The sequence below is a fragment of the Eretmochelys imbricata genome, chromosome 13, assembly GCF_965152235.1.
Source record: "Eretmochelys imbricata isolate rEreImb1 chromosome 13, rEreImb1.hap1, whole genome shotgun sequence".
Classification (NCBI taxonomy): Eukaryota; Metazoa; Chordata; order Testudines; family Cheloniidae; genus Eretmochelys; species Eretmochelys imbricata.
The window spans coordinates 35,567,371-35,639,459 of record NC_135584.1 but is presented as its reverse complement, the minus strand read 5'-3'; the positions used below and the strand labels follow the sequence as shown (position 1 = coordinate 35,639,459).

General features: G+C 43.7%; 2 protein-coding genes and 2 pseudogenes across 2 annotated transcripts; all 4 read left to right on the top strand.

The window, feature by feature from the left end:
• The first annotated feature begins 28,207 nt into the window (after positions 1-28,207).
• Positions 28,208-28,994, top strand: LOC144273186 (olfactory receptor 6F1-like; annotated as a pseudogene).
• A 5,340-nt stretch (positions 28,995-34,334) lies between these two features.
• Positions 34,335-41,379, top strand: LOC144273185 (olfactory receptor 6F1-like; annotated as a pseudogene).
• A 36-nt stretch (positions 41,380-41,415) lies between these two features.
• On the top strand, positions 41,416-42,246 carry LOC144273184 (olfactory receptor 6F1-like). Its single transcript, XM_077831722.1, has one exon. The coding sequence runs from the start codon at positions 41,416-41,418 to the stop codon at positions 42,244-42,246; it is 831 nt and encodes a 276-aa protein (XP_077687848.1).
• A 21,514-nt stretch (positions 42,247-63,760) lies between these two features.
• On the top strand, positions 63,761-64,756 carry LOC144273635 (olfactory receptor 10A2-like). The gene has a single exon (XM_077832313.1). It carries the CDS (start codon positions 63,761-63,763, stop codon positions 64,754-64,756), a length of 996 nt encoding a protein of 331 aa, XP_077688439.1.
• Positions 64,757-72,089: the final 7,333 nt, after the last annotated feature.

The following is a 72,089-nucleotide window of genomic DNA, read 5'->3' as shown; positions in this document are numbered from 1 at the left end:
TTCAATTCTTCTTAGGCTTGGCCGGTTATTACAGGCAATTTGTACCGCAATACAGCCAAATCGCCACCCCACTGACAGACCTAACCAAAAAGAAACAGCCAAATGCCGTTCAGTGGACCGAAAAGTGTCAGAAGGCCTTTAACAAACTTAAAGCGACACTCATGTCTGACCCTGTACTAAGGGCCCCAGACTTTGACAAACCATTCCTAGTAACCACAGATGCGTCCGAGCATGGTGTGGGAGGAGTTTTAATGCAGAAAGGACCTGATCAAGAATTCCACCCTGTAGTGTTTCTCAGCAAAAAACTGTCTGAGAGGGAAAGCAACTGGTCAGTCAGTGAAAAAGAATGTTACGTCATTGTCTACGCCCTGGAAAAGCTATGCCCATATGTTTGGGGACGGCGTTTCCACCTGCAAACCGACCATGCTGCGCTACAGTGGCTTCATACCACCATGGGAAATAAAAAAAACTTCTTCGGTGGAGTTTAGCTCTCCAAGATTTTGATTTCGACATCCAACACATCTCAGGAGCTTCTAACAAAGTGGCTGATGCACTCTCCCGTGAAAGTTTCCCAGAATCAACTGGTTAAAATCGTCCTTGAGATGTGGAAAATATTGTTAGTCTTTTTGTACTTGGTAGTATATTTAGAGGTGCATGTGTCTTATTAACTCTGTTTTTCCTAGAGCTCCAGGAAGAAATCCCAGCCAGCGTTTCACCCTAGCTGAGATTTGGGGGGGTGTGTCATAAATATAAAGGGAAGGGTAAACACCTTTAAAATCCCTCCTGGCCAGAGGAAAAATCCTCTCACCTGTAAAGGGTTAAGAAGCTAAAGGTAACCTCGCTGGCACCTGACCAAAATGACCAATGAGGAGACAAGATACTTGCAAAAGCTGGGAGGAGGGAGAGAAACGAAGGGTCTGTATCTGTCTGTTTGCTGCTTTTGCCGGAGACAGAACAGGAATGGAGTCTTAGAATTTTTAGTAAGTAATCTAGCTAGGTATGTGTTAGATTATGATTTCTTTAAATGGCTGAGAAAAGAACTGTGCTGAATAGAATGACTATTCCTGTCTGTGTGTCTTTTTTGTAACTTAAGGTTTTGCCTAGAGGGATTCTCTACGTTCTGAATCTAATTACCCTGTAAGGTATCTACCATCCTGATTTTACAGAGGTGATTCCTTTACTTCTATTAAAAGTCTTCTTGTAAGAAAACTGAATGCTTTTTCATTGTTCTAAGATCCAAGGGTTTGGGTCTGTGGTCACCTATGCAAATTGGTGAGGATTTTTACCAAACTTTCCTCAGAAAGTGGGGTGCAAGGGTTGGGAGGATTTTGGGGGGAACGACATGTCCAAACTACATTTCCCAGTAAACCCAGTTAAAGTTTGGTGGTGGCAGTGGAAATTCCAAGGGCAAAGGGTAAAATTAATTTGTACCTTGGGGAAGTTTTAACCTAAGCTGGTAAAAGTAAGCTTAGGAGGTTTTCATGCAGGTCCCTACATCTGTACCCTAGAGTTCAGAGTGCGGAAGGAACCTTGACATCTTACTTCTCCGTTAGTCCTGTGAAGTCAGTAGGATAGATGTTAAACTGATGTCAATCTGCTTCATTCCCTCAAAGCCAACAGGCCAGATTGCCAACTTGTGTAAATCTACACAACACCTTCAAAATCAATGGAGCAACCCACCAAAGCTTGATCGAGGGACATGATCGTTCCCCTCTATTCGACATTGGTGAGTACCGTGTCCAGTTTTCTGCCCCACACTACAAGAAGGATGTGGAAAAACTGGAAAGAGTCCAGCGAAGGGCAACAAAAATGATTAGGGGACTGGAACACATGACTTATGAGGAGAGGCTGAGGGAACTGGGATTGTTTAGTCTACTGAAGAGAAGAATGAGGGGGGATTTGATAGCTGCTTTCAACTACCTGAAAGGGGGTTTCAAAGAGGATGGATCTAGACTGTTCTCAGTGGTAGCAGATGACAGGACAAGGAGTAATGGTCTCAAGTTGCAGTGGGGGAGGTTTAAGTTGGATATTAGGAAAAACTCTTTCACTAGGAGGGTGGTGAAACACTGGAATGCGTTACCTAGGGAGGTGGTGGAATCTCCTTCCTTAGATATTTTTAAGGTCGGGCTTGACAAAGCCCTGACTGGGATGATTTAGTTGGGGATTGGCCCTGCTTTGAGCAGGGGGTTGGACTAGATGACCTCCTGAGGTCCCTTCCAACCCTGATATTCTATGATTCTATGAAAGCTCCACTGATTTGGCTCTGTTGCATAACAGTTAAGGATTCAATGGAGCTACACCGGTGTTACTGTATGCAAAGCCTGAAGTGCAGCTGTTGAGATGTTCATGAGAGCCAAATTTGGTTTACAGAATAATCCTATGTAGGAAAGAAAACCCATACTGAGTTTCAGATCAGAGTTTTTTCAGGGGTGGCGGTGACAAAGGAGAAAATCTTTTAACTTGTATCAACGCCATTACATCCAAGCACTTAAGGACATGCTTGACTCAGTGTATAAGTCATCTCCTGGACTTCCATGGACCACTACGTGCTTAGAGCAAAGCAGATAAATTCTTACATTGGGCCATAAATGTCATCCATAGTTATAGTGTTATCATACTTATGGAAACCCATTGTATCTGTAGTCAGTTGTTGGCTGCATGTGCTGCACCATACAGCAGACTTTGATCGAACTGCCCAAAAGAACGCAGACTCGGTTCCATAGGGAAGCACTCAGCCAGGTTTATTGTCAAGGAAGCAAGGTAATAGCACCTGGCAGATGCTGCGGGGATACTAAGACATGTATGACTGTTACAGTGGACTCAGCTCAGTGAATGGCAGGACTTTCCTTTCCCCCCTCAGCTGGACAGAGACATACCTTCTGTGACCCTCCTTTTATACACTGATAGTATTGCCCCTCTGAGGTAGGTAGTTAACCACCCTTTGCCTTTAACATGTTCGTTCAATCAAAACTTCTCTTTCCATCATGCTGTCATCTTGACCATATCTTTAGGAGGGGTCAGTGTGTCCCTGTTTTCTTTGGGGAGTGTGCGTATACCATCGTTGATATCAGGGTGTTCTGGTACCAACCTTCTGCAATGTGTTTGTGTGAGTGTCCTGTGCTTAGCACTTCTTGGGAATGTGTGTGTTTTTGCAATACCAGCCCTGTTCTTGCTAGGTTCTATGAACTTGCAAGCAGGCATGTTTTATATCAGGGCCTGACTTCTCCTCACAGCCTCACTTTTGCTAATTTTGCTTTATATCATCAGGGCCTGACTGCTACGTTAGTTCAGGCCTCAGGCCTTGTACCAGGCTTCTTATAATAGGCCTCATGTTTCTCCTAAGCAAAATGGATCTTTAGTAAAAAAAATGACAGGCTTTCTTTACTATTTTCTTTGAAACCTAAGACTCCCGACTGTCCCCTGGATCATACTGTCTGTTTGACTTATTGATGTCACAGCTGATCACTCTTAAAAGGTCATCGCTAATGAGGGCTACAATAAATTGGTGTACCATTCAGAATCATTTTGAATTAGTACAGAAATTTTTTCTTTATCCCTACTTTACAAAGAGTCCATGCTTGGCTCACACATTGCTGTCAATCATGGTCACAGGTTGTAATTATGCTTCTAATAATAGATTCATAGATAGATTAATAGATTTGAAGGCCAGAAGAAATCATGTGATCATGTAGTCTGACCTCCTGTATAGCATTGGTCAGATAACTTCCCCTAAATTTGCAGCACAGCGCTTTCAGAAAAAAATATAAAATCTCAAGTTAAAAATAGTCCATATGGAGAATCCCCCACAACCCTTGGCAAGTAGCTGGGAGCAGCTTACATGCCAGAGGTTGTGCGTGAACAGCCCAGGAGTGGGGGTTCTCACAGCAGAGCTGGGTAAAGCTGGCTCCCAGAGTCAAGGTGACCTAGCAGATCACCAGTCTAGATAACACCAGAGGGGAACATCACAATGAGACACACTTTGTCTAATATTTTCTTTCAAACCCAAGTCCTCTGGATCATACTGGCTGTTTGGTTTATTGATTGGACTAGCAGATGTCACAGTTGATCAATGGGATCAGGTAGGATATCATCTGATCCAGGGGAATTGTCAGTGTTGTGTGTTTGGGGCAAGACAGCCAGGACAGAGCAGGTTGTAACTCATTATTGTCATGCACTGGTGGAGCGGGGAAGTATTTGGGGTCAGGAATAGTAAGGGTATTGTGGGTCAGGACTGAGGTACATCAGCAGACCTGTGAAGGGAGCCAGGGCTGGAATAGCAGGGGGCTGCAGGTTGGGATTGAGGGTCACTGGCATAGCTGTGAGAGGAACAGGGCTGGGACACCAGAGGCCGTGGATCTGGATTGCAGTGCATCTGCAGAACTGTGTATGTGAATGTCCAGAGGTGAAATAACAGGTGGCTGCAGGTTAGAATTAACAGGCATTGGCAGAGGTGAGGGTTGGGGGGAGCCCAGGGCTGGGGTAGCAGCGGGGTCTGTGTTTTGGCATTGAGGTTATCAGCAGAACTGTGTGAATGAGAGAGTGAGCAAGCCTAGAAATGGAACAGCAGGGGGCTGCAGGTTAGGACTTGGGGTCATTGGCAGAACTGTGGGGAGGGGGGAGCCCAGGACTGAGATAGAAGGGGACTGCAACTCAGGATTGAGGGGCACTGGCAGAGCTCTGTGTGTGTGTGTGTGTGTGCGTGCGCTCACACGTGTGTGTGATGGAGCAGGAATTTTTCATATTTTGGATTAATATTGTGTTGCCTCAGTTTCCCGTATGTGGTGCATAGTTAACTAGGTGGTGGGAAATGGTTGTTTACACTTTGCAGAGACACAGGTGTGTGGCCTGGGCCCCTATGCCCATGGAGAAGTCAATGGCCAGTCCAATTGCCCGAACATTTGGCACCTAGCAACAAGTGACATAGATGTCCCACCCTCCTTAGGAGGCCAGGCGGGTGTAATCAGTGGAGAACAAAGAATTGAGGAGGAGCCGGGGGGAGGGAGGTGTTGTTAACTGTGGGCTGATGGAGACATGGAGATGCTTCTGGACTAAGACTAAAGGAGGGCGAGAGGGGTCTGGGCTCTGGGGCTGACCATCTTTTTGTACTCCATATTAAGTAAGAACTTTCTACGCTGTGTTCCAGACATTTTACACGGCTGTCTGAGAGTCACTGCAGACTAAGGGAGGTGAGGGTTCATGGCTCCCTTTGGGTGTGCAAGTCTCCCTTAGGTGTCCAACTCAGGTGGACTCACTGCAGGGAGCTCACAGCGTGACGTAGGGGTGCTGAATGCTCTGAGATTCAGTCCCAGGGGATGCTGAAGTCAAGTGGCTTATCCTAGTGAGCATGTGACCCTAAGGGGGCTGACACACTGAAGAAATCCTCCCACAAATTGTTACATAGCTGTTCACGACAGACATGCCATTTCTCATGAATTTACTGTTGCTAGACACGATTTCTAAGTCAAATTAAGCCTCACTCAGGATCTCATGGTAGAACTCTCAAATCTCAGGATTTTTTTCCTGCGGGTGTGATTTGCATGAAGTTTCTCATTTTGCCCAAGTACAGCAGCCCCACCGGAGAAAGCTCCATCTCCTCCCTCCAGTACAGTGCCCGGAACCAGTCCAGCAGCTTGGTGAACAGTGCCAGCATCCTGCCCGCTGCTGCCATTCAGCTTGCTCTGGGTGGGTCCACGCCGCCTCCCCCGGCCCAGCCCAGAGAGGAGACTCCGGGCCCCGCCGCCACCACCACTGTTCCCTGCTGACCAGGAGGCTCCACTGAGCCTAGTTGGCCAGTCTGTCCTCCAGCTTCCTCCATGGGCAAGGCCTGCTTCTGACCACATCTCAGACTGGGCCTTGGCCTTCCCACCCCAAGGCCTAACCCCCCGTACCCCCCATCCAGACTGGGACTGCCTTCTACACCCCCGTCTGTGGGGCCTAACACCCCCCACCCTGGGTCTGCACTCGGCCCCCCCACATCCCAGGCCTGCCCCCTTCACCCCCTCTGTGGGGCAAAACCCCCACAACCCAAGGCCTGGCCTGACCCCTGCACCCTCAAACCAGGGCCTTGCCCCCCCCACCTTGCCTCCAGGGCCAGGACTACCCCTCCACACACACACACTCAGGGGCCTAACCTCACCCCTCCAACTCAGACTGGGTTTGCCCCCCGCCACCTCAGGGTCTTCCCCTCTTCCTCCCCCCCCCCCCCCCCCTTTTCAGGTAACCAAGGTTTGCTTGCACAAGATATCACTATATCACCTTCAATTAAGATGTCCAGTGACCTCCAGCATTTGGGCTCTGACTAATTAGAATGTAGCATCATTGTTAATTGAGAATCTGTCACCATCACCTTAAACTGAGCAGCACCTTAAACTGAGCAACATGGTGCTAACAGGGAGGAGTTTTTAAAAGTCTGCTATAAAGTGTTTTCAGGTGCAGCAATAGAGTTTTTGTAAAGAGCTCTGACCTGTCAAAAATTAAATAGGCCTCTAATGAGGTTTGTAAGCGGTCACTATATCTATACTGATCTATGTTTGAAAAAATAGCAACTCTTGATTTGTATACCAAATCTCTTGATTTTTAAGTTTTTCTCTTGATTTATGAAACAGTGGGGTTGACAACACTGTCAAGAGCACCAGACCCGTGTGTTTGTGACTGGGTGTGAATCCAGAGATGGAGCAGCATTGTGGGTAGGGGTCTGTGGATAAGACACTGAGGACACTGGCAGAACCGGGGATCAAGGGCAGGACAGCAAAGCTTGTCACAATCCACATATGTTGGCTGATCTCTGTCACTGAGGCCTAGAATCCTGGAATTGCCTTTCACTCACTGCACCTGGGCCCTGCTGCCTCTGCTAACCCAGTGGGAATCTCCCATTTGTTTCTCAGTTTCCTTGCAATCCACACATCCCATTACATCCCCTCACTAGATGGGACTCTGGTGGAATGTATGAAAGAAGGGATCACCTTTCACAGGAATTGGCATAACTGGCTTGACCCCTTTCACTTTACACATCAGGGGGCTACTTGACTTAGGAACGAACCCTCCCCTTCCTTTGTCTAACATTAATCGATGCTTCTGACTTTCCTTGCTAATCAGCCCTGATGGGACTGCTGCCGGGACCTGCATTTCCCAACAATGTTTCCATTCTAATGGCCCTCGATGGGACCCATTAAAACGAAAAGTAACTTTGTTTCTTCCACTGGCTCTTAGTTCCTTGAGAGGTTCTTTAAATCTCCAGGCAGTGCTCAGGTCTCAGCTGGGTTTAACATTCCTCAGAGTGCTGGTTAAGACATGTGAAATTATAACAACCTGCGTGTCCTCCTATAAATCCCTATAGAGCCACAGGTGCTGCATGGCTAATTGGAGAGTTTTCTTTTTAGTAACGCTGTTGCTAGCGGGGATGATTTTAATGAGCATGCAATGAAGCAGGGTGTTTTAACTGATTATTACTTTTATCTTAGGCAAGAGTCAATGAAATTAACATGTTTCAAATGAAATTGATCAGGGTTCCTTCACACTGGGGATCTGTCACAGCAAATCTGTGGTCAGACCTATAGAAAGAGCAGCAGCCTGAAGGTCAAGCACTTTACAGTCTGTGAACAAACTGTTCATTGCCTCTTCTCTGATCAGCCACCAGAGACTGAGATAGCTCTTGTCTATCCCTTTGTCGCTGCTGGCCTTAGCAGAGTGTTACAGCAAGCCGCTTGTCAGCGCCAATTCCCACCTGCTTTGCCTGTGAAATTAGTTGCACTCAGAGTTAGAAGGAATATCCTTTAATTACCAAAAATCATGATGTATTTTTAAAGCTATTTTAGTGCTCATGATTGTGAAATACACCCACTTAGGAGCCCCTGGCCACTGAAGTCCACTTTCCACAGAAATGGGCCCCTTAGTAATAGATAGATAGTAAGGGAGGGGCGGGCAAATGTAAACACCATTAGGCAGGTGGACAGAAAGCTGATTAGACAGATGAACAGATGACATGGCAGATTGACAGAAGTGTAGATGGGCAATTGGAAATACAGATGGCTGGGTCAATGAGATGGATAAAAGGAAGAAAATGGAGAGACATCTCGATGGGCAGAGAGGGCAGGGTAGACAATTAGGTGGATGGACAGATGGCTATACAAATGGCCAATTAGATAATGGCCAGATGGACCATTAGGGGATGGATAGTTAGATAGATGATTAGATAGAGCAGTTGGAATACAAATTAGGATACACACACACCACTGTTCAGTGAGACAATATGCTTCAAACCTGACCGAAGGAAGTGATTTATCTAGGTCAGAACTCAGAAGTTGGTACCTACACTGTGACTGTCTTCCCTTTACCTGTCTTTCGAGCCTGCCAGTTAAGAGGCCAATTGGCATCCTACCCAATGCTGTGATTTTCATATGGCTACAGATCCACTTATAACTAATGACTGCCCCAGCCTGTGAAATTCACCTCTGGATCTGAGTCTCACAAAGATAATTGAGGGTGTTCAGATCTGAGGTTTCTGTCTCAGTCTAAGCAGCTCAGTTCAGGCCCATTGCTGCTATGAATTAGATTGGTGGCACCAAGAGAGGCCAGGACAGAGCTTTAAGATGAGACACAATATCCAGTTGCTGTCAGTGATGCACATGCTCCCACTGATCTATCAGGCAGTGGTACATTTAGCATCAGCCAGCTGCAGCGACTGCACTGGGGAGCACAGTTCTGCCTGGACATCAGTGGTACGGGGAGAAATCACACACCACAGACACACATGTGAAGGGACACACATCTAGATCCACACCCAGAGATGAACTCACACACAAACTCAGACGTGAATACACACCCATATTAAGGTGTAAGCACACATACAAAACTACTCTAACACAAACTAAATAAATCCATCACTTCCAGGTATGTCACCTTATGTCACCCGTCCTTTCACTCAGACACGTGCACTCAGTCATTTTCCCAACCATACAGTCAGGTTCATTCTTGTAGCTGTCCTTATTATTTCATTCTCCATTCAAATTAATGTGCAGAACCAAAGTGGTAGTCATATCAATGAAATTGCTCCTGATTCAGGCCTTATCAAACCACTACCTCCAGCAGAGGATCTGGGCCAGCACGCTAGCTAATTCCATGCCATTTAAATATGCACAAGCCAATGGAGCTCTGTTAGTTTAGTTCCAGTGAGGGCATGGCCCTGCGAGCCATACATCTGTGTGGCTGCCCTGAACTCAGTGGACACCTGGAATTAAAGGAATGGCGGTAAGTCAATGACTGTAATTATCATTCCTTTCCTTGCAGCAATGCGGTTTTCTGCAAGTCACTCCAGCTTTGATCCCCAGATTTATTGTGCAGTAGCATGCAAAAGTTGCCAGAGCAACAGTGTGCTGGGCATTATATGTACAATCAGTGAAGGGGAGCCCACCTGACACAAGAATTGACAGGCTGTAAAACAGGGGTCTCAAAATCCTGGCCCATGGATTATCTGTGGCCTGAGAACCTCCCCACTTTGGCCTGTGGAGGAGAGACACAGGCAGACATGCTGCCAGCAATGTCTGCTGCAGGCGCCGCCCCCAGCTCTCATTGGCTGGGGGAGAGGGACAGAGATAGCATCACTAGTCGCTGGGCAGAGTCAGCCATGGAGGCAGCATCATTTTTACCCCCACAATGAATATAAATAAGTCAAAATACCAAACACAACTATCTGACACACACCTTGCTGCAGTGCTGAAGGTTTCAACTGCTCAGTCACTGAGGCCAAACATCAACAAACTGACAGAACAGAAGCATTGCCACATGTCTGGCAAACTCTAAGAACTCTTTGGCAGGCGAAGAATTGTATAACGTTGTATGATAGTTTTATTATTTCTAAGAAATTTGAAATAAAAAATACAATATAAACATTTTCTTTTCTGAACACCATCTTCAGTGACATTACTGGCCCACTGGGAGGATTTGAAGACTGGCCCTGAGGAAAATTGAGTTTGAGACCCCTGCTGTAAAACCTCCATTTGTCTTGGTGGGTTTATTATTAATATTACAACAGCACCACCTAGTGGCTACAGTGTGCAAGGCAGGCACACTTGTCCTGAAGGGTGTATTTAGGTGAACAAGATCAACAGACTTTCCCACTGTCACACAACAGTTCAGCATGGGACTAAAGCCCAGGTTACCTCACCAGCATCCCTAGGCCCTCTGCACTGGGCCACACTCTCCCTCTTCATAATGCTGGAGCATGTCTGTAGCAGTTTGCAGACTCACTGGTGCAGCACCTCCTGCTGGTTGCCTTGGGAATTAGCTCAATTCCAGCTCTCAGAGCAACCTCTGCTGGCCAGTGTCTCATCTACCTCAGTCCCCCATGTCCCTCCCAGACCCCGGTGCCCTTTATTTCAAGTGTTCTGCCCCAGCAGTACCCCCACTCTCTGGGTCTTCCCTCCCAGGGGAACCCCCAACCCTATATACCCAGTGGCTACTGCCAATCATCATCTAGCCCCCATTCTCTGGGGCAGACTGCAATCTGTAATGTCTGCCCATCACTGGCAAGGGGGTAGGACCAGCTGCCTCTGCCTATCCCCAGGCTGCACCTCTGCAGCCCTAGTACCTGCTTAGGCCTTTACTAAGGCCTCAGCCTCAGGTGTTGCCAGGCTGGAGATCCCCCACTCCTTTTGCCCTTCCCCAGCACTGCCCAGCTTCAGATACCCTTGTTCCTCCAGGCAGCAAGGTCTATCTCTCTCCAAAGCTAAAGAGAAACTGTAACCTAGCTCCTCCCCGAGCCCTTATAACAGGGCCAGGTGTGGCCTGATTGGGTGCAGCCACAGCTGTGGCTGCCTCCCCAATCAGCCTTTAACCTTTTTTTCCAGGAGTGGGGTAACTGCCCCACTACAATGTCCCTTTACAGAACAGCAGCACACATGATACAAGCATCACTGGTCACACAGCTGTCAGAGCGTTCAGGGCTAGGAGGCCTATTAGTCATATGTTGTCTTGGCAAAATCAGGGCCACTTGCATTCCTCCCATATTGCAGAATGTGCTGTCATTTCCTGGGCAAAGCTTTGGGGTGGGTTCTATTCTATGCAATATCAACTGGTTTATAAAAAAACAACAACAATGCTGTGGCTTCCAGAACTTGCTGCATCTCCTGGAACATCTAATAGTGTGATACCGGGGTCAGATACCTGTAGGTTTATCTCTTTGACTAGGCCCAAACTAGTGGTATTGGAGTCTCTGTATTTCCTGTGTACACTATGTAGCTAGCATTTATAATGAAGATCAGAGAATGGAGAAGACATCCAGGTTAAGATTTTCAAAGGGGCCTGTCAGGGTTCCCTCCCCACTCTGAACTCTAGGATACAGATGTGGGGACCAACATGAAAGAACCCCTAAGCTTATTTCTACCAGCTTAGGGTAAAAACTTCCTCAATGCACAAATCTCTATTTGTCCTTGGACTGAGGTATGCTGCCACCACCAAGTGTTTTAGACAAAGAATCAGAGAAAGGACCACTTGGAGTTCCTATTCCCACAAAATATTCCCCCAAGCCTACACCCCCTTTCCTGGGGAGGCTTGAAAAATAAACAAGGTGAGCACAAACCAGACCCTTGGGTTTGTAGGACCTAAAAACCCAACTGGATTCTTAAAAAACAGAACTTTATTATAAAGAAAAAAAAGTAAAAGAAGCACCTCTGTAAAATCAGGATGGAAGGTAATTTTACAGGATAATCAGATTCAAAAACACAGAGGATTTCCCTTTCAGCAAAACTTAAAAGTTACAAAAACTAGGGATAAACCTCCCTCTAGCACAGGGAAAATTCACAAGCTAAATCAAAAGATAAACTAACGCATTTCCTTGCTTGACTTACAATTTTTGTAATCTAGATGCTTAGTTCAAGTAGGGCTTTGGGAGATGTATTTTCCCTGTCCTGATTCCTCACTGACCCGAAGAGAACCAACAACGAGAACAAAGCAAAAACATTCCCTCACAGATATGAAAGTATCTTCTCCCCTTATTGGTCCTTTTGGTCAGGTGCCAACCAGGTTACCTGAGCTTCTTAACCCTTTACAGTTAAGGAGGGATTTTATGACACTCTTAGCTGTATATTTATGACAGGGCCTAATGGATTTAGATACCCAACTCCCATTGAAAGTCAGTGGGCATCAGGGATCTAATATTTCCAAAGGTATTTATGCACCTTAAAGCTCCTAGTGGGATTTAGAAAATTGCCTAAATAGGTTAAGTTCCTAGCACCAGATTTTTAAAGGCATTTAATGGAAGCTAAGTGCCTGAATACCTTTAAAAATATAGCCCCCAACTATTGACCTGCAATGGAAGTTAGACACCTGTCATAAATATAAAGGGAAGGGTAAACACTTTTAAAATCTCTCCTGGCTAGAGGAAAAATCCTCTCACCTATAAAGGGTTAAGAAGCTAAAGGTAACCTCGCTGGCACCTGACCAAAATGACCAATGAGGAGACAAGATACTTTCAAAAGCTGGGAGGAGGGAGAAAAACAAAGGGTCTGGGGCTGTCTGTGTGATGCTTTTGCCGGAGACAGAACAGGAATGGAGTCTTAGAATTTAGTAAGTAATCTAGCTAGGTATGTGTTAGATTATGATTTCTTTAAATGGCTGAGAAAATAGCTGTGCTGAATAGAATGAATATTCCTGTCTGTGTGTCTTTTTTGTAACTTAAGGTTTTACCTAGAGGGATTCTCTATGTTTTGAATCTAATTACCCTGTAAGGTATCTACCATCCTGATTTTACAGAGGTGATTCCTTTTTACTTCTATTAAAAGTCTTCTTGTAAGAAAACTGAATGCTTTTTCATTGTTCTAAGATCCAAGGGTTCGGGTCTGTGGTCACCTATGCAGATTGGTGAGGATTTTTACCAATCCTTCCCCAGGAAGTGGGGTGCAAGGGTTGGGAGGATTTTGGGGGAAAAGACGTGTCCAAACTACGTTTTTTCAGGAACCCAGATAAAGTTTGGTGGTGGCAGTGGAAGTCCAGGGGCAAAAGGGTAAAATAGTTTGTACCTTAGGGAAGTTTTAACCTAAGCTGGTAAAAGTAAGCTTAGGAGGTTTTCATGCAGGTCCCCACATCTGTACCCTAGAGTTCATAGTGGGGAAGGAACCTTGACAACACCTAACCTTCTTATGTGCTTTTGTAAATCCAATAATCATCTATCTACATTTTTAGGTGCAAATCTGGCCCTAACTGCCTTAGATTTCTTTGAAAATCTCAGGCCACAGGCTTCATCCAATGGTCACTGAATGACCGTCTTTCCAATGACTTCAGTGGGAGTAGGTCTAAACAGAGGTGTTAGCCAATACATACATGTTGGGAGAAGAATTCATCACATCACTGGGTATTATGCAGATGATATTGCTATAATATATATTATATCTTTGAAGCTTGACAGGGGAACTTTGACTGATGTCTATATACGTGTTGGGAAGTTATGTTAACTGAATACATTATGGTCTCCCCACAATTCGGTTCACTCATGTGGAGGATGCCACAATACTTTGCAAAGCTGAAGCCAGCTTTGGCATTAGGAAATAGGACACCTGTCAAAGACATGATGCATGAATGGTATGTCCCAGCACAGACTGGGATGAACCTCTATACCCAGTTGGTTTCGCACATAGTACCCAAAAGCAGAGATAAACAAAGTACAGAGCAAAACCGCAAGTTTAGGAACTGTTACACACTGGTGGGTTCGATTTCTAGTGACAAGTAAAGGGCTTTGTAAGTTGTAAAATCATATCATAAATACTGCTAGCTGAAATGCATATTTTTGAAGCACACCTTTTGAGTAACATGAACACCCTGCGAGAATTTGCTTCCTGGAAGGGTAGGTATGTCTCCTTTTTGTATTGTATTGCTTTATCTTTAGATAATACATTTGGCTAGGTTTGCTTATTTGGTCTCTTGGTCTTTTTATGACTGAACCCAAGTGTACTCAAACAATTGACACACATTTTAGTCATTAGAGATGATTGCCATATACATTTGAAGGTGCCTATTCGACTATAGATTGGGTGAATGTCTGCTGGTGAGTCAAAGTGGGGTTTATTCTCAGCTCTGGCACTGAACCAGCTTATGTCTCAGTAGCCACATTTTGCAGATGAGGATAACAATATTTGCCCTTTTCGCAGAGTGATTTGATGCCCAGGTCAGATTTTCAAAAGAATTGAAGGTGTTTGGTTCCCAAATCCCATTGGTAGTCAATAGAATTTGGGTGCCTAACTCTTTTTTGCACCTTTGCAAATCCCAGCCAAAGAGACATTTTTTAATGAAAAGAATTAATCTATTATTTTTTTAAAAATTCAATTACTGTTTTATGCATGCGTTATTTCTTAGTGAACACATTCAAGTACATGAATGCTAAACTTTGGAAATTTAAAATATGAATCTGATTCTTCTCTCATTTCTAGGTGTACTCTGGTCAGTAGAATTGAATCTCTTCATACTTACAAAATTGTAAATCAAAGATAATAAATAAAAACCTCTCACTCTTAAATAGCATTTTCTCCAATAGATCTCAAAGTGCTTTATCGTGATCCCCCTTGTACCCATGGGGAAACTGAGGCATGTAACAGGGAAGTGACTTGCTCAGGGCCACCCAGCAGGCCAACACCAGGAACAGAGCCCAGGTCTCTTTAGTCCCCATCCACAGCGCTCTCCACTAGGCAACACTGCCTCAATGGAATTTACAAGCATGTTAAACTGGTGTTACTGATGGAGCATTCAGGGTCACTCCTAAGAGGACATTTTAATTTTACTATTCACCAAACCTCATCCAGCAGATCTGAGTCTGGCTAAAGGAAAGCACCATCCCAGGGAATTCTTGGATCCAGGGTCCATTTTATCTGAGCAACTAAAGGCCTGAGAGACCGGTGCCGGATTCCGGTTCTGGCCTGCAGTAGGGCCATGGGGTGGCAGTTCTGGCAGTGCAGTCAGTAGGACTTGTACTGACTCCGCTGTGGGGAGCCGTGTTACTATGTGTTTGTTTGTATCACCGGAGCACCCGGCCACAGACCAGGACCCCAGGCCCTGGACAAGAAGATGGTCTCTGCCTTAAGAGGCTTGCAATCTTGCTACACTGCTGTGCTGTACCAGTCCCCCACCTGTTTGCAGGACCCTGGGTGTCCCGCATGCCCCGCACAGCTCTGCAGGAGCTCCAAGCACTGGGATTGTCAAGCTCGAGCTGTCTCCAGCATCAGCAAGCACCAGAGGCTTCAAAGACATCCGGCAGCCTCAACACTGAGTCTCATTTATATTGATTACAGCCAAGTTTGGTCTATTTCCCGAGGGTGATACTTTGGTAGAAATTTGGGAGTGGGGTTTAGTGTGCGGGTGCTGGGTGGTGTTGGTGGCCTGTGATCTATAGGAGGTCAGACTAAATCTTGTGGTCCCTTGTGGCTTTAAACACTATGACTCTATCCCAACTCGGCTCTGACCCTGAAGACACAGGAGCTGCTTTTGGCCAGGGTCTCCCTCACTTTCCTGTTCCTCAGGCTGTAGATGATGGGATTCAGGAATGGGGCCACGTACAGAATGGACACCAGCTTCTGGAGGATGAAGGTGCCAATGGCCCTGAGGCACGGGAAAATGCAGATGGAGGTGTCATAAGAGATGGGGACCACCACCAGGTGGGAGGGGAAGGTGGAGAAAGATTTACAATTCCCAGTTTCAGATGGGATCCTGGCCACCGTAAGGAAGATGCAGAAAACTGAGGTTCCTCTCACCAGCAGGGATATCACAAGAATGGGCAGTGCTGCCATGAAGTCAAGTGTTGAGATTGCAGAGTTATCCATGCACGACAGCTTCAGGAGGGACAAGAGGCCACAGAAGAAGTGGTGGATGGTGTTAGCATTACAGAACTGCAGCTTGGAGATCTTGGCGATGGACTGGAATTAAGCCAGGAAGCCAATGACCTAGGAGCCCAGGCTCAGCATAGTTAGGGCTCTCTGCTTTTTGAGAGCTGGGTAACCTAGTGGGTGGTAGATGGCTAACCAGTGGTCGTAGGCCATTGTGGTGATCCAGGAGCTCTGGGAAGCCCAAATGTAACCTACACACCTTCTGGGTGTGGTGCTTTGTCCCCTCTCGTGGCACTGAGGCCACTTAGAGATTAATGAATCTGCTACACTTTTAGCTAAGCACCATGTGGTTTTTAGCAGTAGAGGCTCATGCATTTTGCTCCTGAGGTCCCAGGTTCAATCCTGCCTGCCGACAACCGGATTCTGTGGGCTTTACAAGTGTGGACTCATCCAGGACATCTGGAGCTAAATGTATGAGCCTCTACTGCATGACCTAAAAGCCACATAGCACTTAGCTAAGACTGTAGCAGGCACATTAATCTTTAAGTGGTCTCAGTGCCACTACAGTAAACAAAGCACCACGCCCAGGAGGTGTGTTGGTTACACAAGAAGATGAATTCAGTGTGTGAGGTCTGGTTTTTCTTTCTCATCTCCACAGTCTGCTTTCCTCACTGCCAAAACAATAATTGAGAAAAACAACTTAGCAGAACTTAAGTAGGGACATGGGAATGTGTGGAAAAAATCATTAAAAACCAGAAAAACATAGACATGCAAAACTCTATTTCTTATTATTCCTTATTTCCAGTTGCCTGGGAAGCATGCTACTTATTCATCTATATCCAGTGGACCTTATTCAGTGGCTACTCTGTCCTTACTCAATGGTCATTCAGTGTTTACGCAGTGTGACTCAGCTCTCACTCCATGTTTATTCATCTCTACCCCCTATCCTTATTGATTGTTCAATTCTTATTGGGTGTTTACTCAGTTCTTACTCAACATTTACTTTTATTATTTACTATTTATGGAGTGCTTACTTAGGTTAGGATTTTCAAATGATTCAAAGGGAATTAGGTGATTAAAACCAATTGGTAATTAGAAGAGGAGTGCCTAACTCCCTTAGCCTCCTTTGAAAGCCCCAGCCTTAGTGTTTATTTTTACTTGGGAAATATTCATGCTGAGGTCAGTGGCTTAAATCCTGACATTCTTACTCAGTTCCTATTCTGTCAAACTCCCAGTCAAGTCTCTGCCAGTGTTTATAATCGAGAGACAAGGTGGGTGAGTTAATAACTTTTATTGCACCAACTTCTGTTGCTGAAAGAGACAAGCTTTCTCACTACAAAGAGCTCTTCATGCATGTCTGTGTTTGTCTAATCTAATGTATACATGTGGAGATTTGCCAAGCTCCTAGAGTATTCAGATGTCCATTCCCACTGATTTTGAATACCCCATCCTTACTTTCTATAATAATGTAATGAACCAACTGGTGTGTACGTGCATCACACTGTAGTTAATGGGGCCACATCCTCAACTGGTGTAAATATATGTAGCTCTGTTGAAGTCAAAGGGTTAGATCCCCAGCTGGTGTAAATTGGCCTAAATTCATTGAAGTTAATGGGGCCAGATCTGAGACTTGTGTAATTTGGGGTAGCTCCACTGGAGTCAATTGGCCCCATGGAATCCCCTGAAATTGGCTCAAGGTCCCCCAGGGTGCCACGGACCCCTGGCTGAGAACCACTGCACTAAATGATGTAATGTTTCTTTCTGACACTAAACTTCATAAAAGTATTTGGGACAGTGCCTGAGATCTAAAATTCTAATAATTTTATTGGGAGCAAAAACTTATGTCTTTTTCTGCTAGAATGAAGAGCCCATTATTAAATATTTATCCCCCAGTTAGATTCTTACAGACTGTAACCAAGTCATCCCTTAACTGTCTCTTTATTAAGTTAAATAAGTTGAGTTTCTTGAGTCTGTCACTCTAAGTCATGTTTTCTTATCCTTTAATCATTCCTGTGGCTCTTCTCAGAACCCTCTTCTACTTTTCAGCACCCTTCTCAAATTGTGTATAACAACTGGACACAGTATTCCAGCAGCAGTTGCACCAGTGCCAAATGCAGAGGTAAAATAACCTCTGTACTTTTACTTGAGATTCCCCTGTTTATGCATCCAAGGATTGTGTTAGCTCGGTTGGCCACAACATCACACTGGATATTCCTTTTCAGCTGATTATCCACCACAACCCCCAAATCCTTTTCAGAGTCACTGCTTCCCAGCATAGAATCCCTCATCCTGTAAGAATGGCCTACATTCTTTTTTCCTAGAGGTATACATTTACATTTAACCGTATTAAAACACATATTGTTTGCTTGTGCCCATCTTTCCACACAATCCAGACTGGTCTGAATCAGTAATCTGTCCTCTTCATTATTTACCACTCCCCCAACTTTTGTGTCAGCTGGAAACTTTATCAATGATGACTTTGTTTTCTTCAACATCATAAATAAAAATGTTAAATAGCAGAGGGTCAAGAGCCAATTTATGTGGAACCCCACTAGAAACATTCATATTCAATGATGATTCCCATTTAGAATGACATTTTGTGACTTATAGCTAGCCAGCTTTTAATCCATTTAATATGGGCCATATTAATTGTATATTTTTCTAGTTTATTTTAATCAAAATGTCAAATACCTTAGAGAAATCTAGATATTTTACATCAAAACTATCACTTTTCTCAACAAAACTTGTAATTTTATTTTTAAAAAATCAAGTTAGTTTGAGATTGTTGATATTCCATAAACCCATGTTGAGTGGTTTCAAGATTCCTTCCCCACTCTGAACTCTAGGGTACAGATGTGGGGACCTGCATGAAAACCTCCTAAGCTTACTTTTACCAGCTTAGGTTAAAACTTCCCTTAGGTACAAACTATTTTACCCTTTGCCCTTGGACTTCCACTGCCACCACCAAATGTTTATCTAGGTTTATTTTTATTAGGAAAGCGTTGTTTGGAAATGTCTTTCCCCCCAAAATCCTCCCAACCCTTGCACCCCACTTCCTGGGGAAGGTTTGGTAAAAATCCTCACCAATTTGCATAGGTGACCACAGACCCAAACCCTTGGATCTTAAGAACAATGAAAAAGCATTCAGTTTCTTGAAAAGAAGGATTTTAATAGAAGAAGTAAAAAAGAATCACCTCTGTTAAATCAGGATGGTAAATACCTTACAGGGTAATTAGATTCAAAACATAGAGAATCCCTCTAGGCAAAACCTTAAGTTACAAAAAGACACACAGACAGGAATAGTCATTCTATTCAGCACAGCTCTTATCTCAGCCATTTAAAGAAATCATAATCTAACGCATATCTAGCTAGATTACTTACTAAGTTCTAAGACTCCATTCCTGTTCTGTCCCCAGCAAAAGCATCACACAGACAGCCCCAGACCCTTTGTTTTTCTCCCTCCTCCCAGCTTTTGAAAGTATCGTGTCTCCTCATTGGTCATTTTGGTCAGGTGCCAGTGATGTTATCCTAGCTTCTTAACCCTTTACAGGTGAAAGGATTTTTCCTCTGGCCAGGAGGGATTTTAAAGGTGTTTACTCTTCCCTTTATATTTATGATAAGTGGTATTAATTATATTACCCTCCTTTATTTTTTTATTAATAGAGTCTCATATGATCTGCTCCATTATCCAGCCCAGGGTCAATGTCAGACTGACAGTTTTATAATTACCAGGGTCATCCCATTTACCTTTTTAAAGATTGGTACAACATTAGCTTTCTTTCTGTCTTCTGTACTAAGACTTATTGAAAATCAACATTAATAGTCCAGTAAGCTCCTCAGCCAGTTCTTTTAAAACTCTTGGATGCAAGTTATCTGGACTTTCTGATTTAAAAATGTCTAAATTTAGTAGCTGCTGTTTAACATCCTCCTGCAATTCTAGTGGAATCATATAATCATAAAAATGTAGGGCTGGAAGGGACCTCAAGAACGCATCAGATCTCTGTGGTGAGTAAACCTAGGCCATCCCTGACAGGTGTTTGTTCAACCTGTTCTTACAAACCTTACAATGATGGCAATTCCACAACCTTGAAAGCCTAATTCAGAGCTTTGCTGCCCTTAATGTTAGAAAGCTTTTTTCTAAATATCTAACTTAAATCTCCCTTTCTGCAGATTAAGCCCATTACTTCTTGCTATACTTTCAGTGGACACAGAGAACAATTGATCCTCATCCTCTTTAGAACAGCCCTTAGCATATTTGAAGACTGTTATCAAGTAGCCTTTCAGTCTTCTTTTTTCAAGATACAACATGCCCTGTTTTTTAAAACCGTTCCTCATAAGTCAGGTTTTTTTAAAAGCTTTTGTCATTTTTGTTGCTCTCCTATGGACTCCCTCCAATTTCTCCGCATTTTTCCCTTGGTGGTTTGTTCAAATGGTTAATCACCCTCACTGTTAAAAATATATGCCTTATTTCTAATTGGAATTTGTTTGGCTTCATCTTTTTGGATCTTGACTTCAATAAAACTCTCCCCTCTGCGTCTACGCAGTTGTCACACTGCAGGTTAGCAATGGGCACACTCCAACCCCCAAGCCCTCCGAGCATCTCCCTGGAGTGTCCAGCCCCTGTTCCACTGGACACTTCAAGCATTCCCAGATTCGCTGATCCCAAAGAGAGGACACCCCAGCTTACCGGTTACATCTCAGATCACCACTTCCCTTCACACACATCACTTAGATATGTTTATAGTGAAAATAAGTAGAAGTTTATTGATATAAATATAAATTTATCTCTATTCTTTGATAGAGATTCTACTGACAGCAAGTCAAAGTATTGGAAACCACTGGATAAAATAATATCACAACACACATTCTAGACCCTGCACTTAATTTACAGTATACTCTCATGTCTAAGTATCGCTCACCCAAATATCCGTACCGCAATTTACACGCAGATTGGCTTGACCCCATGTTCATGTGGCAAACACACCGACAACTTCCTTCATAGGTGAAGGAGTCCATGTGTCTCTTTGCCCCTCATACATATCAGAAAAAAACATTGTTCTTATTCGTAAACCGGGCATCACGCTTCTGATTGTTATTTCCTGCATAGTCCTTTCCTGTAGATTTCAACTTGTCTGAGATATGTCCCCTTCTGGAAACCTGCATCATCTCCAAAGACTTTAAGAATGTCATTTCTAGTATAGATACATAACTCCTTAACTATTATCCAGACATGCATTTCAAAATGATTATAACGACCAGTGGGCTATTGGCTCTTGGTAGAAACCTTACATGCCACCCTTTCATGAATTATTTCCGTGGAAGGAAAAGGCCGGGGTAGGGATCATCAAATCCTGGAAGTCAATGAATGGCTATGCAGGTGGTGTCGGAGAGAAGGCTTTGGATTCTTTGACCATGGGATGGTGTTCCAAGAAGGAGGAGTACTAGGCAGAGACGGGCTTCACCTAACGAAGAGAGGGAAGAACATCTTCGTGAGCAAGCTGGCTAACCTAGTGAGGAGGGCTTTAAATTAGGTTCACCGGGAGAAGGAGACCAAAGCCCTGAGGTAGGTGGGGAAGCGGGATACCAGGAGGAAGCACGAGCAGGAGCGTGTGAGAGGGGAGGGCTCCTGCCTCATACTGAGAATGAGGGGCGATCAGCGGATTATCTCAAGTGCCTATATACAAATGCACAAAGCCTGGGAAACAAGCAGGGAGAACTGGAGGTCCTGGCAAAGTCAGGGAATTATGATGTGATTGGAATAACAGAGACTTGGTGGGATAACTCACATGACTGGAGTACTGTCATTGATGGGTATAAACTGTTCAGAAGGACAGGGAAGCCAGAAAAGGTGGGGGAGTTGCACTGTATGTAAGGGAGCAGTATGGCTGCTCAGAGCTCAAGTATGAAACTGCAGAAAAACCTGAGAGTCTTTGGATTAAGTTTAGAAGTGTGAGCAACAAGGGTGATGTCGTGGTGGGAGTCTGCTATAGACCACCGGACCAGGAGGATGAGGTGGACGAGGCTTTCTTCTGCCAACTCGCAGAAGCTGCTAGATCGCACGCCCTGGTTCTCATGGGCGACTTCAATCATCCTGATATCTGCTTGGAGAGCAATACAGCGGTGCACAGACAATCCAGGAAGTTTTTGGAAAATGTAGGGGGCAATTTCCTGGTGCAAGTGCTGGAGAAACCAACAAGGGGCAGAGCTCTTCTTGACCTGCTGCTCACAAACCGGGAAGAATTAGTAGGGGAAGCAAAAGTGGATGGGAACCTGGGAGGCAGTGACCATGAGATGGTCGAGTTCAGGATCCTGACACAAGGAAGAAAGGAAAGCAGCAGAATACAGACCCTGGACTTCAGAAAAGCAGACTTTGACTCCCTCCGGGAACTGATGGGCAGGATCCCCTGGGAGAATAACATGAGGGGGAAAGGAGTCCAGGAGAGCTGGCTGTATTTTAAAGAATCCTTATTGTGGTTACAGGGACAAACCATCCCGATGTGTAGAAAGAATAGTAAATATGGCAGGCGACCAGCTTGGCTTAACAGTGAAATCCTTGCTGATCTTAAACACAAAAAAGAGGCTTACAAGAAGTGGAAGATTGGACAAATGACCAGGGATGAGTATAAAAATATTGCTCGGGCATGTAGGAATGAAATCAGGAAGGCTAAATCACACCTGGAGTTGCAGATGGTGAGAGATGTTAAGAGTAACAAGAAGGGTTTCTTCAGGTATGTTGGCAATAAGAAGAAAGCCAAGGAAAGTGTGGGCCCCTTACTGAATGATGGAGGCAACCTAGTGACAGAGGATGTGGAAAAAGCTAATGTATTCAATGCTTTTTTTGCCTCTGTCTTCACAAACAAGGTCAGCTCCCAGACTACTGCACTGGGCAGTGCAGCATGGGGAGGAGGTGACCAGCCCTCTGTGAAGAAAGAAGTGGTCTGGGACTATTTAGAAAAGCTGGACGTGCACAAGTCCATGGGGCCGGATGAGTTGCATCCGAGAGTGTTAAAGGAATTGGCGGATGTTATTGCAGAGCCATTGGCCATTATCTTTGAAAACTCATGGCGATCGGGGGAAGTCCCGGAAGACTGGAAAAAGGCTAATGTAGTGCCAATCTTTAAAAAAGGAAAGAAGGAGGATCCTGGGAACTACAGGCCAGTCAGCCTCACCTCAGTCCGTGGAAAAATCATGGAGCAGGTCCTCAAGGAATCAATTCTGAAGCACTTAGAGGAGAGGAAAGTGATCAGGAACAGTCAGCATGGATTCACCAAGGGAAAGTCATGCCTGACTAATCTAATTGCCTTCTATGATGAGATAACTGGCTCTGTGGATGAAGGGAAAGCAGTGGACGTGTTATTCCTTGACTTTAGCAAAACTTTTGACACAGTCTCCCACAGTATTCTTGTCAGCAAGTTGAAGAAGTATGGGCTGGATGGATGCACTACAAGGTGGGTAGAAATTTGGCTAGATTGTCGGGCTCAACAGGCAGTGATCAATGTCTCCATGTCTAGTTGGCAGCCGGTCTCTAGCGGAGTGCCCCAAGGGTCGGTCCTGGGGCCGGTTTTGTTCAATATCTTCATAAATGATCTGGAGGATGGTGTGGATTGCACCCTCAGCAAGTTTGCGGATGACACTACACTGGGAGGAGTGGTAGATACGCTGGAGGGTAGGGATAGGATACAGAGGGACATAGACAAATTGGAGGATTGGGCCAAAAGAAATCTGATGAGGTTCAACAAGGACAAGTGCAGAGTCCTGCACTTAGAATGGAAGAATCCAATGCACCGCTACAGACTAGGGGCCAAATGGCTCGGCAGCAGTTCTGCGGAAAAGGACCTAGGGGTGACAGTGGATGAGAAGCTGGATATGAGTCAACAGTGTGCCCTTGTTGCCAAGAAGGCCAATGGCATTTTGGGGTGTATAAGTAGGGGCATAGCCAGCAGATCAAAGGACGTAAATGATCTGGAGGATGGCGTAGATTGCAATCTCAGCAAATTTGCGGATGATACTAAACTGGGAGGAGTGGTAGATACGCTGGAGGGGAGGGATAGGATATAGAAGGACCTAGACAAATTGGAGGATTGGGCCAAAAGAAATCTGATGAGGTTCAATAAGGATAAGTGCAGGGTCCTGCACTTAGGACGGAAGAATCCAATGCACCGCTACAGACTAGGGGCCGAATGGCTAGGCAGCAGTTCTGCGGAAAAGGACCTAGGGGTGACAGTGGATGAGAAGCTGGATATGAGTCAGCAGTGTGCCCTTGTTGCCAAGAAGGCCAATGGCATTTTGGGATGTATAAGTAGGGGCATAGTGAGCAGATCGAGGGACGTGATCGTTCCCCTCTATTCGACATTGGTGAGGCCTCATCTGGAGTACTGTGTCCAGTTTTGGGCCCCACACTACAAGAAGGATGTGGAAAAATTGGAGAGAGTCCAGCAAAGGGTAACAAAAATGATTAGGGGTCTGGAACACATGACTTATGAGGAGAGGCTGAGGGAACTGGGATTGTTTAGTCTATGGAAGAGAAGAATGAGGGGGGATTTGATAGCTGCTTTCAACTACCTGAAAGGTGGATTCAAAGAGGCTGGATCTAGACTATTCTCAGTGATAGCAGATGACAGGACAAGGAGTAATGGTCTCAAGTTGCAGTTGGGGAGATTTAGGTTGGATGTGAGGAAAAACTTTTTCACTAGGAGGGTGGTGAAACACTGGAATGCGTTACCTAGGGAGGTGGTGGAATCCCCTTCCTTACAAGTTTTTAAGGTCAGGCTTGACAAAGCCCTGGCTGGGATGATTTAGTTGGGGATTGGTCCTGCTCTGGGCAGGGGGTTGGACTAGATGACCTCCAGAGGTCCCTTCCAACTCTGATATTCTATGATTCTATGATCTGATGTAGGTGATTGCTGCAAAACCCCGTGCATCCCCTGTGCCCTCTGTCAGTTGACATCAAGTGGCCCCTGGGCCACACATTCCATGCTCCTAATGTGTTTATGATAGGTTGGGAATTTTAATGGGGCTTTCAAAGAAAGTCTTAAAAATATGAATACTCTTGTATCTTTCTCCAAATTCTTTCACATTTTCTCAATACACCCCACTGTAAGTGGTATCTCGGAGTTTCAATATTGAAAGTGAAATCCAAATAAATCACATACAGAAGGGTGAAATCCAGCTGCAAGTGACCAGCCATGTTACCCGCAAAAATCTAGGATGCCCTGTGTTTACCCGAGTGAGGGCACAATACGTGACCCAGTCAATTTAGACACCCCTATCCTTTCCCTCCCAAGGGCTCAGGGTGTAAGGCATCTACCCTTACCTACAGGGCTCAGTGAAAAACCTGGTCAATTTAAGTACCCACCCTTTCCCTTCAGGGGTCAGGGCTCTAAGGGTCTGCGAAATCTTTACCCAGTGAAAGAGCATTACACATCTGTGCTCTAAACATCTTATTTATTAGCAACACACACAAAATACATATGCCAAGAAAATCTCTTATGCTCACCACTCTCAATATACAGATAAATTTCACCCAATGACCAGTCAGGATTCATTCATCTGGGGGTTCCCGGTGATGCCTCTGCATGTCACGGTCATGCAGAGGGGTCAGAGTTCCAGCAGCTTGATGTTAAACTGCAATCCAAAAATGGTTCCCAAAGACCATTGTTTTTCATTTACATTATATAGGTAACACTAGCTAACTCCTTCAAGTTTACTAAACCTATTACATTATCCCACACTCCTAAATAACAATTTTTTTAACCAATTATGCACTGGCACCTATGTGTCCTCTTTCCTGCCCGATTTTTTTACTTTTTATCTTTCATGCCCAAATTGTAACTTAATTGTGACCTTCTCTGTTTGCGCAGCATAAAAACATTGGTCAGAGCTTATCTTGCCATTTGTTGAGTCTCTTTCTCTGTCCTTCCTAATTTCCCAGCGTCTTTACAACCCTGGTGGGTATAACTCTCGTTAGGGACATTCCTGAGGTGCGGGTTCTTTATCAGCAGCAGAACATTCTCTTTTTTTTCTTTTTCTTTTTTTTTCAATTTTAGTGGTGAACTTCCTGAATTTCACCCAAGGCTGATTTAATATAGGGGTAGGGAGGTGATCAGGTCTCAGGCCTACAGCCAGTTTATAGCCTATGCAACACTGCTCCTCATGCAAGAAGCTCTGAATAATAAAAGCACTTCAATGGGAACTAATAGGCTCAGATCCACAAGGCTATTTTCCACTGATTTCAATGGAAGTTAGGACCCTGAAAACCTTTGTGCATCTGGGCCACTCCTAAATGCCAAGTCACTTTTGAAAATGGGACTTGGGTTCCTAAGTCATCGAGAGCCATGTTTTTAAAGGTATTTAGTAGGGCTGTCAAATGATTAAACAGAATAATCACAATTAATTGCAATATTAACAAAAAAATATTCGCAATTAATTTCAGTTTTAATCACTCTGTTAAACAATAATAGAATACCAGTTAAAATTTATTGTAAATACTTTGGAAATTTTCAAATATATTGATTTCAATTACAACACAAAATACAAACTGTACAGTGCTCACTTTATATTATTATTTCGATTTCAAATATTTGCACTGGAAAAAAGATAAACAATGCAATGTAGTGCAATCTATAAGTCGAAGAATGAAGGGCCATACGAATATTTAGTATATCTGCACATAAATACCTTGCAATGCTGGCTCTAACAGTGCCATGCGAACGCCTGTTTTCACTTTCAGGTGACATAGTAAATAAATGGGTAGCATTATCTCCTGTAAATGTAAACAAACGTGTTTGTCTGAGCAATTTGCTGAACAAGAAGTAGGACTGTGTGGAGTTGTAGGTTCTAAAGTTTTACATTATTTTATTTTTGAATGCAGTTATGTGAAAAAAATAATTCTACATTTGTAAGTTGCACTTTCATGATAAAGAGATTGCACTACAGTACCTATATTAGGTGAATTTAAAAATATTATTTCTTTTGTATTAGATTGCAGATTAGACATAGCAAGCTCACTCCAGTAAAATACTTTAAACCACCTGTACTAAAAAACAGCTTTTGTATACTTAATAATGTGACCTACTCGGCCATATCTGGTTGAAAGGAAAATGTAGTGCCCATCTTTAAAAAAGGGAAGAAAGAGGATCCGGGGAACTACAGTTCAGTCAGCCTCACCTCAGTCCCTGGAAAAATCATGGAGCAGGTCCTCAAGGAATCAATTTTGAAGCACTTAGAGGAGAGGAAAGCGATCAGGAACAGTCAGCATGGATTCATCAAGGGCAAATCATGCCTGACTAACCTAATTGCCTTCTATGATGAGATAACTGGCTCTGTGGATGAGAGAAAAGCAATGGTCTTGTTATTCCTTGACTTTAGCAAAGCTTTTGATATGATCTCCCACAATATTCTTGCCAGCAAGTTAAAGAAGTATGGGCTGGATGAATGGACTATAAAGTGGATAGAAAGCTGGCTAGATCGTCGCGCTCAACAGGTAGTGATCAATGGCTCCATGTCGAGTTGGCAGCCGGTATCAAGCGGAGTGCCCCAAGGGTCAGTCCTGGGGCTGGTTTTGTTCAATATCATAGAATCATACAATCATAAAATATTAGGGTTGGAAGGGACCTCAGGAGGTCAGCTAGTCCAACCCCCTGCTCAAAGCAGGACCAATCCCCAACTAAATCATCCCAGGCAGGGCTTTGTCAAGCCTGACCTTAAAAACTTCTAAGGAAGGAGATTCTACCACCTCCCTAAGTAACGCATTCCAGTGTTTCACCACCTTCCTAGTGAAAAAGTTTTTCCTAATATCCAACCTAAACCTCCCCAACTGCAACGTGACACCATTACTCCTCCTTCTGTCATCTGCTACCACTAAGAACAGTCTAGATCCATCCTCTTTGGAACTCCCTTTCAGGTAGTTGAAAGCAGCTATCAAATCCCCCCTCATTCTTCTCTTCCATAGACTAAACAATCCCAGTTCCCTCAGCCTCTCCTCATAAGTCATGTGTTCCAGTCCCCTAATCATTTTTGTTGCCCTCTGCTGGACGTTTCCCAATTTTTTCACATCCTTCTTGTAGTGTGGGGCCCAAAATTGGGCCCATCTCTCTCTGTCTCTGTCTCTCCAAAGCCTACTAGAGGGAATGGAAAGAGTACCATTGACTTTAACTATCATCATCAGGCACTCTATAATCATGGAGCTTAGGGGATTAGAAGGCAGGAGCTCCTGGACTCTATTCCTGGCTTTTCCCTGACTCCCAGTGCATCCTTGGGCAAGAACCTTTACCCCTCTAACCTAGTTTCTCCTTATATAGCAGAGGATTGCTAATGGTTAATTACTTACTACAGAGGGGCATTGGGCCCATTGCAAAGAGCACTGAAGGGAGTTCTTTCTGACTCATTGTAGAATTAAATAGCTCATGACCATCATCTCCACACCCCCCATATACTCCTTCCTCTGCAATCTCCCCTTCCTGGAGATCTGGTACACCACGGTCTATGTCCCCAAGACAATTGCAGTCTTCCTTGGGAAAAGCAGAACCACCTCCTTCACTAGCTGCATCCTGCAGACGTACTTCATGTTCTCCCTGGGCTGCATAGAACAAATCCTCTTATCTGCCACGGCCTGTGACCACTATCTGGGAATTTGCTACCCATTGCGCTATTGCACCATCATGAACAGCAGCCTGTCCGCTCAGTTGGCCCTTGGTTCCTGGGTGTCTGGTTTTCTGGCTATTTCTAGCCCAGCATATTTGATAGCCAGGTTGTCCTTCTGTGGCTCTAATGTCATTAATCATTTCTCCTGCAGCATAGATTCCTTAGTCATATTCTCCTGCACAGACACCTTGGTGATTGAGAGGGCAGCTTTCCTCATCTCGATCATCATCATCCTGGGACCATGTCCCATAACCCTGGTCTCCTAAATTTACATCATTTCCACCGCACTGAGGATCCCCTTGGCCCAAGGCTGGCAAAAGACCTTTTCCATTTGCTCGGCCCACCTCACTGTTGTCCCTATCTGGTACGGCTCCACCATCTTCCTCTATGTCCAGCCTTCCAAACAGAGCTCCTTGAAACAAGTTTGTCAGCATTTTGAACCCTATTGTCACACCGCTGTTAAACCCCTTCAGTTACACTCTGAGAAATAAAGAGCTGAAGACGGCTTTATGGAAGACATTCAGTCGACGTGAATTTTTGAATGGCTGACCTGCTACTGAGCCTGACTCTCAGCCCATGCTCATGTTGCCTTTGGTATTTGCAAGTCTATTTAGGCATCTAAAGATTCAGATGGCACCTAGATACAATTAAATATATGGCTTCTAAGACCAATGGGAGTTATGCACCTAACCTGCTGGGGAATTTTTAAAATTTCCACATGGCACCTTCAGGAACTGACAAGCTTTTTGAAAATCTGGCCCTAAGAAGCTATCTCGAGTTCTCAGCCACAGCACATTGGAATCAATGAACATATTGCAGTTGAATTAAATGGGCTTTCAATCACTGCCTATGTGGACATTAGCTTTAGCAATTCACATTTAGGCCCCCATCCTGATGTCATTACTCATATACTGAATTTTATTTGAGTGGTCCAACTGACTTCAACAGGACTACTCACACTAAGTAAGATAAGCTCGTGCATAAAACATCAGCAGGATCAAGGCCTCAGTGACATAGGACAAATTTCTGAGTGCAGTTGCAAAGTTTAAATTTGTAGTAACCCCAGAGTTTTTATTATAGATTCATAGATACTAAGGTCAGAAGGGACCATTATGTATATGATTGGCTGTGTGATTCACATGATGTTGTTGCTATTCTCTGATTCAATGTCTGAATTAAACAACAGAATAAATAACAACAACAGGAAATACAGAATCATGAACAAAGTTGACAGGGTTTTTTTAGTGATGAATTTCAAAATTTCAGACTTATTTCCATTTTTAAGGGTTCTAAGTTTTTAGGAGTTTTTTCCCCCTGCATTTTGGTACATGGAAAAAAAAATCAGTAATGATTTTTATAAAGTTTTTCCTTGAAAACTTTGATAAAAAATGAAGTGAAAGATTTCATGAAAAAAGAAAAAAAAATCACTAAGTCAACAGTTCTTTATAAAAATTGTCATTTATGAAAAAAGGTCATTTAAAAAAAACAAAAAAAACAAAACCCTTTTTCAATTTTAAAAAAATCGTCCAGCTGAAATGATGAATAACAAATAACAGTCTCTTTTGTTTACACATGAATATTTGTGTTTGCTGGTGGATATGGATATGCATACAGAAATATCTGAAAATATCTGTGTGAACAAAAACTTGTTAATACTGTATGTGAAAAGTGATAATCCCCTGGTACAAATATAGTCCAATTAAATAGTCATTTGGAATTCAAATCTATGGTCACAAACATAATTTTGTATAATTTGATTGGCTGGGCTCATGAGATCATTCCGTCATAATAGATGGAGATTTACTAGGAGGCAGCTTTAGCGTTCAAAGACATGACCCAAACCAAATTGAAGTCCATGAGACTCTTTCTATGAATTTCAATGAGCTTTGGAAAGAGATGGAGAAAGAGAGAGAATCACAGAGTTTAAGGCCAGAAGGGACCTCCAGATCATCTAGTCTGACTTGCTCTATATCACAGACCCCCAACACCACCCAGCACCCACATACTAACACCAACAACCAATATTAGACCAAGTTCTATGACCCTTGGGAGACTAACAGTGATGAGCTGCCAAAATCTTAACAACTGGTTCCCTCTTCACCCCACGAGGGGGTCGTTGCCCACCCCTGCCCCCCGGGACTCCTGCCCCATCCAACCCCCCCCACGTTCCTTGATGCCACCCCAGGACCCCTGCCCCATCTACCCCCCTCCCCTGTCCCCTGACTTCCCCCAGAACTGGGCAGGAGGGTCTCATGGGCCACCATAGTGGGTGTCCACCCTGCCCCTAAGAGCCAGAGGGACCTGCCGGGGGGCGAGGTGGGGAGTCCCGGTGGTGCTTACCTGGGGCAGCTCCCAGGAAGCATCTGGCAGGTCCCTCTGGCTCCTAGGGGCGGGGGAGCGTAGCTAGGGGGGAGCAGGGGGAGCGGCCGCTCCCCCCACTGCACGTCAAAAGTGGCACCTTAGGCACTGACTCCATGGGTGCTCCAGGGCTGGAGCCCCCACGGAGGAAATTTGGTGGGTGCAGAGCACCCACCGGCAGCTCCCCGCCCCGCGCCCGGCCCCAGCTCACCTCCGCTCCGCTTCTGCCTCCTCCCCTGAAAGCACCGCCCCTCTCTGCTTTTCAGCGCCCCCCCCCGCTTCCCGCGAATCAGCTGTTCGCGCGGGAAGCCGGGGAGAGCTGAGAAACAGGCAGCAGCTTTGCCCTCAGGCCGAGGGTGGCGGAGGTGAGCTGGGGTGGGGAGCGGTTCCCCTGCACACCCCCCCCCAGGGTTACCTGCCGCGGCGCAGACGGCCCTCCTCGCGTCCCCCGACCCCAGCTCACCTCCGCTCCACCTCCGCCTTCATGGGCCTGGGCACCAAGCCGCCGCCGGCTTCCCAGCCCGCCCCGGCTTCCCCCGTGAACAGCTGATTCACGGGAAGCCGGGGGTAGGGGGGTGGTAAAAGCAGAGTGGGACAGAGCGTAACTCAGGGGCAGAAGTGGAGCAGAGGTGAGCTGGGGCTGGGGGCAGGGCGGGGGCAGGGAGCTGCCGGTGGGTGCTCTGCACCCACCAAATTTTCCCCTTGGGTGCTCCAGCCCTGGAGCACCCATGGAGTTGACACCTAAGGTGCCACTTTTGGCTGGTTGTTAAATTTAGAAGCCCTTTTAGAACCAGTTGTCCCTCGTGGAACAACCGGTTCTAAAAGGGCTTCTAAATTTAACAGCCGGCTCCAGCTCTCCACTGGAGACTAAGCTACTGTGTGTCACAGGCCTAGGGCAGGAGGCATCGAGGTGCACCAGTGCCCAAGGCACTTGCAATGTCAGGGAATTGATTCAGGGAGCTATACCCAAATAATCCTGGAAAGTGACCCATTTGCTATGCTGCAGGGGAAGGTGGAAACCCCAGGAAGATCACTGCCAGTCTGATGTGGTGGAAAATTCCTTCCAAAGACCATTTATGAAAATCAGTTAGATGCTGAGTATGTGAGCAAGAACCAGCCAGCCAAGCACCTGAGAGAGAATTCTTGGAGGTACCTCAAAGCACCAGCACACCCAATGTCCAATGTCCAATCTCTGGCTGTGGCCATGTATGATGCTCCAGAAGAAGGAGACAAAAAAACCAAAGAAATAGAATACACTGGAGAAACATCCCTTTCTGACCTTTGCAAGTGACCAGCTAAAGTGCTGAAGCATGAGAGTTTATAAATATAAAACATAAATCAGGACGGACCCCCATGACTGCACAGCCCAGTCCACTACCTCCACAAGAAATCTCGTCAGACAATCCCACTCATAAACTAGTCAATCTCTCTCTTAGAACATATTAAGTTATTTGCCCCCACAACTCTTCTTGGGAGGCTGATCCAGAATCTCACTTCTCTGATGGTTAGAGAGAATGAGAAGAATTATCATGAGGTTAGTAAAGAAGAAATGCATGAAGGCAGATATATGAGTTCACAAACCAGCTGCATCGGAATATAAATCATTGTTCCTGAAACCAGTCCCTGAAACTCTTACACGATCTCTACAAGCAACACACACTGTACATTAGAAGCATGACTTTGAAGTTCTTTGGAGATCGAATCCCAAGGCAATTTGTGAAGCATATAGATAGCCTTGAAGGAGGTTATTTTAGCTTGGTTAAAGGAGAATTAATATAGATCTTAATCACTGTAAAACTATATATAACACTGGAGAAAGAGAGAGAGAAAACGATTTATTAGTATATTACACAAGAAAATATATAGTTGTCAGGTGAGAATATTATGGAAAACAATGACCAGGATATTGTAGGGCTAGCTCCATCATTAGAGACTGAGACATTTGTCAAATTTAAAGGAGACTGTTTTAGTTAAGCAACATTTTTGTCTGTGTTTCTAAGCTAATGTTTTTCATTTGCTGTCTAACGTGGCAGATGAGCTCCTTGGAGGTTTTATGCCAATTCAAATGTCTTTCCACTTCAAGATGTTACCTCTGCTCACCAAACCCACCCAAATGTGAGAATGTTTTCTAAGATATCTGGCTGCCTTCACAGTATTTACTGTCCTCACTTTGGAGTTATACCAGTGTAATTAGAATCTGAATACATCACATATTTAAGAAAAAAAAAAGATGATACAATCAAAGTCCTTGCTTTTTTCACTAATAACAATTAGCACTCTAGTATATGATTACAGATGTTAATGAAAGAGATCATTTCCAATCATTTAAAGTGTGGGCTCCAGTTCTAAAACTGAGGATACAAAATCATCCCCTTCTGTCTCATCCAATCTGCCTCCCATGCCTATTCAGAATCAGAACTGATGACTTCAAGGGGAAAAAATATTTTTTCTACTTTTCATTCCCATGAGTGCTAAAGAGTGAACCAAGCAAAAATCAAGTGGATGGATTCTGTGCCAAGTTCCAAGCAGTTAGATATCTGAAATGTCATTGGAAAGAATGAGTTGACTCTTGGGTCACAAGAGCACAATCTGAAGGCAGTGAAGCTGCCAGATAGCTGAGATAAAAGTGGTGTGGTGAACCTAACACCCTCCCTTTGGTATACTGACGTGCTTTGGGCTCCTTTTCCAGACATTAGGAAGCAGTAAGGATTGAGGAGGGACTGCACCATAGGCCTGAGTCTCAACCGCTGACTGGTTTGAAATATTTTGCCAATCTCTGCATCCCAAACCTCACTGACACACAGCTGGGCTAATTTTCACAGCAATAGAACATGGTCTTGTTTCCTAAATGGAAAATCCATCCATGGCAGGGGACATATGTGAAACTAATGCACATTTCCTCTTTTTCTTTTCCCCCTCCTCATCAACTTTAGTCTTTAGTATTCTGAGTAGGGCACTGAGGATCTCTTGGGGTCCATTCTCAGTTCTGGAAGGGGACGTTAGACAGGTCATTACAATAGAAGACCAGGAACAGGGTTGGCGTTTTCGAATGAGTTAAGGAATTTAGTTGTCCAACTCCCAGTGGAAATTAATGGGAACTGGGCACCTAATTCTACTGGGCTCCTTTCAATAATCCTAGTCTAGGACTTTTGGTTCCAATACCAGTGCTGTAGAGATTCTGTGGTCTAGTGTTTAGATGGAAGAACTGGGAGCCAGTATTGCTGGGTTTTGCTCTCAGCTTTACTACAGTTGCCTCACTGCGCAACCTTAGACAAATCAAAAGTATGCCAATGGGTGCAATAATGGAAAGGCAGTTGTAAACTTAGATCAATATCCAGCCATGCCCCCAGAGTATGTCATTGTCCTTCTTTCATTGGTTTCAGCAAGCCTGGGGTTGTGGTGGAATTTATCTTCCTAGGATGCCCTGGGAACCAGTAGTTGCAGATTTCCCTCTTTGTGCTCATCCTGATGGTCATGGGAAATGCAGCCATCATAACACTAGTGATAACCCAACATTGACTCCACATCCCTATGCCCTTCTTCCTTTGCAATCTTTCCTTCCTGGAGATATGGTATACCACATACTCTGTCCCCAAGCCAATTGCAATCTTCCTGGGGAAAAGAAGAACCATCTCCTTTGCCAACTGCCTCTTGCAGATATACTTCTGGTTTTGCTTTGGATAAAACCAATTTTTCCTCTCCTTGGTGATGGCCTTTGACCACTATTTGGCCATTTGCTACCCATTGCATTATAGCATCATCACAAACAGCTCAGCTGGCTGTTGGCTCTTGGGTGTACAGTTTCCTGGTTATCTCTGTGCTGGAATTTCTGATCACCAGGTTGTCCTTCAGCTGCTCAGTCATCATCAACCATTTCTGTTCCAACAGAAATTCATGGATAGTCCTCTCTTGTATGGACACGTTCATCACTGAGATGGCAGCTTTCATCATCTTGGCCATTGTCATCCTGGGCTCATTTGTGATCATAGAATCATAGAATATCAGGGTTGGAAGGGACCCCAGAAGGTCATCTAGTCCAACCCCCTGCTCGAAGCAGGACCAATTCCCAGTTAAATCATCTCAGCCAGGGCTTTGTCAAGCCTGACCTTAAAAACCTCTAAGGAAGGAGATTCTACCACCTCCCTAGGTAACGCATTCCAGTGTTTCACCACCCTCATAGTGAAAAAGTTTTTCCTAATATCCAATCTAAACCTCCCCCACTGCAACTTAACTCTCCTTTCATACATCTATATCATCCTTACTATTCTGAGAACCCCCTCAGCCAAAGGCTCGAAAAAGACCTTTTCCACTTGCTCTTCCCATCTTGATTATATGGTACAGCTCCACCACTTACCCCTCCTGCACAGAATTCCTTGGAAATGACCCTGATACCCAACATCCTGAATGCTGTTGTAACACAATTGCCAAACCCTTTCATCAATGCCTTGAGGGAAAATGAGGTGAAGAAAGCCTTGGGAAATACTATCTGTGGGAGAGTAAATAATTTCCAAATGGCCTGGAGGTCATTCCACTAACATTGAACATGTTTAAAATCAGCAGGACTGCATTAATGGATCAGTCCCCAGCTATATCAAAGACTGGATATTGATTTATGAACCAATTGGGCTCCTCTGGGACACTGCAGATAACTAAGCCCAGGACAAAAGACATCAGAGCAGTGATCAAAGGAGCACTGTCTGTCGGGTGATCTGGCTATGGAACATACTCTCAAAAGAAATCAGGCATATCAGAATCTGTCTAAAGGAAACACTAAACAAACCTTCACTTAAAAAAGTCTGTCCACCAGAACATTACTGGTTTTTTACATTACAACACTGAAACTGCTTCTACCCCTGAATGCCCACCACAACAAAAATCAGAAACAGGCCCCAGAAAGACCCAAGTTCTGATATGTTTAGCAGGTTAAAATCAAACATAGGGAAGAACTTCTTCACATAATGCACAGTCATCAGGTTTCAAAAAAGAACTAGATATGTTCACAGAGGATAGGTCCCTCAATGGCTATTAGCCAAGATGGTCAGGATGCAACTCCATGTTCTGGGTGTCCCTGGCCTCTGTTTACCAGAAGCTGGGAGTGGGCGACAAGGGATGATTGCCTGTTCTGTTCATTCCCTCTGGGGCATCTGGCATTGGCCACTATCTGAAGACAGGATACAGGGCTAGAGGGACCATTGGTCTGACCCAGTATGGCCATTCTTGTGTTCGTGTGTTCATAGTGCTAATTACTTTCCTCTGTTACAGGAGTGCTCTATATCTGTATATCTGGAAATGGGGAATACAGAGACAACCCATCCTTGCATAGTGTGGGGGGGGGGCAGAAAAAGGGCAGTGGCTTCAGCAAATGTTACTGAGCATGCTTGCTGCATGTGAGCATGTAGAGTACAAGCCAAGCAACAGATCTGCAGGAGCATATGACCCTGCATACTCCCCCTCCACCCGATGCATCACCTCTGGGGGAAAAGATTAGGTGCCAGTGATGATATCAAGTATAGAAAACACAATTCCTTGGTTTTGTGGCACCAATAAAATTCACAGTTGAGGCTTCCTCTGTCCAGCTATTTGTCTTTGCACAGCAAGTGGAAGGGGTCTTATTTGGCATTTGCCATTATTTTACAGCTGGGGAAAATGAGGCTGCGGAGGGCTTAAAGTAACAGACCAAAGCTCCCCCTGTGTAGTGAGAGTTTGGCAAAGACAGGCCTAGAATTCTTTTCTCCAGTCTGTACTTTCACCAGGAGACCAGCCTGGCACAGCAGAGTGTGTTACATATCCTAGGGAAGTCTGTGAAACTCTGTTGAGATCAAATATCCCCAGAGTGCTGGGGAGATAGGGGTGGAGTACAAAACAAACCTCCCCTTGCAGCCAGTTTGAGCTGCCGTTCATTAACAAGGTAGGTAGGGGTAAAGCCTATTGGATGTTGTTGGAAAGAGAATCCCACCAAATGTCAAAATCTACGGAATTTGCCTGAGACTTTTGGTTTTGAAGAGGCAGAGTCTCATTTTTACTAACAACACTTTGCACCACTCTGGCAGTAGAATGGGGCTTAAAATTGGAGGGAATTATACTAATCACACATATTTTAAAGCTCTTTATACTGCAAAATGATCTTGATATACATATGAACCAGGTGTGCAATATTCCTCTATTTGATATGTATTTTGTTGGGGGGGGGAGGAAGGAAGATACATCACCTTCTGATGCACCATTTTTCAGCAGCCATGCTATTGTGTGTCATCTGGGAAGAGAAAGAAGGTGAAAGAAACGAGTTTGTATTAACAAACTCTATCAGAAGACAGGGTACGTTAGATTCATTAGCCAGATGAAGCCTATCATGCCATTATAGTTTAAAGCAATTGTATTGATGAATAGGTTTGCCTTTCTTGGTAATGCAAGCTATCTGAAAAGTGCCATTTAAAAACTTTGCCTCACAGAGGAGTCAACATAGCAATAGTGAAAGAATGAGTATATTGAGTATATCTCATCACTCTTTTTTCATATAGTATAAAGTTTAGGATGAACAAAATGAAATTGTATTTTTTGTAAATTGCATAACTAATAGAGCCAATTGGGAAGTTATGGTTTTACATCAAATTTTTTGACAGAAATGAAAATACTTTTGTTTTTTGTCAAAAGTTCTCTTTTTTTCATTTTTTTGTCAAAAATAAAATAGCAAAAAAAAGTTTTCAGCTAACCACAAGTTTTGAAATTTCAGTCAGAATGGTTCTTTTAGTCACCACAAACTTCTTGTTTTTATTGTTTTAGTGAAAGTCCCAAAATTATTTTATTTGTTTATTTGCAAAAATCTCTGTTTCATCAAAAAGACGGTGTCTATGGATAAAATTTGTTGATGGAAAATTCTCAAGTAGCTCTTATAAATTAGCCTGTGAATTTTACTGGTACAGCAAGTTTATTGAGGCAATTGAGAAAAAGATAGATAGATCTATTTCTTGTCTGTTCACGGGAATAGAAGTGGGAATTTCAACTCTTGTGTTCTATCCTCAGCTGTCTCTGTCCTCTGAACACATCCCTGCTTCAGTTTCCCCACCTGTAAAATGGGAACAATCGGCTGACCTAGTCAACCTTTCACTCCAAAGTTCCTTAAATCAGGCTTCTACTGTGTGGGCATACTGTGTGGATTAATAGCCATTCTTTGTACATTGCTTTGTGGCCTAAAGAGCTATACAAGGGCTAAGTATTGTTATCTGTGCAAGAATAAATTCAAATTTAAATGGAAAGGATGGCCATTGCAGCTGGGGTTTTCAAAGAAGCATAAAGGAATTGGCTGTCCAGCTGCTATTGCATGGACTGCTTCCAACCTGTTTGAATATACCAGGCTGCAATAACTACCAATCATTTAGTCTTTCTTCTACAAACTGATGTCTGTTTCAGTTCAGGGAGCAATGTTCTTTGTAAAATGTGGCAGATGTAAACAGAGTAGTAGGGTGGGTTGTCGGTTGTTCCTTAAGCATTTGGCATCTGGCAGTGTTTGGAACATGATTCCTAACTAATTAGGCTATTGTTCTGGACCAGTCCAGGCTGTAAGGGTTTGTCTGAAGGCTGAGCCCAGGGGAGGTGAGTGGAAGAGGGAAATGTGAAAGGAAAATGGGGAAACAATTTTAGTGTATTTGTGGAAAGCTGTTTATTTGTTCTTTGCCTGTCTCTATTTGTGTGTCCTGCCTTTTAGATTGTAAGCTTTTCGGAGTAGGGGTGGTCTTCTATGTTATGATTGTGCAGTGCCCAACACAACGGAGTCACAGCCCTAGCTGGGACCTTAACATTCTACCAGAAGACACACAATAAATAATAAACATAATTTCTAATTTCAAATGTTACTTCCTTGTTTCTGAGAATTTGGGGTGCGATTTTCTAAAGGCTTTACTCGCTGAAAAACAAGAATTCCGTTTTGCGGATGAAAAAAAGGTTTCAAACTTTGTTTTGTTTGAACACAGAAAGAACATGAGACCTTTCAAAAGTTTTAGAAATAAAAAACAGGAGAGCAAGAGACCTCCCCTCAACATCCAGATGGTTTCAGCAGTCACCTGGGCCATGATAGAGTCATATTTAAGTCCCAACTCTGGTTGATTTGTAGGATGGACTCAGACTTGGGCAAGTGCCCAAACTAACTATCTGTAGAGTCAGTCTTTTCCATTTGTTCTCACTTTTATCAGTAATTGGATTCCAGACTAGATGAAATTTTTGTGATTTATGAGCGAGCCTAAGTCCTACAGACGTTCAATGAGAATTAGGCTGCACAGGGACAGATTTGCAAAGGTATTTAAATACTTAAAGATGTGTGTCAGCATCTGGTGGGTTTTTAAAAGTTTAAAGCAGATGAATTGTGTTAGGATATAGATATGCGGGCCTGTCTGTAAAGGCCTATACTCTAAGAATGTAGGTGTATTCTTATCACTTGGCTAGTTATAGAGGTATAAAAGAAAGAATCAAAATCACTGTCTGCCGGTGTAAGGTCCTTCTCCTACTGTGACAGTCTGAGGCCCTGTTCTTAGGCTAAGGCCTTTGGCTAAGCAGCAGAGGCAGCCATAAGCTGGGAAGCAAACGGTCACCTGCTCACATTCCAAACTAGTCACACTGAAATAAGGTGCTATTGGGCTGTTAGGAATACAATCCTGTCCTACCACCTCCAGAGAAAGGGAAGTGCCTAGAAAATGTAAAAGGAAACTTAGTTTGATAGCATCCTGTCTGGCAAGAACTCACTTATCAATAGCTGGGACGTGAAATCCTCACTTCTGTATTGTTTTGTCATTATAGTTCCCACTTTGCTATTGTTTGTCTGTATAATCTCTGTCTGGTTCTGTGATTGTTTCTGTCTGCTGTATAATTAATTTTGCTGGGTGTAAACTAATTAAGGTGGTGGGATATAATTGGTTACATAATCATGTTATAATATGTTAGGATTGGTTAGTTAAATTTCAGGAAAATGATTGGTTAAGGTATAGCTAAGCAGAACTCAAGTTTTACTATATAGTCTGCAGTCAATCAGGAAGTGGGGGAGTGGGGGGCAATGGGAACAGGGAATGGGGGTGGGGAAATTGGAATCATGTTTTGCTAAGGGGGGAAATGGGAATGGGGGTAAGGAAATTGGAATCATGTTTGGCTAAGGGCAGGAATGGGAACAGGGACACAGGTGTAAGGCTCTGTGGTGTCAGAGCTGGGAAGGAGGATACTAAGGAAGGAAACTGGAATCATGCTTGCTGGAAGTTCACCCCAATAAACATCGAATTGTTTGCACCTTTGGACTTCGGGTATTGTTGCTCTCTGTTCATGTGAGAAGGACCAGGGAAGTAAGTGGGTGAAGGAATAAGCCCCCTAACAAGTTGACTGATTAATGTGTCAACATGCTTAAAAATAAATAAATCTTACAGGAATGTTGATGCTTCTCAGCATACTTAGCAATCACCTGAACATTGCTGGAAAATTAACAAGTATGTGTGTTGAAACAAAGCTGGTGTTATTTTGAAGTAAGGTGAATAACATATTTGGGTTTGTGCAGATGGAGAGTTAAAGTGCAGCAAGCTCGGCTGTGAATCTACAGCAGACACTGTGGCTACATCTACACCGCACACTACTTGCGGCAGCGTGCTGGGCATACGCAGTTAAGCACCACAGTGAAGAGGAGGCTGCGTCCACACTGTGGTGGGTAGGTACACACAGCAGTGAAAGGCTTTGGTAGTGAGGAAAGCCTTTACCGGGGGACATGCCAGAATCTTTTCCTGCTGTCTCCCCTCTGCCAGAGCCTTTCCCCACTGCTGGGGTACTTCACTGTGGTGGGGAAAAGCTCTGGCAGCTCCTAGCTGCACAATACTTACTCTGCAACAGAGAAAGACGCCAGCAGTGGGGGTCAGCGTGAGAGGGCTCATGCAACTCCCTCTGTTGGAGCCTTTCCCCACCACAGCAAAATATTCCTGGCACAGGCAGGCAGTATGACACTACACTGCTAACAATAACAGTATTGATGGGAGAGGCCCTGCTTAGATGAATACAGAGCTGTGTAGGGTACCTATTGGGTACATAGCCTCAGGGTTCAGGCATGTCTTTACTCTACTTGCCTAAGCAGCCCCTCACTGTCTACACAGCTATTTATGCCTGTGGTAGGGGGGAGAGATGCGTCTGTAACCTACACACCTCCAAAAGATGTGTAGAGTGTAGACATACCAGAATTCTCTGTGTGGACCATGCTTTTACCTACTAAATGTTCCCCAGTGTTTGTTTTTTTATTTACTGTGCTTTGAAGCAGAAGTTGGTCAATGGGGACTTTTTAGTGAGTGGTATCAATGCCTACATTAACACATAGCGTACTGTTGACTCACACCCCAGCTTCCCATGCACTGACTTTCCATCTACACAAGGTCTTTGACAGTCATTACAACAGAATAAAGTGTTACAATGCTGTGTGTTCAATGCTGTGTGTTCAGCATTTTTATCTGCCTGCCGCCAATGGTCACTTTTGTCTTGGCAGATGGGCTTTGTGACTAGTACAGAAACAGAAAACCGAACCAGCGTGCAGGAGTTCATCTTCCGGGGCTTTCCCGGCACTTAGTATTTCCGAACATCCCTTGTTGTGCTGTTTTCTGTGATGTATGTCCTAACAATTGTAGGGAATGTGTCCATCATAACCTTAGTGTGGATTCACCCCCGGCTCCAAACCCCCATGTATTTCTTCCTCTGCAATCTCTCCTTCCTGGAGATCTGGTACACCACAGCATGTGTTCCCAAGGCCATTGGTGTCATGCTGGGGACAAGCCAAACCGTCTCTTTCACTGTTTGCATCCTGGGCTGCACAGAATGTTTCCTCCTGGCTGTCATGGCCTATGACCCCTATCTGGCCATATGCCACCCATTGCGATACTCATCCCTTATGACCAACACCTTCTCTGCTCAACTGGCCTTCCTCTGTTGGCTGTGCGGGTTCCTGGCTATCTTTGTGTTGGCATCTCTAATATCCAGGTTGTCTTTCTGTGGTCCTAACATCATCAATCATTTCCTTTGTGATGTAGATTCCTGTATAGCGCTCTCCTGCACTGACACCAGCCTTGTTGAGCTTGCAACGTTCATGGTCTCAATCATCGTTGTCATGGTCTCATGTGCAGTAACCCAGATCTCCTACATTTACATCATCTCCACCATCTTGAGAATCCCATCAGCCCAAGGCCGGCAAAAGGCCTTTTCCACTTGCTCAGCCCATCTCACTGTTGTGACTATCTGGTACGGCGACATCATTTTTCTGTACGTCAAGCCTTCTGCACAGAACTCATTGGATTTGAACAAAACAATCAACATCTTTAACACTATTGTAACTCCGCTATTAAACCCTTTCATTTACACTCTAAGAAACAAAGAGGCGAAGGAAGCTTTGGGAAAGGCATTGAGTGGGATACGAAGTCATTTACCAACAAGATGGATTTAGTAGAAAGTTAGTCAAATGGACAAAAACATTCTTAAACATCATTTATATAATAGAAAAGTAGGCAACAGCACTGAGACAGAAAATTTCAAAAGACCACCAATTCCTTTTGTCTTAAAATGGGAGTCAGACACCTAAATCTGACCTCAAATACTAATCCACTTTCTTTGTGGAGATGATGTCTTTATAGCTCTCCTCATTTACAATAATAACCTGCTATTTTTTTTCACAGAAGAGATAAAATTGTAGATTGTTGACCCCTGAGCTGGTCTTGGAGGGTTTGTAATTTTGAGTAAAATATAATATATCTGCTACGCATCCTTATAGAAATAATAATGGAAGTTTTGGAGCTGTATTGTCAAGTAGACGAACCAAAATATATGTATTAATAGTAGACTGGCTCTAGGTTTTAAGCATTAAATGTTAAGGGCTTAGAGTGAGGCCTAGTAGAAGTTGGTAGCTGGTATAAGATAACATGGATATTATGTGCTTGACTGAAGGTTATAGAATGATACGAGCTTGATCTAAGGTTATAAAGTGTAGCAATATGTATCTTGTGGTAGTTTAGCAATGCATTTGTTGAGAAACAGGTAAACCACAAAGGAACAGATAGTAGCATCTTATGGACTTTTTTCAATACGAGTTGACTGCATTGATGTATCAGAACTACTAGGAAAGGAACTGACAGAAATGTTTGTGTTAACTGTTAGAAATGTTATTATGGTCAACTGGAACACTACATGTGGACAACTGGAACCCTAAAATTAATCTCCCAGGATACCAAACATGAGACTGGATATGATCAGATATGGTCCCAGATATATGTGGATGGAATGGGAAAAGGGTTTCAAAAGTTTGTCAAACTTATCCCTAGCTGGGACACAGGGATGATGACATGAGACAATTGGGTAGGAAGCCTAGCCCGGCTCCTTCCTCTTGGGGTGATCTCCAGGTACTTTTCCTTCCATCTTTGTTTCTAATGGTCTCCAACAAATTATACGTATGCACAATGTAAGACTGTATGTATCAACAATGCAGAAAACCACTTTATTGTACTTAACTTTTTCTTATACTTATGTATACTGCTATTTCAATTATATTTGTCTGTATTTTTAATTAAAGCTCATGAAGTTTCTGTGTGTGCTTCACCAACTTCATTTTCCTAATGATCTCTAAGTAGCCCCCTAAATAAAGAACCTATGATAATAAACAATTTTATAATTGCAACAATTCATCAGGCTACAAGTAGAAGGGATTTTTTTTTATGCTGAAGGTTCTAAATTGTTAGGCTTCAAAGTCACTTACCAGGATCTGTATGGATGTATTCATTGTTAATTACATAGTCAGCAAAGGAAACTGTTGAGGTGCTCTGACAGAGTTGGATGGAGGTTGTTGCCTGATTATTTTTAATAGTTAATAATATTTGTATTGCTTACTAATTGATCTGATTAATGAACTGGGGGTAAGATAGTTCTTGTCCCAGAATCAGGCTACACAGAACTAAAACCAATGAGTTCAGTACCTTGTAGGGAACCTTGAGGTGTATAGCAAAGACGCTCATACTGAGGGCAAAGCACAACCGTAGAGATTTTTATTAGAATCGGGAAGAAAGCCAGAAAAGCTCCATACCACATAAACAGATAGGAATAATACATTATTGGGGATATCTGTGGCATCATTCTTTGAATATGCTTTTAGATTTGCATACTTCCACCCTTCCTTGAGGACTTAATGGTAAGAGACAAAGGACCAGCCCTGTCCCTGGCATGCCAAATGAGTCCAATGGTTCAGGTTCCTCAATGGCCAAAACTGATGGTAGATAACAATAGAGTTGAAAGATTAGATGATGGAAAGTGCTTTCCATCCACATGGTGGTTTGCCCTACTATAGGGTTGAATATTCATGCTAATGCTCAGCCATCCATGCCCAGATCTAACTTCCTTACCATCATAATATTGGGGTGCACTTATCCTTATGTATATATATTAATACATATTAATGCCATTTAACTCACTATCATAGCCATCACTTCTTGCTCAAGCATATTTGCGGTTATCACTTCCATGGTCCTTTGGCTGCCGATTACCATTAGGTTTCAACTCCTGTTATTGAGCAATTCTATTCTTAGTTCCCCAAAATCTAAGGGCAACAGAGAGGCCATTTATCTATGCCCAGGGTCACAGGCCTACTTCACTTGGCTATACTTATGCTAATTTCCTGAAGCTAATGTCTTTCAGGATACAGGCCTGTAGGTTCCTTGCATTATAGTTGAATATAATAAAGGCTAAACTAGCCCAATGGGCTACATTATGGAGGTTGAGCACTTGAATAGTAGGGCCTACTTCAGATCAGGAGCTGTACTGGCGGAGTAGGAGCGTGGCTGGAGATCTGCACTGTGGCGGCCCCCACGCTATGCCTGGCTCAAGTAAGATCATTGCCCAATCAGGCTGTTCTAGTTCATCCAAAGTATGGTTGATTAGGCTCAGGGTTGCTGGAGTGAGTGAGTGAGTGATGATTCGCTACCTCTGACATCACAACGCTCCTGTCAAGGTTCCTTCCCCACTCTGAACTCTAGGGTACAGATGTGGCGACCTACGTGAAAAAACCCCTAAGCTTATTTTTACCAGCTTAGGTTAAAACTTTCCCAAGGTACAAACTATTTTACCTTTTGCCCTTGGACTTTATTGCTGCCACCACGAAGCGTCTAACAAATATATAACAGGGAAAGAGCCCACTTAGAAACGTCTTTCCCCCCAAAATCCTCTCAAACCCTACAACCCCTTTCCTGGGGAAGGCTTGATAAAGTCCTCACCAATTTGCATCAGTGAACACAGACCCAAACCCTTGGATCTTAAGAACAAGGAAAAAGCAATCAGGTTCTTAAAAGAATTTTAATTGAAGAAAAAGTAAAAGAATCACCTCTGTAAAATCAGGATGGTAAATACTTTACAGGGTAATCAGATTCAAAACATAGAGAATCTCTCTAGACAAAACCTTAAGTTACAAAAAGACACAAAAACAGGAATATACATTCCATTCAGCACAGCTTATTTTATCATCCGTTTAAACAAAACAGAATCTAACGCATATCTAGCTAGATTACTTACTAAGTTCTAAGACTCCATTCCTTTTCCGTTCCCGGCAAAAGCATCACACAGACAGAGAGAACCTTTGTTTCTCCCCCCTCCAGCTTTGAAAGTATCTTGCCTCCTCATTGGTCATTTTGGTCAGGTGGCAGCGAGGTTATCCTAGCTTCTTAACCCTTTACAGGTGAAAGGGTTTTTCCTCTGGCCAGGAGGGTTTTAAAGCTGTTTACCCTTCCCTTTATATTTATGACAGCTCCCATGGCATGGCCACAGGGAAGTTTTAGTTGATCTGAAAACGATGAAGCAATTAAGGTTGGAGCAGCTAAATCATAGGTAGGTCTAGTGGCAAAATCCTGTAAAATTGCTATAGATTCAGGGAGAGAGACTGCATTCCTGTCCCTCCCACCACCAGACAGTTAGGCCGGCGTCAGCAACAAAGTGTGCAATCCTCTAGAATTTGTGGGACTCATCCCACAACTAGATCATTGAGCTGAGCATTTATTTAGCTTGCAGGATGATTTATCCTTCCCACGTAATGAGCACCAGGTCCTGAAATATGTTTAACTACTAAAGTTACATACAGAGAGCACCCTTATATGCAAACCAAGACCCAGAGTTGAGAGCAACCTAATTTATTAATTTTGATGGTCACACTGTTATCCCTTATCATTCAACAGTTTTAATGTGATGTTTCCTATACATATTCCCATACTGGTTTGTGTTTTAATTGATCTTGTTGGTAGTTTTGAGGTCTAATTCAAATCTACTTTCCTGGCTTTTGTGTAGTTGGCCACGGCCCATTGTTATTATTACATTGTAAACAAAGTTGATTATTGTGTCATTTGTTTTCCCTTATATTATGGCAAGTCATTTATTTTTTTAGAAAAAACACCCTTAACAATAAAAGACAACAAAAAGCTAAAATAAAACAAAGAGCAATATATTGTTCCAAAGAAACCCCCACCAGTACATATTAGTGAGATTCCACAAAGTTCTATTTACCTTGAAAAATGTAAGCACTTTTAATAACAGTGATTCCACGTCTGAGAAAGGTTAGGCTGTGGTTTTCCAAAGAGCCTAGGGGAATTAGGAGCCAAAATGCCATTTGTGCTGGGAAACATGGATAGAATCTGGCTGTAAAGTTGCCAGCTGATCATTCCATCTTAATCAGAGTCTGCGTGGGTTGTCAGGAACAGGGGGATGTTGTCTCTGTTCTCTGATGACCCACAACCACAAAAGTCAATAGGAGTTAGGCTTTTAATCTGTTTAGGTGCTTTTCTAAATCTTATTGGGATATTTAAAGGTATTTGGATGTCTAATGGGATTTTTAAAAGCACTGATGTGCCTAAGACCCATTGAAATCAACGAGTTATAGTGTCTATATGCTTTGGAAGATCCCATAAGGTGCCTACATACCATTAAAAATCTAGCCCTAGATCTCTCTGAATATTTAGGTGTCAAAACATCTTGGAAAATCTGTTCCTAAGTTGGATGGGACTTAGGCACCTAAGTCACTTAGTTGACTTTGAAAATTTTACTCTGAGGCACTTTTGAGAACTTTACCCCAAGGCAAAGCACCAATTTAGAATTCAGAGAAGTGTCTGCAAACATTCTTTTGCAGTATTTGACCAGCTTTCTACAGGAAGCCATCCAAATATTGAGGGTGGAGGTTTCACAGGAAGTGGTTTGAAAGTAAGATTTTGAGCTGGTGTAAATCACTGTAGCTCCACTGAAGTCAATGGAGCTATAACAGTTTATACCAGCTGAGGATTCTTTTACTTTTTCCTTCATTAAAATTCTTCTTTTAAGAACCTGATTGCTTTTTCATTGTTCTTAAGATCCAAGGGTTTGGGTCTGTGTTCACTGATGCAAATTGGTGAGGATTTTTATCAAGCCTTCCCCAGGAAAGGGGGTGTAGGGGGGATATTTTGGGGGAAGACATCTCCAAGTGGGCTCTTTCCCTGTTCTTTGTTTAACACACTTGGTGGTGGCAGCATAGGGTTCAAGGACAAGGCAAAGTTTGTATCGTGAGGAAGTTTTTAACCTAAGCTGGTAAGAATAAGCTTAGGAGGTTTTCATGCAGGTCCCCACATCTGTACCCTAGAGTTCAGAGTGGGGAAGGAACCTTGACAGTATCTTTGAAGGAGGTCAGAATCTAATCTTAACTTTGTTGAAGTAGGAAGAGTGAGTACCCTAACCAACGGAGAAACATTATAGATAGATAGATAGATAGACGTAATATAATAAAATTGACACTTTTTTCTGACAGAGATATAATGGACTACGCTGACAATTATATTGCATGGGTGAATGACCTTTGAAGTGTTTTATTGAAGCAACAGTATGTGAAGACTTCTGAAGGAGTTACTTTACACAGTTTCTGTCCAAGCTCATGGAAGAAGTTCTTCGTCGATTCCTTTCCAATCAAATGAGTGGCTTGTTAGCCAGGCTTTGCAAAATCACCACAAAGTGAGTATTTTTTTCTAAGATACCTGGCTTTCTTCCCAAGGTTTAATAGAGTTCTTCTGGATTTCCACCAACATAAAGAAATCAAAGTATGGGAAAAAATTATTTAAAAAATCCTTGCTTGTGTTACTTCTCAGTGCAATCAACTGAACTGGAACTTCTCTATAAAGGTACTGACTGTAGAAGAAAGAGTGACTGAGACATAAGCTTTTGTATAGAGGCCTGATATGAGGCAGGACCTGCTCAGAGAATTTGCAAGAACTTGGGAGATATTGCAAAAATACACATTTTTAAGAAGTGCTAAGTACAGAGTACTGATGCAAACACATCCCGATATCAAATGGTACCAGAACATTCTGATATCAAGGATGGTACAAAAACATTCCTCAAGAATAACAGAAACACACTGACCCTTCCTAAAAGATAAGGTCAGGATGACAGTAATTAACTTGTTTGTATCAGGGTATAAAGATGTATCTCAGAGGGAGTATCTTTGGCCAGCCAAGGGAGGAATGGAAAGTCCTACCACTGACTGAGCTGCATCCATTGTCACGGGCATCCATGTCTTAGCCCTGGTGTACACTACTAGTTTAGGTCGAATTTAGCAGCGTTAGGTTGATGTAACCCTGCACTCGTCCACACGACCAAGCCTGTTTTGTCAACTTAAAGGGCTCTTAAAATCGATTTCTGTACTCCTCCCTGGCGAGGGGGTTAGTGCTAAAATCGACCTTGCTGGGTCAAATTTGGGGTCGTGTGGATGCAATTCGACGGTATTGGCCTCCAGGAGCTATCCCAGAGTGCTCCATTGTGACCGCTCTGGACAGCACTCTCAACTCAGATGCACTGGCCAGGTAGACAGGAAAAGCCCTGGGAACTTTTGAATTTCATTTCCTGTTTGGCCAGCGTGACAAGCTGATCATCACAGGTGACCGTGCAGAGCTCATCAGCAGAGGTGACCATGGAGTCCCAGAATCGCAAAAGAGCTCCAGCATGGACCAAATAGGAGGTACTGGATCAGATCGCTGTATGGGGAGAAGAATCCGTGCAGACAGAACTCCATTCTAAAAGATGAATTGCCAGTATATTTGCCAAAATCTCCAAGGGCATGATGGACAGAGGCTACAACAGGGAAACACAGCAGTGCCACATGAATGTTAAGGAGCTGAGGCAAGCCTACCAAAAAACAAAGGAGGCAAACGGTCATTCCGGGTCAGAGCCCCATACATGCTGCTTCTATGATGAGCTGCATGCCATTCTAGGAGGTGATCCCTTCTCCCCAGAAGCCAGAAATTGTTCATTACCCTGGAGCCAATACCCTCCCAACCCTCCCAACGCAGGCTCCTGGACCATGAAGATGGAGAAGGCACCTCTGATGAGTGTACCTTTGTAAATATAATACAGGGTTTATAAGCAAGCGTGTTTAATTATTAATTTGCCCTGAAGACTTGGGATGCATTCGCGGCCAGTATAGCTACTGGAAAAGTCTGTTAACGTGTCTGGGGATGGAGCGGAAATTCTCCCAGGGACATCACCATGAAGCTCTCCTGGAGGTACTTTAAAAGCATTTGCCGCTTGGTGAGGGGAGGTCCGTTCATGCTGAGCTGTTCGCGTTTGGCTGAGAGGGATCTTCCCTGATACTAGCCACGTGGGGGGGAAGGGGGGAAGCACATGTTATATGTAATGTAAATCGCTTGATTCAGTGTGAAATAGTCTTCCCTTTGTTCTCTAAAATGTATCTTTTAAAATACTACTCTCCCTTTTTTTCCTCCCACAGCTGCAAATGTTTCTACGCTCCCCCTATCATCTCCGCCCCAGAGGCTAGCACAGATTAGAAGGTGAAAAAAACGCACTAGCAATGATGTTCTCAGACATCATGCAGACCTCCCACACTGAAAGAGCTCAGCAGAATGCGAGGAGGCAAACAATGGCAGAGTCCAGGAAAGCGTTAAATGAACGCAATGAGAAGAGGGAGGAGCATGATGAGAGGAGGCAGGATGCAATGCTGAGCCTAATGGGGGAGCAAACTGACATGCTCAGGCGTCTGGTGGAGCTGCAGGAAAGGCAGCAGGAGCACAGACCGCCGCTGCAGCCCCTGTATAACTGCCTGCCCTCCTCCCCAAGTTCCATATCCTCCATATCAAGAATGCAGTGTGTGGGGTGGGGGGAGGCTACAGGCACCCAGCCACTCCACCCCAGAGGATTGCCCAAGCAACAGAAGGCTGGCATTCAATAAGTTTTGAACTGTACTGTGGCCTTGTCCTTCCCTCCTCCCCTCATCCACCACCCCACCCAGTGCTTCCCTCCTCACCCACCCTTCCCAGGCTACCTTGCGAGTTTTCCCCCTATTTGTGTGATGAATTAATAAAGAATGCATGATTTTGAAACAATAATGACTTTACTGCCTCTGAAAGCAGTGATCGAAGGGGGGAGGTCAGCTGGCTTACAGGGAAGTAGAGTCAACCAAGGGGGTGGGTTTTCATCAAGGAGAAACAAACAGAACTGTCACACCATAGCCTGGCCAGTCATGAAACTGGTTTTCAAAGCTTCTCTGATGTGCAGGGCACCCAGCTGTGCTCTTCTGGTGTCTGGCTGCGCATAATCAGCTGCCAGGCGATTTGCCTCAACCTCCCACCCTGCCATAAACATTTCCCCCTTACTCTCACAGATATTGTGGAACACACAGCAAGCAGCAATAACAATGGGAATATTGGTTTCACTGAGGTCTAACCTAGTCAGGAAACTGCACCAGCATGCTTTTAAACATCCAAATGCACATTCTACCACCATTCTGCACTTGCTCAGCTTATAGTTGAACTGCTCCCTACTACTGTCCAGGGTGCCTGTGTAGAGCTTCATGAGCCATGGCATTAAGGGGTAGGCTGGGTCCCCAAGGATAACTATAGGCATTTCAACATCCCCAATGGTAATTTTCTAGTCTGGGAAGTAAGTTCCTTCCTGCAGCTGTTCAAACAGACCAGAATTCCTGAAGATGCGAGCGTCATGCACCTTTCCTGGCCATCCCACATTCATGTTGATGAAACATCCCTTGTGATCCACCAGTGCTTGCAGCACCATTGAAAACTACCCCTTGAGGTTTACGTACTGGCTGCCAAGGTGGTCCAGTCCCAAGATAGGGATATGCGTTCCATCTATCACCCTACCACAGTTAGGGAACCCCATTGCAGCAAAGCCGTCCACTATGACCTGCACATTTCCCAGAGTCACTACCCTTGATAGCAGCAGCTCAGTGATTGCATTGGCCACTTGGATCACAGCAGCCCCCACAGTAGATTTACTCACTCCAAATTGATTCCTGACTGACCGGTAGCTGTCTGGCATTGCAAACTTTCAGAGGACTATCGCCACTTGCTTGTGAACTGTGAAGGCTGCTCTCATCTTGGTATTCTTGCACTTCAGGGCAGGGGAAAGCAAGTCACAAAGTTCCATGAAAGTGCCCTTTCGCATGCAAAAGTTTCGCAGCCACTGAGAATCATTCCAGACCTGCAACACTATGCGGTCCCACCGGTCTGTGCTTGTTTCCAGGGCCCAGAATCTGTGTCCACAGCATGAACCTGCCCCATCACCACCATGATGTCCAAATTGCCAGGGCCCATGCTTTGAGAGCAGTCTGTGCCCATGTCCCCATCACTATCATGATTGAGCTGTCGTCGCCTCCTTGCCTGCTTTTGCAGGTTCTGCATATACTTCAGGATAATGTGCAAGGTGTTTACAACGCTCACAACAGCAGCGGTGAGCTGAGCGGGTTCCATGCTTGCCGTGGTATGGCGTCTGCAGGAGAGCAGAGTTGCAGGGGAAGCGGAGGAGGACGACAGTTAGCACCGCACACATTTTCTGAGGAAGAACACATGTAGCCGGGAGCCCATGACAGACAACATGGAGAAATTCGCTATTGAGACAAGAGCAGGAGAGCAGAGTTGCAGTGGAAGTGGTGGATGACGACGGGATGCCACGAGAATAGATATTTATAAAGAACGATGAGAGGACCTGCGAGGTGGATTCATGGCACCAGGAGAGCAGGAAAGCAGAGTTGCAGCGGAAGCGGTGGTTGGATGACAACAGTTAGCAGTCCTACTGCACCGTCTGCTGAAAACAGTATGGTGTCTGCACAGAAAAAAGGCGTGAAACGATTGTCTGCCATTGCTTTCACGGAGCGAGGGGCGACTAACAACATGTACCCAAAACCACCCGCGACAATGTTTTTGCCCCATGAGGCACTGGGAGCTCAACCCAGAAAACCAATGGGCAGCAGAGACTGCGGGAACTGTGGGATAGCTACCCACAATGCAATGCTCCAAAAGTCAACACTAGCCAGGGTACTGTGGACGCACTCTGCCGACTTAATGCGCTTAGTGGGACATGCACAATCGACTGTATAAAATCACTTCCTAAAAATTGACTTCTATAAATTCGACCTAATTTTGTAGTGTAGACATACCCTTAGTATCCTCGTAAAGTCTGCCAGATGCTATTACCGTGCTTCGTCAACAATAAACTGGCCTGGTGCCTTTGTACCTTAATGGATCTTGTGGTCATTGGGCAATTTGCTCAAGGTCTGCTGTGTCGGCTGTGTGCGCAGAGCTGGGACAGCACACAGGGAGAACACACACACACACAGCCAAACATCTGTCCACACTGACCATCCACTGATGTCAATAAGAATTCTGCATACAAAATAGGAACTCCAGGGTAACAGATCTGGAAGTTTCCGACATCTCTGAAAGCAGAGTGTGACAATATGAGGCTCAATTCTCATCTAATGTAAACTGGCATTACTACTTTGATGTCAGTTTAGCTACAATGACTGATACCAGTTGTGTATCTGGCCCACTGATTCCAATAGAGTGAAGTTGACTGATGACAGCTGAGGATCTGACGAGAGCTGGTTGGAATCTTTTTTAGATAAATAGTTTATTCACACACAAAAGTGAAGTTTTGAGTCGACCAAAATTATTCCTGAATTTGGCTCGAATTTGTCAAATAATTTGAGGGGGGGGGGAAATTAGAAAAATTTGAAACTTTTCGTTTTGACATTGTCACATGAAACATTTTCACTTTTCTATACACGGCATTTTCTTTTGAGATTTAGCTAGATTTATTGAAAAACAATTAAACAGTGTAAAAAACCCCCACCCAAGGATTAAACAGAATAAAATGAAAAGTTTCTGGCTGTATGAGACATTTTGTGTGACCTCTAATTATTTTATTTTCAGTTCGTTGTTTCAGTGAGAAAAACTGGAAAAAAAAATACTTTTTGGGTTGACCTGGAATGAATTTTTCTTTTTTGGATTTGTCATTTTGGCCACTGAACTGAAGCATCAGTTATTCTCTCAGCTCTCAGTCTGACCACCAATTTGTTACCTTCTTTATTAGTTAGAGAGGAGTGTTGCCTACTAGTTAGAGCAGGGAAGAGCCATAATGTCTAGGTTTTTCTCTCCTCCTTGCTGCAGTTGTAAACCTGGACAAAACATTTGATGGCAAAAAATGTCTAAGGAGTGTCAGTGAGTTCAGCAATGACAAGGCTCTTGCAAATGTCCATGTGTAACACCAAGTGGGTGTTTATGTGTAAAATAACACTGGGTAACTGTGTCTCTCACAGAAACTTTGCACACCCTTCCAGTGTCAGTTTGTGGATAGACGCTCCATTTGCAAACACAACCAGCATCTAAAGTATAGCCAAAGAAATCCTGTGATGAAATGAGATGGTTGGTGGCTGGAGTCTACAATGAGCTAAGCAGTCTTTACTGCCAGAGGAGCAGACTTTCATCTGGATTGTTCAGCAGCTTGTAAGACCTGCCTGATTTTTATATCTCAAGAATAACTCAAGAATATCTCAAGAATGCACACACAGAGCTACTTAGTACTGCTGTGTCATAAATATAAAGGGAAGGGTAAACCCCTTTGAAATCCCTCCTGGCCAGGGGAAAGCTCCTCTCACCTGTAAAGGGTTAAGAAGCTAAAGGTAACCTCGCTGGCACCTGACCAAAATGACCAATGAGGAGACAAGATACTTTCAAAAGCTGGGAGGAGGGAGAGAAACAAAGGGTCTGTGTGTCTGTCTATAGTCTGTCTTTGTTGGGGATAGACCAGGAATGGAGTCTTAGAACTTTTAGTAAGTAATCTAGCTAGGTATGTGTTAGATTATGATTTCTTTAAATGGCTGAGAAAAGAATTGTGCTGAATAGAATAACTATTTCTGTCTGTGTATCTTTTTGTAACTTAAGGTTTTGCCTAGAGGGGTTCTCTATGTTTTTGAATCTAATTACCCTGTAAGATATCTACCATCCTGATTTTACAGGGGGGATTTCTTCTTCTATTTACTTCTATTTTTATTAAAAGTCTTCTTGTAAGAAACTGAATGCTTTTTCATTGTTCTCAGATCCAAGGGTTTGGGTCTGTGGTCACCTATGCAAATTGGTGAGGCTTTTTATCCAACATTTCCCAGGAAAGGGGGGGTGCAAGTGTTGGGAGGATTGTTTATTGTTCTTAAGATCCAAGGGTCTGGGTCTGTAGTCACCTAGGCAAATTGGTGAGGCTTTTTACCAAACCTTGTCCAGGAAGTGGGCTGCAAGGTTTTGGGAAGTATTTTGGGGGGAAGGATGCATCCAAACAGCTCTTCCCCAGTAACCAGTATTAGTTTGGTGGTGGTAGTGGCCAGTCCAAGGACAACGGGTGGAATATTTTGTACCTTGGGGAAGTTTTGACCTAAGCTCGTAAAGATAAGCTTAGGAGGTTTTTCATGCAGGTCCCCACATCTGTACCCTAGAGTTCAGAGTGGGGGAGGAACCTTGACATGCTGTCTGCTTTAATGCCTGCTACTCCCCGTCTGTTTCTAAGGACTGAGAATTTCAAAGGAGCCTACGGCACTGGGACCCAGATATCTGTTGTTATGAAATTTATAGGACCTTCAGGACTGTCTATAGTTGAAAACTGACCAGACATGTGTTACAGCTGTCACCTTGGCTCACTCCAGGGACTGAACCAAGGACCTCCATAATTTAAAACCATAACCACCCATAGTTTGAGTGAAAGAGCCAGGGATTTCTATCTGAGTCTCATAAACTCTGCAGATTGGGCACAGGTGGGTATTCAAAAAATGCAATGGGTTTTAGGTGCTAAGATGCTTCTGAAAATCCCACAAGATGCCTAAATACCTTTAAAAATCTGGCCCAACTTGCCTAACGTCTATTGAAATAATTGGGAGCTAGGTACCCAGGCAATTCTGATAATCCCACGATGCACCCACTGCAACTGTAGTCATTCAGATTCTTTAAAATCTGGTGCTAAGTGGCTAAGGCTAAATTATCAAAGTATTTAGACATCTAAAGATGAAGATAGGTGCCGAGTGAGATTTTCAGTGGGAGTTAATTGCCTTGGGGACTGATTTGCAAACATATCTAAGTGCCTAATGTCCATTAAAATCGATGAGTTTTTGGTGCTTCCACAAATCCCACTAGTTAGACACCTTTAAAAATCTGGTCCTGAATCTGTTGCTTGGCCACTTTTGAAAATTTTCCCCTAACTGTCTTAGATCCTAACCTTTGATTAACATTGCTGATTACAGGCAGTTGAAAAATTGTGGTGCGGAAAAAATCATAACTTTTCATGAAAAATTTTGTTGAAATATTGAAAACCTGACCAGCTCCCCTTGTCATTCCCCTCTTCCCCATTACAAATGTCATAACAGCCTCATTGATATTAAAAATAACTGATAAAGAAAGATATCAATGATAGCATAAATTCCTCAATCATGTAATGAAAATCATACTATTGAAGTCCACAGGATTCTATATAGCTTCTTATAATACACTCCTCACTCCAATATCCAAGCACCTTCCAGGAGAGCATGAAGCCACAAGGAGACATGGCATGTGCATCATGGGAGTCTACAGGAGAGCGACACAAATGATAAAGATTTAGAAAAACCTGACCTGTGAAGAAAGGTTAACAAATGGGCATGTTTAGTCTTGAGAGAAGAAGACTAAGGGGGCAGGAACTGATAACAGTCTTCTAATATGTTAAGGGCTGTTATAAAGAGGATGGGGAACAATTGTTCTCCATGTCCACTGAAGGCAGAACAAATAGTAATGGACTTATCTGCAGCAAGGGAGATTTAGGGTAGATATTAGGATAGACTTTCTAACTCTCAGGGTAGTTAAGCTCTGGAATAGGCTTCCAGTGGAGGGTGTGGAATCCATGTCACTGGAGGTTTTGAAGACCAGGTTGGACAAATACCAGCCAGGGATGATATAGGTTTATTTGGTCCTACCTCCAGAAAAGCGGTTGGACTTGATAACTTCTCATGGTCCCCAATATTAAGTGTGCACATACAAATTTGCATTGGCTTAAATAAATCAGATTGAATCACCTTTAATCAAAGAAGTGAAACTTTACATGGAAACCAGGCCTTATGCTGATGTAAAGCCAGTGATTTCAGACCCTTGATTTGGTGGATCAGGTCTTAAATTTTCCAGAAGAAAGAAATAGAGTGGGCGGGAAAGCCCATGTGATTATGAAACAATTTTCCATCAATAAAAATCATTTAATAAGGAACAACTATGATAATTCCCTCTCTTCTCACATAAAGGGTATATCTATGGAACAGTCAAACCTTTTGGTTCTTTTCTGTAACTTTTCAGAAAGTTCCTCTGCCCTTCCCAATCCCAATTAGAGCAATCATGTCTCCACAGGGGATCGTATTTTTGATGTAATTAATTATGCTGCTTAATCATCATTTAATGACAGTGGAATGATTGGAGCTGATTGCAGCATCCTCTACAAATCAGGTCTTTAAGGAGTAGTAAGTTACTATTGGCCCTTATGAAATGCATTAAATATTAGTGGTTTGATGAGCCTTCATCTCTCCTCAGAATCAAGGAGAAAATCTGTAAGGCTGATAAATTCTGCAGGATGAGAATGTAATTTTTTGACCTGAAAAATAGTCTGTTGAAATTTCTATACTTTAAACAAAAACCTCAAGAAAGGATGGAGCTGAGAAATACTAAGCATTTGAAAAGAAAGATTACTAAGTATCATATGTTCAAGGGACATTTTACAGAGAGGTAATAATATCACTTAATTGCTTTTTTTTTCCTCGCTCTTTTGATTCAATGCAGTTATATTGTAGTGTTTTTTATATTCCACATATAAAAAGATAACCCCACATTTATCTATAGCTATAGGTACATATTATTATAGATGACTATATTTAACTATAGCTATGCATAGTTCTATATATCTATAGCAATCTATAATTTTTAAAACAATGTATTTTCTTGTCTTCACTGTCAGGTGGAACATATTTAATTGTAGTTAATAAAAAGGCTTTTGGATACTTAAGAGAAAATACAAAGATTATTAGTATCAGTATTAGTATTTTATTTTATTATTTATTATTATTTGGTATTTTCAGGATAGAGACACAGTCTGTTAATAGCTATTTTTTTGTAAATTATGCTAAATTAAAACCAGTGGAGCTACACCCGATTTACTCAAGTTATAGCAAGTGAAATCGAATGATCTTTGCAGCAGAGAGCTGAATCTGGCTCTAAATCCATTGAGTTCAAAAGCGTGACTCTGAATTTACCCCAGGTGAGCTGAGATCAGAATTTAGCCACAAAGCCTGATTAGAATGAGTTACTTTGGTTCCCCTTGAAAACATGACAGCTTCATCTTGCATTAATTGCTAAGGTTACCTAAGTATTTTAATATTCCCTGTAGTGGTTTATATGTATGATAGGGAATTTCACAGATTACAAGATTAACATTATTTAGTTATCTACAGCAATTGGCAAGAGTTGAAGGAGACTATAGAGCTGATTACAACTCAGAGTTTCCTTTTTGTGTAAAATATTCAAAGGTTGACATCTGTTTCCAGATTGGAACAAATCCAAATATTTTCTAAATGTCCAGTTACAACATCAATTCCAAAACAATTAAATTTAAAAAATGTTGTTCAGGCTTTGTTTCAAAACGAATGTTTTCTTTTGACATTTATTTTCTTTGTCATGCTCATATGATATTTATTATCTCATGAGATGCAGATGCGGAGTCATGCACAAAATGTCAGACAATGTCATGTTCAGGTCATGTCATGATATGATATGATACAATAGTTAAAATATTCTATTACAAGTAGCTGAAAGCCCAGGTTCTTGGACAGGTGTAATTCACAAACTCACAATGACTGAAAAATGTATTAATTTAGATGGAATATATTGGCCAAAGGTGTTATCATCACCCAGACACAGCCCAACATTAAAGTGTTCAACAAGGTTTGGGGTTTGGTACACAGAGACCTCAGCCTGCTTAGGACCATGGCAAACACACCATTAAAAAAACCCTTTTTCTTAAAGATGCAGAGAAGAAGGGGAAACAGATAATGCATTTGAAATGTAGTGTATTAAGTCAGGCTTTCATTTTAACAACATCCCTCTTTCCCTTTCCCTTTAGCTGGAGAGAGTTTGTAGAACGAAAAATCCCTTGTCTGACCATTTCTTAGATGGTATCAAAGGCCTTGTCTACACTACTGGGGAAAGTCGATCTAAGATATGCAATTTGAGTTATATGAATTGCGTAACTCAAGTCGACATAGCTTAGATCTAGTTACCGTGGGGTACACACTACTCTATGTTGATGGGAGATGCTTTCCCATCGACTCCCCTTACTCTTCTCATTCTGTTGAAGTACAGATGTCGACGGGGAGCAATCTGTAGTCTATTTAGTGGGTCTTCACTAGCCCTGCTAAATCAACCGCCGATTCATCCCCCAGTAAGTGTAGACAAGGCCAAAGGCAGTAATAACTCTCCTTTTGGGTAAAAGAGAAGAAGCTAGTTGAGAGGAGCTGGAGGTGTTGTTGGTAGTGCAGTTGTTAAAGTCTAGTACCATTTCAGCTCTGGTGGTGTTTGGGCTTTAGCTGGAGCTGGTACGGGTGCCATTGTCATCTGGGTCCCTCTCTCTGGCCTGGTCTGATTAGAACATACCTTAGGATTAGGACAAAAAAGACCTGAGGTCCCAGATGATGGTGATGGTGGCAGCCATGGCGGTGAAGTTCGCTCCAGTAGTCTCTGTCTGTTTTCTTTATTTTCCCCCCAAAGTCTGTTTCTTTAATTATAGCCCATCCCCTCATTAGCAGACCCTGAATCCCACTGATGATTCAACCTGGTGATATTCTAAAAAAAAAGTTCTGTTCTGAAACAGCCTTGTAACTATTTCCATTGCTTCGCAATGACTCTATCAACATTCTAGGCTTCAGAGTGAAGTTTGGGGTTATTGTTTGTGCCAATTATGTTGTTGGGTGGATGGTTCTGTTCCTTTGTGTGGTTGTTGGGTTATGCTGGAAGGGTTGTATTGATTTGTGTTGGCGAATGAGGAGTGTGTACTGTGGTAAGGGGTTACAAATGTTAGAGGGTATTGCGTGTGCTGGTTGTGTTGTTGTTTGGGTCGTTGTGTTGATTTGTGTCTGGGGTGATCTGTTGGGAGAGTTCTGTGGATTTGCACAAGTGGCAGTGAGGATCTGTGCAGTCTCCCTCTTGCAACCCATGAAATTGTTGCATGCAGATTAGCTGTAAAGTAAGGGTGGTAATTGGCTGAATGACTTCTAATATCACAATGGTCTAGGCTCTTGGTATGTCGTAGATACATGCCTTACTGTAGTGTACACTACACCGGTGTGATTTGTATAGTCAAAATGGCTGAAAACTTAAAAATTGGATGATACCAGACAACAAAACCCAGTGATGATTCAACCTGGTTGTGTTCTGAACAAAAAGCTCTCAGCCATCCTTCTGGCTCTTTCATCACTTTTTACTGACTCCACAGACATCATAGACTTCAGAGTGAGAACTCTGGAATTGCATTTTATTTTATTTTATTAAAACAAACACATAAAGGGTACCTTCTATTTACTACAGATTGAAACGGTCTGACACTTCGACGTTTTCAACAAGAAAATAAGATAAAGGCCCAGATGTTTAAAGATATTTAGATGCTTAGTGGGATTTTCAAAAGAACCTATGCTCCTAAAAGCCATTGAATTCAATGGGTCTCAGGCATTCAGATATTTTTTAAAAATCGCACTAAGTGCCTCCTTTAAAAATCTAGCCCAGCCTTTCAAAACATCAAACCGCTTCATTGCAACACAATCAGAAGACCCTTTGATCTAGACCAGTGGCAGTGGTGCAAGTAGAATTCATTTCTTACCAGTACGCTGCACCAGCTAAGGGGGGGGATGTGACCTCCCCACGTGACCACCCACATGACTCCTCATGTGACCCCACCCACCCCCCACTCACATCAATATCGCACATGTCATCATGTGTCAACATTGTCTCTAGTGCCCTACATTGCCGGTGTAGGTCTTCTTCAGGTATAGTGAGGAGTTTGGAATATCATACAACATCCCAAATATACTGCTGTGCTCCTTGAGCTGCATGAAACGTTCTTTAGCTGACTGTATTGCATAATCTAGCACCTGGTTAAAGAACTGAATTGTTGTTTGGGGTCTCTTACGGGATTATCCCGTGCCTCGTAATCAAAATGTCTTCTTCTTCAGTGACTCTTGTATTCTCGAATGGGTGGGAAAATAGCTTCTGTGTGAAGCTTCTCTGCCAACTTCTGTGCAATCTTCAGAATGTTTTGAAATCCCTCATCTGACCGGTAAGAATGTAGGTATGACTTTGCTTTGTGCATTGCTCCGGATATATCAAGGTCAACACCTTGGAGTCTCTTGCTTACATTTATTTCAAACAGTATGTCATGCCACAACACTAAGCCACACAGAAATTTGAAGTTATGTATGTTTCCAGTGATTCCATTTTCCTCTGCCACTGTTCTCCCATGGACAGTTCCTGTCATAGCATTATCCTCCATAATGGCAACTATGGCATCATCTATCTTCCCAATTTGGTGTTTGATAGGCTTAACCCCCCTTCCCCCACTTGACTTTCCCATCGTGTGGCACTCAGTGGTTTCAGTGTCAGAGAGGATGTTCCCAGATGTTGCTTCAAAATTTGCCATAGATGAGTTGATGCAGAGAAAAGCACATAGATGCTTTGAATTACATTAAAAAATTTAGCAGCCTCACTAGAACCTGATGCTGCATCACTGACCACCAAGTTCAATGAATGAGAACTGCATGGGACAAAAAAAACTCAAGGGTTTAACCTTGGATCTGTGTCTACACTCCTCTGTTCTTTCCTCTCATGTTGGCACCATTATTGTAGCCCTGACCTCTTGTGTCAGCTATCGCAATTCCCGTATCTTCCAGCTTTTTAAGAAGCACATTTGTCATACCAGCTTCTGTAGTATCATCAGTGTCAATAAATTCTAGAAAATGCTCTCTGACAGTCACCATTGCAGGGGCATTTTCACTAGGTTCTATTGTTGTTACAAAACACACCGTTAAAGTCATTTGTTCCGTATGGCTGATGTCAGGTGTGCAGTCCAGAATAACAGAGTAATATCTTAATGACTTCAGATCTGCCACAATCTTCTGTTTGACTTTTGTTGCCAGTCACTGTACAATCTCATTTTGAATTGTTTTTCCAAGGTAGTGGTGTGTGTACATTTCTTGGGTGGTGACTCTTCTTAGATGCTCCGGGACTACAGCATCAAATTCAGCCATCAGCTCCACAATTTTAAGGAAGTTTCCATTGTTTGGCACATATAGCTGATCTGAAGTGCCATGCAGTGCTAGGTTTTGGGTAGCAAGCATTCTCACAATGGCAATGAGCCTTTTCAGAACATTTTGCCAGTAAAGAGACTCTGATGCAATCAGTCTTCTCTTGATGTTGATCACCTATGGTGGCCTTTAACCTTAGTCTCATCTCAAGCTCTTTCCACCTATGGAATGCTCTCATGGCCATCATGAACTCCAAGGTTTGCTGCCATCTCATGGCATGCCAGATTTCTAGCCAGATTTTTCCAGTCCTTTGTTCCTGTAGAACCCAATGTGGCTGGAACATTAGATTGGAAGAGTTTGCAACAAAAACAGTATGCAGCATTCTGGGTTTTTGAGTACATAAGCCACGACCTCTCCACTCTGTCACCATTGGGAATTTCACGCCAGTAATGTGTTGGATGGAAACTTCTGTTTTCATTGTCTTTGGGGAACATGAAGTTTTTCACTTGCTGTGGCCCATGCAGTACAAGGAAGTCCCTCAGGCTACTGCTCAAGTGGTTCCACAGTCCTGGATCATCTAGACTTAAGGAACTAAACTCAGCAGCAGCTGTTTCTTGGGCCTCCACCACACTCTTCTCTGAGCTACACTTTTCTTCAGGAATGTGCATGGTTACATCCATTTGAGAAGGAGATATGGATGCTGCAGTAGCTGCCAGGTCACCTGCACTCTAACTGGAAGATCAGGCATCTCCTCACCATTCATATCCTCACTGGGGCCAGAAGGCTCACTGTGAACATTTTTGTCTCTGTATCTCAGGAGAACTCCATCCTGCTTAGATAGAAAAGCTTCCTTTGCTTTCTTTCTTTTTCTGAATGCTGCCCCAGAGGGGCATTCTCTTCTTTCACTCATGACTACTGTTCTGTGCCAGCTATACTGGCTCTCAACACTCAGTTGAAGGGGACAAATAAGCAGGCTGGTAGCAGGGCCTGAGGGAGGGAAGATATCAGCATCTTAAGGGCCTAACTGGCTCCTACTTCTTCAGTTGACGGCCTGTTCTCCTCAAGTGGGTTCATGGAAGCAGCAGGAAACAGGCAGCTCCCTGAGAAGCTGGTGTTAATCAGTCCAGGCTCCTGGGGGTGCTAGAGAGGTACATAAGAGGCTCCTCCTCCTCCTCTCTCTCCCTGCAGCTCCTGCTGCTTTCTGTTATTCCTTCTCACCTTTTCTCCTGCCTGCCTGTTATGTCTCTTGTGTCCTCCTTCCTCCAGCACAGCTCTCCACCATCTCTGTGCATCTAGAGCAGAGAGAATACATACGCACCAGCAACAGACACAATTTTCTACACTCTGGGTCCTAGTGGTGTCCCCTCCCCCCCAGTCTGGCACCTGAGGCAGCCGCCTCAGTTCGCCTCATGGTAAGGCCAGCCCTGTTTAGCAGTAACACAAGGCCTGTATCCTGTAAGACAGCAGCTTCAGCACTGAGCATAAGGCTTGAGGGCCTATGAACTTTGACACAGAAAAATGGCCCAACAGTCACCCCTAAATTTTGGGGAATTGAACATAGAGTGTGAAAGGAGGAAGTTTGTCCATAACAACACCAGCCAATCACAGGAACATGAGCTAACACCAGCTTTTGGATATTTTAGGGTAAAGCATCCACAGATGTCTGACCGCAAGAGTTCCATGGCAATGAATTGATGTATATGATAATAAGTTGAGATCATTAATATGCTAACCTATAGGGGAAGGGCACTTCAGCATTAGTAGGGTGAGGAAATACAAATGAGGAAGAGGGGAGAAACCCCTACTGAATATGCATTAAACGTAGTAGCGTTGTATCCCAATCTCTGGGCAGGACGAAAGAGAGATGTGGCCCTTGGGTGGTGCTGGGATGATGGCCACTGGTGATGATGAAGAAGTAATGGTGATGAGGAAGACAAAGGCTAACATTTCAGGTTGTTCTGCAAGCGATACTGTGAGTATGGATGTTCAGATGGACATTCTGTATTATCTCTATCTACCTGCCTGGGTTACAGTGTTTGTGACTTTGCTAAATGTATTAATAAACTGTTGTAAATATAGAAGGCTTCCTATAGTGTGCGTGTTGCAACTGTGCACATCAGGGTTCCCAAATGAACAGTAATTTTAATAATACTGGGCCTGATCTTGGGGCAAGAACCTTTCAAACCTCAGAGTGATAGCTGGGAATTCTTAAGGAATCAATGTAATTATTATACAATTCATAGATTGGGCTACAGATTAAAACTCCTCCACACTTCCCAGAATTTTCATGATTTTGTTTTGTGATTTGGGACCAATTTTAATCTAGATGGACAGAGCAGCAGACGGAAATCAGACAGCCCTTGCAGAGTTCATCTTGATGGGATTTGGGGATCTTCATGAGATGCAGATCCTTCTCTTTGTGCTATTTCTAGCTGTCTACATCATGACATTAGCTGGCAACATCCTCATATTGGCCATCATCTCATACAGCCGGAGCCTGCACACCCCGATGTACTTCTTCCTGGGAAATTTCTCCTTCCTTGAGATCTGGTACACCGCTTCTACCACCCCCAAGATGCTAAGAACTTTACTTACTGCACACGAAGCAATCTCCTTCTTTGGCTGCATTACCCAGTTTTATTTCTTCAGTTCCATGGCTATCACTGAGTGTTTTCTCCTGGCGGTGATGTCTTATGACCGGTACGTAGCCATCTGCAGCCCACTCCGTTACATGGCCATTATGAACTCCAAGGTTTGCCTGCAGATGGCAGCAGGTTCTTGGATAAGTGGGTTCCTGACTCCCATACTAACCATTGTCTTGACCTTCAGGTTGCCATTCTGTGCCTCCAATGAAATCGACCATTTCTTCTGCGACCTAGCACCGGTCATAAAGCTCTCCTGTGCTGACGCCCATGTGGCCAAGACAATCACATTCATCATGGCCTCTGTTGTGACCATGGTCCCATTTCTGCTGACTGTAGTATCCTATGCCAACATCCTGTCCACCGTTCTCAGGGTCCCTTCTACCATGGGGAAACAGAAAGCCTTCTCCACCTGCTCCTCCCATCTCATCGTGGTGACCTTGTTCTATGGGACCTTGGGCATTATTTATGCGGTTCCCACGGCCAGCCAGTCTCCAGGCCTAAATAAAATGTTTTCCCTGCTGTACACGGTGATTACCCCTATGGTTAACCCCATTATATACAGTCTGAGAAACAAGGAGGTCAAAGAAGCTCTGAGGAAAATTATAAGTAAAAGGCCTAATTGGCTGTCTCCATTAGTAACTGGAGGCCAAGTGAGGGTTCATCAAGAAGACCCATAATAAACCCAATTCAGTGATCACCATTAAAATGTCAACAAGTACCATGCAGTTACCACAAGCCTGAATCTAAAGGCAGTTGATTTGCTCTCATTCCTTATGCAAATGAAAACCCCTTTGACTTCTGTGAAATTTTGTGTGATCAAAGACCTAGCCATAACTCAGCGTAGACCACAGATTTTGGCCCATAGTTATGTCTAGAACCAGCTGGAAACTGGGGTTATTTTTCCCCCAAGGAAAATTTTGAATTTTTTTTTGGAAAACCCAAAAAGGTTCCTCTGAAAGACTAAAATTTTGGACAAAAACAAACAAACAAACAAATAAATAAATAAATTTGAGGTTTTTAATTTGCTGACAAATCAATAAATAAATACAATTTATTTTATTTTATTTTTTAGGAAAGCAGACACTTTTTGCAAAACTGTTTATTTCACCAGTAAACCAATTTTCCTTTAACAAAATATTTTGGAGGAAAGATTTTAACCAGCCCTGGTTATTTCCTACCCTACATACAGGGGAAATTCTTTTAATCACACTTGAGAGTCACTCAGGGCCTAATCCAGAAAGGAGTCAGCATTGTTTTCAATGGATTTTGGATCAGAGTTTTAATAGTACAAAGATGGGCAACTGTGATCTAGTGATTAGATAGATAGATAGATAGATAGCAGGAACCCTTAGTATATTCAAAAGTAAATGTGCCAACTCCTGTAATAATATATATGTGCCACCAAAGTTATAAATAAATTGGCTTCAGCATGTTTGGTTGCTCATTTTGGTCTTGATAAGCATCCCCAACTCTTATTTTACTGTGCTACCTTGAACTGGCCCTGGGCCAAAGTTGCCATGAGTCAGTGGCATGAGACAGAGTGGACTCCTGGGTCAGGAATTCTCCTTGGCTGGTTACTTGTTGCCAGATGCCACTGGTCCTTACAGATCTCCAGGCCTCATGCAGTACTGAGACAGCACTGCTGGGGAAACTGAGGCAAGAACACAAAGGAAGCTCTTAAAGTGCACTTCCACAGGCACCTTCCCTTGTCCCTATTTCCATCCGTCCTCTGTTCTTCCCTTCCCCAACTCCCTTCCTCCTCCCCTCTCTTACCCCTGCTCCCTGCCCCCTTACACTGCTGATTGTCCCCCTCTTCCTTCCCTTTCCTTCTGTTTGTTCCCTTTCCTTTCTCTCCCCTTCCCCCAGCTCCCTTCCTCATTGCTTCACCTCCTCCCTTTTCCTTCCTCCTTCCTCCACCGTTCCACGTTCCCCTTCTCCCTCCCCTTTCCCTTCTTTTCCTCATCCCTCCTTCCCCCTCCCCTTACCCACCCCTCTCCCTTCCATTTTCCTTTCCCCAGGCCCCCATGTAACTTCCCACCTTCCCTTTCTGCCCGAAATTCCAGGAAGAAGGCAGCATGGAAACAAGGGGAAGGGGGAGATAGAAGGAGGAAGGGGAGGTGGAAGGGTGAAAAGTGGAGATGGGGAAGGTGGGTGAAGGTGGCGGGGGAAAGGAAGTTGGGAGGGAAGGCATGGGGAACGGAGAAGGTTAAAGGGGAAAGAAGGGCATCTCTAGGCATCTCAATACCTTTGCAAATCTGTGCCTCAGTTCTTCCTCTATATCAGGGGGTTCATCACGCTGACTACCTCCCAGAGGTGTTGTGAGGATACATGTGTTAGAGATTGTGTGGATACTTAGATACTTAGTGGAGTGGGCCAGATATTGTGGGGGAAAGCTTATTGTCAGCAGAGATGCTGTTCTTCTAAGACGAGCATAGCACCAGGACAGTCTATTCCCTCTGCTGCAACGTGTCTTTGACTGAAATAATTTTCTTGGGTTTTGAAGACAAGCAAGTAAAATATTACATGGCAACCAAACAGGGTTAGCAGGGTATCCTCAAACAGGTAGTAAGAACCCCTGAGCTTGTGCAGCTTGAATTAAACAACTAGAGGCTGTAGGTCAAAGGCTGTAGCAGACTTACAATCCATTGTGCATGGTCTAGCCACTAGAGGGGAGAGACAGCATCATTTTCTTCACCTGGGTTACGCTTGGATTGGCCCTCAGGAGGCAGATGATGTGTTTGGCCCTGGAGGGGAGATGCAGCTACTGTACATCCTGCCCTTTGAAGTCAGAGGTGATAGTGAATGGACTTGGTTTACTCTGGGGAAGCGCACTCTTTGTCCCGCTTGCTGTCATCCACTCCTCATTCTTGTGCCTGCATGTAGGCCAAGGCCCAGTGAGCTCAGTTGGATTTCCCCAAAATGCAGGTGTGCACCAAAATGAAGCAGTTCATAGAAGGGCCAAAGTTTCCAACTTTTCAGCAGCTATATCCAGCCCAATATCTGCGATTACATCCAGCAGCCACATGTAAACACATATGAAAAAATAATCAGCAATGGCATTTAACTTGTGATCATTAGGTTTCAGAGTTAACATACAATGAGCTGAGCTGTATCCCTAGAGTTGGATGCATATGCAGAAATGGCAGCAGTGGAATTCAATTAATGATCATTAAGTTTCAGAGTTAACACAACATTAAGATGACTGAAGAAAGAGCACAACTCTCTTACACTATGTCTGCACTTAAACCACTGCAGTGGCACAGCTGAAGCTGCACTGCTGCAGTGCTTCGGTGTAGACACTCACTACAGTGAGTGAAAGAAAACATAAAATCATCATTGATAAAGTTTGCAGATGGCACAGAGGTTGCTTCAGTCACAAGAAAAAATACACATTTGTATACAGCTACATATAAATAGCTACATCTAGAACAAAGAATGCAGGCCATACTTACATGCTGGAGAACTCTATCCTGGGAAGCGGTGACTGAAGAAGATTTTGTGCAGGAGGCTGGATAATCAACTGAATATGATCTCCTGGTGTGATAGTGTGGATCAAAAGGCTAATGGGGTCCTGGGATGCACAAACAGGGGAATCTCAAATAGGAGCAAGGAGGTTATTTTACATCTGTATTTGTCACGGATGCAACCACTGCTGGAAACCTGTGTCCCGTTCCGGTGACCACAATTGAAAAAGGAGGTTGATAAATTGGAGAGGGCTTAGAGAAGAGCGTGAGAATGGTTAAAGGTTTAGAAAACCTGCCTTCTAGTGATAGACTCAAGGAGCAAAATCTGTTTATCTAAAGATAGAGAAGGTTAAGAGGTGACTTGATTACAGTCTGTAAGTACCTATGTGGGCAATAAATATTAGATAATGGGTTCTTCCGTCTATCAGGGAAAGATCTAACACAATCCAATGTTTGGGAGTTGAAGCTAAACAACTTCAGACTGGAAATAAGGCATCATTTTTTTTTCACAGCCAGCATAATTAACTATTGGAACAATTTATCCAGGTTCATGGTGGATTCTCCATGGCCGACCATTTTAAAATCAAGTTTAGATGTTTTTAATAAAAGATATTCTCCAGGAATTGCTTTGTGGAAGTTCCTCTGGCCTGCACCAGCCAGGAGGTCAGCCTAGATGATCACAGTGGTCCCTTCTGGCCTTGGAACCTATGCATCTGTGAAACAACTGTATATTCGGGGCAGAGCTGCTACACAGGAGTAAGACCCACAGCCAGCACCTGGAGTGGGATTTTTATAGAGGCCTGGAAGTATGTGGCACAGAACTGTGATCACTTACGGAGGGTCATTTGCTTCAGAGTGGTGGATGAGGCCCTAAATGGTTAAAAAGAAAAAATAAGGCTGGGATTTCAAAGGATCCGACAAGAAAGAGGTGCCCAACTCCCATTGGCACGCCCACCCTTCCACGACTGGGGAGCGATGGGGACAGGAAGCATGGGGGGGATGCAGTGCTTCCTGCGGCTGCGGGAGGTTCCTGGAGGTGGGTCTGACCCTGCTCTGGGAGTGGCCATACAAGGAAAGAGAAAGTCCTGTCCCTCCTGAGCCCAGCTGGCACTAGCAGCTGGAGCTCCGTGCACAGTAGGAGCCGCATGCCGGAGAGCCCCCAGCCCTGCACCTCCCCAGCTCCAGTCCCAGTACTTGGGGTTTAAAGGGGCCTTGGGCTGACTGTGCGTATGTGGAAGGATGGTTGACCACAGCACGCCCCGGCCATGGCATCCTGGGCACATGCCCATGTCGCCCACCCATAAAACCAGCCCTGCTGGAAACAGATGTGCCAGCTTCATCTCTGTTCCTGGTCTGCTTTACTTTCTAGTTCAGACCCATCAGCAGGATGCATCGATGTTCAGGTTGCCAGATTTCCAGTGGTATTTAGGCACCCAAAGACAGAGATAGGCCAGATTTTTAAAAGTGTTTAGATGCTTAGTGGGATTTTCAAAACCACCAAAGCAGGCTAGAGCCTAACTCCCATTGATTTCACTTGGGCACTTCGGAAAATCTCACTAAGTGCATATTTGCTCTGTACCTAAATATCTTGAAAATGTGGCCCTGTGGACACAACACTGAGAAATAAAAATCCTGGAGCTATTTCTATTGTGGTTGCTTCAGGGAAAAACAAACAAAAAACCAAAACAAAACTAAATTTGGGACCCAGTTTGCCCTGGTGGTGTCTCTTTGAAAGCCGAATGTCTGATATAGTAACAGACTACCTAAGAATCATAGAATCATAGAATATAATGCTTAGGTCGTCTGTTACAATATCAGACATTCGGCTTTCAAAGAGACACCATCAGGGCAAACTGTGACCTAAGTGTGCGTGTGTCCTGCTCGTGGGATCAGAACGGCGCATCCTTGTGCCACAGGCACCACAAACTGATGGAAACCCCCTGTTAGTACCAGGGGCTGGGCCAGGGTTGTTGGAAAAAGGGGCTGTGAGCTCTCTCCCTGCTGGGAAGCTCTGATGTACAGCTCATGATATGTGGAAAGCCCAAGGTGGCCAAAGCACTGATCCAATCTGACCTCTCTGAATAGACACAAAAGGCTCCTGTCAAAAGGAGTCAACAGGCTCTGGCTCTCCTGTCATAAATATAAAGGGAAGGGTAACTACCTTTCTGTATACAGTGCTATAAAATCCCTACTGGCTAGAGGCAAAATCCTTTCACCTGTAAAAGGTTAAGAAGCTCAGGTAACCTAGCTGGCACCTGACCCAAAATGACCAATGAGGGCACAAGATACTTTCAAATCTGGAGGGGGGGAAGGCTTTTGTCTGTCTGTGTGATAACTTTGCCGGGAACAGATCAAGGATACAAGCCCTCCAACTCCTGTAAAGTTAGTAAGTAATCTAGCTAGAAAATGCTTTAGATTTTCTTTGTTTTGGCTTGTGAAATTCACTGTGCTGGAGGGAATATTCCTAGTTTTGTGTCTTTTTGTAACTTAAAGTTTTGCCTAGAGGGATTCTCTCTATTTTGAATCTGAATGCCTGTGAGATTATCTTCCATTCTAATCTTACAGAGTGTATCTTTTATCTTTGTTTTGTTCTTCTAATAAAGTTCTGTTTCTTAAGAACCTGATTGGGTTTTAGGGTCCTAAGGAACCCAAAGCTGGTCTGTGCTCAACTTGTTCTCAATCCTCCCTAGGAAAGAGGGTGTAAGGGCTTGGGGAATTGTTGGGGGAAGAGGAACTCCAAGTGGTCCTTTTCCCTGGTTCTTTGTTAAATCACTTGGTGGTGGCAGCATTCCTAGACCAAGAACAAATAGAGATTTGTGCCTTGAGGAAGTTTTTAACCTAAGCTGGTAGAAATAAGCTATGGGGATCTTTCATGCGGGTCCCCACATCTGTACTCCAGAGTTCAGAGTGGGGAAGGAACCTTGACGTGGTGGCAGAGTGGTGGGATCATTTTGAACCAGAGATCATTTTGAACCAAAAGCACAGACCTGAAGAGGTTTTTTTTTTAACTGAAAGCAGCTAGAGCTTTTTCTATCTCTTTGTCTGGAGGCATAGGTGTTAGCTTTTTTTACAGAAGGATTTCTCTGTAGGCTGGGAACAGCTATCAGAGGCAAAGGTATTAGGTTACAGCACAGTGAATTGGGAATTCACAAGCAAGGGGTTTTTTTCTAACTTTTGGGTCAAGCTAGTTAAACACAGAGAGGCTAGGATGACAGAAAGCAATGTCCAACAGAAACTGGAATTAGCTAGACTGGAAGCAGAAGAGAAAGAAAAGGAACACCAGAGACTGGACGAAATAAAACGACTCGCTATAGAGGCAGCGAAAGAGGCAGAAAAAGCCAAGGCAAAGACAGAGGAGGCTGCCCAAGAGGCTGCCCACAGGAGAGATATGGCACCTGCAAAAGAGGCAGAGAAAGCCCAGGAGGCTGCCCACAGGAGAGCTATGGAGGCAAAAGAAAAAGAAATGGAGGAGAGGGAAAAAGAGAGGAAGCATGCACTGAAGATAGAGAAGGCAAGGGCTCACCAGAATATACCGAATATCCCTAGCAATCCTTCCTCAACAATCCACAAATGGGAGCGACTATGCCCACAGTATGATGTATCCAGTGATATTGCTGAATATTTTCTCACCTTTGAGAGACTGTGCACACTCCATCAAATTCCTGACAATCACAAGATGACCACATTGGTAGCAAAATTGACTGGAAGAGCTCTGGACATATTCAATAATATGCCTATTGGTGAGGCTTCTGACTATGGTAAATTCAAGGATTTTGTTTTAAAAGAATTTCAAGTTACACCTGAAACTTACAGAATAAAATTTTGAACCCTTACGAGAGGGCCTGGACTAAGTAATGTGGCTTATGTAAACCAGATGACAGATCTGTTTGATAAAAGGCTCAAAGGATGGGATGTAACTAGCTTTGGAGGAATGTGGCATTTGATGATACAGGAGCAATTCCTGAATATGTCTGAGGATGATATAAAACAGTGTTTATGGGATAAGAAAATAGACTCAGCAGAAAGTCTTGCTTCTTATGCTCATCAATATGAGCAGTTCCAGACCACCAGAGAGGCAGGGCAAACCGGAACAAAACAGGTGGATGGAGGAGAGAGGAACAACCCTGGTCGCAATTTGAGCGGATACCAGAAGGACACCCTCAGACCACACCCTACTACCGGGGGCAACCCAAGACCCCAACTGAACCCCAAGGAAAATCCCAGACACTTTATCGTCCCACCACACTGTTCTCCGGCAACCCACCTCGCCCCAGTGACCAGTCAGTTGGGCGATGTTTTAAATGTAACAAGCTCGGGCATGTAAAGGCCAACTGCCCCAAGAACCCCACTGGAGTCACACCAAAGGTCCTCAGGCCCAGATGCCTCCCAGATACCGTCAGAGCAGAGGGAAACTGTGAATGTGGGTGGGAAGAAGGTAACAGCATAGAGGGACACCAGAGCACAAGTGTCAGCTATCCACGCTTCCTTAGTGGACCCCAATTTAATTGACCCAGAGGTCCAAGTAACAATTCAACCCTTCAAGTCA

Excerpts from the sequence above, each read along its gene's own strand:
- LOC144273184 (XM_077831722.1), top strand. The coding sequence starts at position 41,416 with ATGTATGTCCTAACAATTGTAGGGAATGTGTCCATCATAACCTTAGTG.
- LOC144273635 (XM_077832313.1), top strand. The coding sequence starts at position 63,761 with ATGGACAGAGCAGCAGACGGAAATCAGACAGCCCTTGCAGAGTTCATC.